This window comes from Cupressus sempervirens, chromosome 3 (assembly GCF_028749045.1).
Source record: "Cupressus sempervirens isolate cs-2001-9-10 chromosome 3, ASM2874904v1, whole genome shotgun sequence".
NCBI classification, from domain to species: domain Eukaryota; kingdom Viridiplantae; phylum Streptophyta; class Pinopsida; order Cupressales; family Cupressaceae; genus Cupressus; species Cupressus sempervirens.
Genome location: NC_143120.1, coordinates 601,400,466 through 601,472,554, shown reverse-complemented (window position 1 = coordinate 601,472,554; position 72,089 = coordinate 601,400,466). Strand labels below are relative to the sequence as shown.

Below are 72,089 nucleotides of genomic sequence, written 5' to 3'. Positions count from 1 at the left end.
AATTAAAATTTAAAAATATAATTACAAATGCTATAGTTCTATTCATATTTATTATTTAGTTTCAAAATTAAGATGCAATATAGTTTAATTATGTATAAATTATTAACGTATGTTGAAAATTGTGATAATTGTTTATAAACTATTCTTCATCATTTAAAATATTTCATAATGGAAAAAAATTAAGTGACAAGATAGATGTGAAACAAAAAATTGACACATAAATTATCAAAATTTTACTTAACTTTGTTAAGGTTATAATCTTTAGTTTTCCTTACAATCTGCTATTATCACTGCATTTGTTTTAACCAATCAGATTAAAGAAAAATAGTTTTAGAAATTACAAAACTTTTAATTGGATTATTTTCAATTGAATAATTTTTTACTATAAATCATTAATCAAATATATTATATGAAACCATAAAGGGATTGTTGAAACCCTTTTTTATTTATTTCTGAGTTCTAACTTTATAACTATTAATAGTTAATTATTTTAAACAAAGTCACAGACTAACATTTCAATAGTGGATTGAGAATCGAGATGCCAAAAACAAAGTCATAGACTAACAGGAAGTTGGAACAATAGTTTGAGAAGCCAAAAACTATTGTTTTCATTGATAATATTTTAGAATGTACAAAGCATAGATATTCAAAATAGCTAATTAAATTAGCTTGGTTTTACTATATCATAATTTACATTAAAGGGCAAGGCCCAATCCAAAGAAAAAATAGATATATTAAAAACATTTTTTTGCCCTAGGGCAATTTCGCAACAGTTGAAGAAATAGGAGGAAATAGGGAATAGGGAGGCTAGAAGCATCACTGGGTTGAGGGGCCAAGGGCTTGAAGCCTTCAATCAGAAAGGCATTCAAGTCCCTCTGCGAGGAATCTGCCACAGAAGATGATGTCGTTGAAATCGTCCAGTCATGTGAAGTCGGTCTCGCTGATGTCGTCCAACAACAACCACTTTCATAGAAAATCCCTTCTGAGCCATGCCCATTTCTGATGGTGAGTCAACTGTCATTTGTTCATACCGAGCAGAAAAGGATGTTTCTATATAATGCACCTTATGCCTTGCTCCCAACACTTGTCTTCTACGTTTGCAAAAAGGATGCCAATGCCCAGCCCCAGTACCTGCTCAACCAATGCAAGAATTTTGACATCATCCTCTAAAAACATTTCCTTAAAAATGTTATGCAAAAGCATCATAATGTTTATTTGACTGCCTCCAAGGTTGAGAAGAGATGTGAGGAAGCGAGAGGTAATTTCCGTGGACACATGGTACCTCTTATCATTTCTTAAGAATTCATGGCCGGGGACCATGAATATAGCATGGTGGATAAAAGGACTTTGGGCATCTAGCTTGCAAACCATGGCAAGGAAATCATCAGGAATCTTGCCCAAAAAGGGCTTTGGTAGAGCCATTATAGTGCATTTTAGGCAAATTGGTGTATCCATGACTAAGATTCAAGAAACTCTGCAAACCAAATTCAGATCGAATAATTTGAAAAATGATAGTGAAAGGGGAATTGAAGAGGCTATTTAATGGCAGTTGCATTAAATTCTTTGGCGTTCGCGATCTTTCATATCTTTTTTTTGTATTCCTATTAATTTTCAAGTGTGTGAAATGTCAAAATGTACTAGCATTAATGTGGGATAGTAGAAAGTGCTTGACATTAAGTAAATCTCAGTCAAATATTACTATGCAAAACTTTCCATGTGTCTCCATTCTGCAAAAGTTCCTGTGACTCCGGGTCTTTTCAAGCAAATGGCCCCAAAATGCATCTTCTGTTGTTGATCTCTAATAAATCAACGATTAATAAAACTATTGTATTTACTATTAATAATACAAAAATGATGGTCGCTAACTTGGTAATAGTGACACTGACATAATGAAGTTATGACATTATTAATAATAGACCTAAGATAGTACACAAATTGAAACTTGAAGTGACTACTCGATAGTCAATACAATCACTAGCCAATACACATGCAAATTTGCTTTCAGATTAAACAATTTTTCAGTTTAGCACTAAAAGATTAGCTAAGACCATTATTATTCATTTTCTTACAAAACAAGTAATTCGCCTCTGACATTATTAATTCATTTTTGGCAAGAGAAAAAATAGCCATCATTTATTTATATGTCAGCAAGAAAAAACATTAATTGGCCACATTTAAAATGCTTTTTGCTAAGGCAAGAAAAAAATCACCAACATATAATATTTTATTTCCTTATATGGAACAAAAAAATCGCCCTCGACATTAAAATTTTCCTGCCCACAAAATCATGGATTCGCTAGAATTTTAGGCATTTTTTTAGAAGGGGTTTCTTAAAGTTATCAATGATTTCCATGCAATTAAAACTCCGAAGGTCATGATATAATAAGGAAGGACATCGCTTCCTCTCATAAGAAAATTGCTATCCATGTGCTTGTTCTTGAATATTGTGTTCTGAATGATAAAAATCACTAAAAATCACTGTTTCATTTTGAGGTTTAAAATGATGAGAAATGATACTTGTTTTTCTCACAATCTTTAATAAAGCTTTTAAGACTTACGTATCTTAGTTTTGTCTTAAATGATTGAGTTAGACTTGTTTTAATTCATAATTAGATTTTAGCTTTCTTAGTTAAATTTTATTAATTAATTATATTAAATTTAGTTAAATAGTTTGATTTGTTTTATCATGTTAATTGTGTGTTCTTGATTGGACTATAATTTCTCTTTAGATTTGATACAATTGAGAACAATTATCTCAATATTAGGTTTCATGTTATACAAATTTTTATTGTGTTATAGGTTTTGTGATTTTTATTTATGAACATGAGCAAAGTGAGAATCTAGGTAAACAATATTATTAATTATTCCAAGTAAAAAGACCTTAAAATATTAACATAAAAGATTATCTTTCTTAAAATATGTGAAATAATAACAACGAAAAAAATAGTGAACTTTCTTACACCTCAATTAACCCAATCTAAACTATAATTATTATTGTTTTTATATTTGATACTAATATTAATAGAAATTTAAATTATTTATATATATTTTTCAAAAAAATTCTAAATTGTTTAATTTTTTTTTTTTTAATATGATGTGTTTTTGAATTTTTACCCTAAACAATTATGTATAAATCTTAGTATTTAGATTGCTATTATTTATGACAACTAAGTTTCTCTTTTTTTCTAGCTCAAATGAACAATATCTTAAAATACTAAATTTGATATGTGAACAAATAATTATAATTTTAAAATTATAGAAAAAAATCACTTTATCAATCTTCAAGTTGGTAAATTTATTTCTTAAAAAAGATTGACTCTTTTAACAACCAAATCTTTAATTTTTCAACCAAACATCTAAAATGGGAGAAGAGTGGGAGTACAAGAAAGTTAAGAAAAAGGAAGAACTATGGTAAATTAATCCTTGTAATATCCCAAACAAATACCTAAAAATTGAAGTAGAACTTAGGATAATAAAGGAAAGGGTAAGGAGGAAGAGGAAATGATGTCATAGGAATTGATATCAATTACATTATTCACCTTTGTTTCTAGTAAAAGTGAAATTTATGGAAATGCATATCACATGATAACATTATGTTTTCTTCTCTTCTATGTTTTAACTTATTAATTTGGCAACATGGTTGTGTTTGCTCTAACATTGTGCTAAATTGTTTCATTTCTACCTTCTTCTTTTTTGTTTCTTTTACATTCATATGGACATATGATTCCTATTGGCTAATCATTGAGTGTACATAAACACACAAATGCTAGTATAATTGATATCTATTTGCATTTCTTTAGATAGATTTATTTAAGATATCTATATTGATTGTATATGCATCTTTATATTTTATTTTTTATGTAATGAGACAAAGAGGGGGCTCTCTTATTTTTTATTTAAAAAATAAATAATAATATAATACAAATTTTAAAATAATAATAATTCTTGCAATCTTTAAAATAAATTAAAATACAAATTTTTGTTAGTCAATAGACTTTGTAAAATTACTTTTTTGACCAGAATGTGTTATAGAGAGTGTTCATCTCACTCTACTTTTTTCTGCCTCTTTTCCTATTTATTTAAATAAATGGTTTGTTATTATTTCCATTTTTAACTAAATAAAATTTCCTACTTATTCAAATTTTTATTTTTAAAGTTGATTTACATTTTAGTTTTTAAATTATTTTGATTTACTTTTTAAATTAGTTTAGCCTTTCAATTTAAATATTTATTTTTACCTTTTTATAATTTATTTAGCGAATAGAATATTTATGGGAGGAGCTGCTATATATATATATATATAATTTATTTATATTTCTATTAATTTTTTATAATTATATTTCTTGATTTTTTTTAAACGATCGTTAATTATAAATGATAAATTGAAATATAAATAAATAATATTTCTTAATCTATTTAAAATATTTTATTAAATATTATTTTATTTAAATTGAAAGTCATTAATAATTTAATTTATTCTTATAATTTAGTTTAATAATATAAAAATAATATTATTACTTTGATTATTTACATGATTAGCTATTTAATATCATCTTATATACACTTGATAATATAATAATATACTTTGTATTTTTATTATTTATCTCTTTTTTTTTAATGTTTTCATCAAACTTTATATACTTTTATTTGAATTGTATGATCATGCCTATTTAATACTATTAAAAAATTCATTCATTAACTTTATTTTAGAAATCTTATATATTATTAAAGACTTTAACATTTGTTGTGTATATAATCGAAAGTCTTATGACAATCTATTAGATGTCGGCATTCTATTATTCAATTGAAGATATCACATAAATACTAGTTGTCAACAAGCTAACTAATAGTGAACAACTTAACATTATACAAATAGATAAATCAATAATATTTTGAATGTACAAATAGATAAATCAATAATATTTTGAATGATAATGATATGGACACGAACTTCTTTCACTTTTTAAATTTAAGATTTTGTCTTTTCATATTATGAAATTGTAATATGTGTGATAATTGTGAGATAAGAAATGATGAGGGTTGTTGCATGTAGTGCTACCTAAAAAAAAAGTTCAAATCTTGTGGAATGACTCTCTACCTTATCAACAATTAAGGGTCCCAAGATATTTTATCTTAAACTATCCATGAGATGTGGAGTTGGGCATTTATATCCCACATAAGAAACGCATCCCTAGCCTAAGCTTTAAACTGATTTAGTCCCATCAGTGTTGGTCAAGTGGTGTTGTTGTGACTCTTATGTTTTAAATTGATAAGTTTTAATCTAAAATTTTAACTAATATCAACCACTTAATTATCAAATTTAACCTCTATAAGATGACAGTCCAAGAGTTTAAAATATATATCAGATATTTAAATTTAAATAATTTATAAATAAATTAAAAGTTGACAATCTATAATTTTTATGTAAAATAAAAGACATGAAATTGATCATGCATTTTGTAATAGAATATAAACTTTTGAAAATAAACATTTAAACCAAAAATAGCTCTCTCTAGGAATCATGATGACCCTTTTGACTTCATTTATTATTAATTAATTGAAAAATAGAATAAAACTATTTTTGAAGATTTATTATTAATTAACTGCAAGAAATAGACTATACTACGTTTTAAAAACAACTGTGAACAATAGAATATACCTAGCTATATTTAAAAAGCTGTTTTTTTTCCAATGTGAAAGCGCAGGTCAATTTCTACCGAATCACACGGAATCTCACGGTCCAACTTTCACACGTTTAAACCAATTTCGAATCTTGGATTTCAGAGAAAAATTTCTCTCGCGAATTCCCAATCAAATTGCGGCGGTTGACCTGATCTGCGCCAGTCCCCTATACTTCATATCTACATATACTGTTTTGCTCCGACTGGTTTTATAAAGCAGCAATTTTTAGCCAAGCTTTCTCATCTGCAGAGGGAGAACAAGAAAGACGAAAGAGAGATGGCGGCACTTGACAAAAATGGGGAATTGGAGAAAGGGAAAAACGAGGAGGAGGAGAATTCACCGGTGGAACAAGTGGCCTTCACCGTGAGCACACACGATGATCCTTCTATTCCAGTCTGGACTTTTCGAATGTGGTTTTTGGGGCTCATCTCCTGCATTACTCTCTCCTTTCTGAATCAATTCTTCGGATACAGAACAGAGCCTCTGCTGATTACTCAGATTTCAGTCCAGGTAGCAGCTCTTCCAATTGGGCGTTTCATGGCTTCTGTTCTGCCCACCACCAAATACAGAGTGCCTCTTTTGGGTCAATTTTCGCTGAATCCCGGGCCTTTCAATATGAAAGAGCATGTTCTCATTACAATCTTTGCAAACGCGGGCTACGCCTTTGGCAATGGATCTGCCTATGCCGTGGGGATTGTTAATATCATCAAGGCCTTTTACCACAGAGACATCTCAGTTGTGGCCAGTTGGCTCATCATAGTCACCACACAGGTAATTTTGCCCTAAATCTTTGTTCAATGGTTTCGTGGTGCTTTTTTGGCTTTGTGTAATCCATGGGGTAATGCAGGTTTTGGGATATGGATGGGCTGGACTTCTCAGGAAGTACGTTGTGGAGCCTGCTCATATGTGGTGGCCTTCCACTCTCGTTCAGGTCTCTCTCTTCAGGTATATATATTCTTCACCATGCCCTGTTTTACTCTTTGTTTCAAGCTTCTTGGGGATGTTATTAGTTATCCCCAAATTGGGAAATGGTTCATATAAGATCTAGTTGTTCTCATAATCTTATCGGATTCACTTACCAGTGATATACTCAACTCCTCTGTTCCTGTTCTTATATTCTCATAATCTTATCACCGGGTCCTTTTATCCGAGGCTTAGACAAGCACTTCTGCTTGTTTCTGCACTGTTTATTGCTGGATCTTCTTGTCTTCTTTATAAGATTCTGTATGGTGAATAATGGTGGTCTGCCTAAAGTTTCTCATAGAGTTAAATTACTTTATCCTGTTCTATAAAGGGCAAAGAATTTTTCCTCTTTTTCTTTCATAGGTTTTTGAAGATGTTCCTCCTGCCAATTTTAGTGATCCATAGCTTTGCAATGTCTCGGTGGATGGGTCAAGTCATTTGTATTAAGTATGAATTCTATAATTGGTGTTTGCAGGGCACTGCACGAGAAGGAGGACAGTGGAAAGGGCATATCTCGTGGGAAATTCTTCTTCATTGCAATGATCTGCAGCTTTTGTTACTATGTATTTCCTGGGTACTTGTTTTCCACCTTAACGAGCATATCATGGGTATGTTGGGCTTGGCCTCGTTCGGTGACAGCACAGCAGATTGGATCTGGAATGAACGGGCTGGGACTTGGTGCTTTTGCCTTGGATTGGAGCACAATTGCTGCCTTCCTCTACAGTCCCTTGGTTACCCCATTCTTTGCTATTGTCAATGTGTTTGTCGGTTATACCCTGGTTGTGTACTTCCTTATGCCCTTGGCCTACTGGGGAACTAATGCATACAACGCCAGAAACTTTCCTATTTTTAGCGAAGATTTATTCGATGCAAATGGCCAGGCCTACAATATTACAGCTATTGTGAACAACAGATTTCAGTTGGATCAGAGAGCCTACGAGAAAAGTGGTCAGATACATATGAGCGTGTTTTTCGCTTTAACCTATGGATTTGGCTTTGCAACCATAGCTTCCACAGTCACACATGTTTCTCTCTTCTATGGAAGGTAGGGTATTGGTAAAGAGGTTAGAGTTTTGATTGTGTTTTGATTGCTTTTTTATTTTTGACACAAAAAACTGTTTGTGCTGTTTTGATATCCTCTCTTCAGGGAAATATGGCAAAGGGCCACAGCATCTAGAAGCAGTCCACCAGATATCCATACTAAATTGATGCGCAAGTATGAAGACATCCCGCAATGGTGGTTCTATACTCTCCTTGTTGCTACTTTGGCTGTTTCCTTTGCACTGTGTGAGTTTTACAAGGAACAGGTGCAGCTTCCATGGTGGGGTTTAATCTTGGCTTGTGCTTTAGCATCCCTTTTCACTTTGCCCATCAGTGTTATTACTGCCACCACTAATCAGGTAAAACTGGAACATATTGATGAAAAATAATTATGCTTGCTAATTCAATTCATGGAAGATCCTAATTTAAGTTAGTGTTGTGCAGACACCAGGGCTGAACATAATTACAGAGTACATAATGGGATACATTCTTCCTGGAAAGCCCATTGCAAATGTGTGCTTCAAGGTATATGGGTACATGAGTATGAGTCAAGCGGTTTCATTCTTGTCGGACTTCAAGTTGGGACATTATATGAAAATCCCACCTCGCTCCATGTTTCTTGTGCAGGTACGTTCTGTAATGCCCTCTCCTTTCCGGATTCATTATGTATGTTTGTATATCAATTTAGAACTAGAAGCGATATGTTTTTCACAAGATACACAGCGAATTATCACTGATTTAATGGCCACTCAAATTTGCTAAAAAAAAATCTCTGTTGTAAGAGTTTGAAGTTACTGTTTGAGAGGATCAAAGGTGGTTAAGAGTAACAGGTTGCTATTTGATATCCCCCGGATTATAGGATATCACTCAAATTTGTTAGAAAATATCTCTGATGTGAGAGTTTAAAGTTACTGATTGAGCTCCCTAGATCATAGGGAATCACTCAAATTTGTTAAAAAATATCTCTGATGTAAGAGTTTAAAGTTACCGTTTGAGAGGATTATAAGTGATTAAGAGTTTAAAGTTGATGTTTAGGATCCTCTGGATCATAGGGTGGTATCACTCAAATTTGTAAACAAATATTACTAATGTGAAGCTTAATGTTAACGTGTTTGAGACGTATACAACTATTGAATCCTCTCTTCTGTTTTCACACTTCCATCAAACAATGACGGGATATCAGTCTTCATTGTTGGCAGTATTAATTTCTCCCACCATCCACAGCCGCAGAGCCGTCCACAGCCACAGACAAACAGCCGCATACAGCCGCCCAAGGTCATTTCAGAATCAGTCTTCAACTACCAGTAGTTGCATATATTAATTGATATATATTAATATTATATGTCATGCAATACATGTGTTTGATATTCTAGAGAGTTCTCAGACCTCTATAAATAGAAGCATTATGTAAAGTTTTGAGTATCAGATGTTTATCTAATCATGGTGGATCAATAGAGCCCATTTTGGGTTTCTCATTGTGGATCATGAGTGGATGGAATGCTGTAGCATTCTATGGATTTGTAATAGATTTCAGTTATGTTAATGTGTATGAAGTTGGCAGTATTAATTTCTCCCACCATCCACAGCCGCAGAGCCGTCCATAGCCACAAACAAACAGCCGCCCAAGGTCATTTCAGAACCAGTCTTCAACTACTAGTAGTTGCATGTATTAATTGATATATATTAATATTATATGTCATGCAATACATGTGTTTGATATTCTAGAGAGTTCTCAGACCTCTATAAATAGAGGCATTATGTAAAGATTTGAGTATCAGATGTTTATCTGATCATGGTGGATCAGTAGAGCCCATTTTGGGTTTCTCATGGTGGATCATGAGTGGATGGAATGCTGTAGCATTCTATGGATTTGTAATAGATTTTAGATATGTAATGAGTATGAAGTGCTGTAGCACAACTTGATGTTTTTGTGATTTGCTTATTGATTTGAATGTTTATCATTGCATTCATGTTTGTCTTTGATCCACCTCCTTCATTCATAAGCCATCTTAAATTGATCAAACCAAAAGTCATAATTTTGATGAACTATTCCATTGCAGTAATGGCATCCTAACACGCTTGTTTGTTGAAATGCAGTTTATTGGTACAATAGTGGCTGGAACGGTCAACTTGGGAGTTGCATGGTGGTTGCTGGAGTCCATTGAGAACATATGCCAAGAATCTCTTCTTCCTTCAAACAGCCCCTGGACATGCCCAAGTGACCATGTCTTTTTTGATGCTTCGGTCATATGGGGTCTAGTTGGTCCTAAAAGAATATTTGGCACACTCGGAGTTTATCCTCAGTTGAACTGGTTCTTCTTAGGGGGGATAATTGCTCCCATAATTGTTTGGCTGCTGCATAAAGCCTTCCCAAGTGTGACATGGATTCCTCTGATCAACATGCCAGTGTTGTTGGGATCAACGGCAATGATGCCCCCAGCGACAAGCGTGAATTATACATCGTGGATCATTGTGGGAACCATCTTCAACTTCTTTGTCTACCGGTACAGAAAGGCATGGTGGCAGCGCTACAACTATGTGCTGTCTGCAGCGTTGGATGCAGGGTTGGCATTCATGGCAGTATTGTTGTATTTTACAGTGGGGCTTGAGAACAAAAGTGTCACTTGGTGGGGCACCGGTGGTGAGCACTGCCCTTTAGCCACCTGCCCTACAGCTAAAGGCATCTCCGTTGATGGGTGCCCTCTTTTCTGATTTATATTATTCTTCTTACCAAAGCATAAGTTATTAATGTATCTCATGCTTGGTATTCCCATGCACTATTACAATATTGAAATGTCAGTATGATGTCCGTCCATTGATGCTCATGTACAACTTAAGAGTTTGATGTTATAAATGCACATGTTTTCATTCTTTTGGTGAGACTAATATTTATTATTATAATTATAAAAGTCAACCTACATTTATCCTCCACAGTTAAATAAAAGAGATAAATATAGCCAATAGAAAATGAGACTTTAGTGTATCATTTAAGCTTCATGTATTAACTTTTCATATGTTTGATAAGAACTCGGTAAGCTTATTTATACAAATCTCGATAGACTATAGTATCAATGTTTCCTTATAATAATCTTTTTTGAAGGTATTTTCATACAAATTTGGGTTTGGAGATCGGTAGTAATGATTGACTAGATGAATTTATTTGAGCATGAATTCATAAATGACGATGACATCTATTAGTAAATATTGTGTGATAAACTAAAATGTCAAATGATGAGAGTTACAAATTATGTTTCTTGAAAGATTACTCATGGTTATAATGTAGCTTAAGTATCATTTTTTATATATATTTGTGCACTAAAGAATCTTAAGATAATATGTTAAGAATCAAATATCTGAGTGTTGCGAATTTCAAAAAAAAAAAAAAAACGATTTTTGAAGAGTATTGATAGAAAAGAAAATGTAAATCAAATCATTCTTGATTCTACCTTTAGTTAATTTTAGATCAAATGCACTAAGAAAATTACAAATCTTTAATAGTCTATAGATGATGCTCTTTAAATCTTGTAGACTATTAGCTTGATTATGCTTGATTCAATTCGTCTATTAGATCCCAAAAAAACTAATTCCTAAGAAATATACTTTGCCAAAAATATTGCGACTTCAATAGAGTGCAGGGCCATTTTACCCAATCATGCACAAATAAGTCCTTTTGTTGCACCTACAAATAGGTAAGTTAAAATATATACAAATTGAATATTGTTGGAGTATATTATACATACGTATAGATGACATTGAAACCAAACATAAAACACAAGAAAATGATTTTATAAAACCAATGATATGCATAGATAACTGAATGCATCATAAATACACATATTTCTTGTGGGAACCACCAGAGGACAAAAAATCTCACATCTTCCTTGCCTCCTTTAGTATACTATAAATCCTTTATTTTTTTGGTGAAAATAGTCTATATTCATTAATATTATTTTAGAAGCATGCATACATAGAAAGTTTAACAAATTAAAATTAAAAAAACTTTACCACCAACCTGTACGAACCCCTATCTAGCTTAACTAAAATCTTCCCTTTTTGATGAAAACAATTTATATTTATTAATATTATTTTAGAAGTATGCATACATAGAAAGTTTAACAAAGTAAAGCAAAAACTTTACCACCAACCCATACCAACCCCCAACCAGCTTAACTAGTTTCAAAAAAAATCATTGCCGTAATCAAAATCCTCCCACCTACCCTCCCCGCTTACTATTATAGAAAGTTTAACAAAGTAAAACAAAAACTTTACCACCAACCCATACCAACCCCCAACCGGCTTAACTAGTTTCAAAACAAACTATTGTCATAATCAAAATCCTCCCACCTACCCTCCCCGCCTCCCCCATTAATATTTGCATTGTCAAGACAACCTTGATACCATATAACACTAATGTTTTTAGCAACAAATGTAAAATAATAGAGAAATGAAAATTTAGTCTAGGGAGACTAGTTTCTTCTCCTTTTTGCCAATTTTGTATACTTACACTAGACCATTGAACCAAAAGACAAAAGGTTTGAAAATTAGTTCAACTCCTTTTGTCTTCTTTGTTGTCTCTACCTTGAGTCGAGCCAATACTTTCTACTCATTCAAGTACCCCATAACAAACTACCAACCTACCTCAACCTCCATTTGACACTCCTCACATGAGCCTTTAGCACTCCAAATAATAAAAGTTCTAAGGCCATCCTTCCTTGCACTAATGTTCCACATATTACCTTCTTTACCTTTAATCTATTTCCCAAATATCACCAAGGCCAACATTTATTTTAGGCCAAAGACCCATTCCTCATTAATGTTCTCTTTTATGACCCACTCAACTTTTACCTTAGTCCCAAACTCCAACCCCCATGCCAGAAATATAGACATTGTATCAACATTCCCCCAATATCTGTGTTTGGTTAAAATTCTTCTCCTTATATAAAATCAAGAATTTGCAAAAATGTAGAATTGTGGATTTTAAATATACAGTTTAACCTCTTCTCTGATATTTCACCCAAGAAAGAGAAATTGTTTCTTCATCATGAATTATATAAAATGTACCTTCATGCTTCCTACAAGACCTATCAATCTCCCAATGATGGTATCCAAAAGACTATGAAGAAATAATACTAAATGTTATCATTTATAGGTCAACTTCTTGGGAGTTGTCGACATCCTTCTAATAATTGGTCTTTGCACCAAATGTCTCATCCATCTAAAGACTTACACAATAATGATGAGAGATATCAAGGTAGTGGCATGCTTTCCAATCTTTCTCCCCATTCTAGATCGTCAAATCAATCCCAAATATTTTCTATACTATTTGTGCTAATTGACATGACCCACTTAAGTAAAGTATCTACCATGTCATTTCCACACACACACACACATATGCACATACATATACACATACATATACATATACATAATACACACACGTACGGTCGCGTGCACATGCACACGTGCGTGCGCGCGCGCACACACACACACAGCACAACATGATTTATAAAATTTGTCAATGTTTCAAGCCAATATCCTACCTTGCATTAGAGCATTTATGATGATCAAATTCCCCCTACAAATGAATCTTTTTTACATCAATTTTTTTCTAGTAGAACTCCTTCAAATTTTTCTTGGGCTTCAACAATATTGTTTGTATCATCCCTCAATGTTTTCACTCCAACTAATGAAATATTTCCCTTGAAATTTTTCTCACATCTACACTAGAGAGGCCCATATTCCCCTTAGAAGCCTCTTCAAAATTGACTTTATTCCATCCCTTTACTACACATTCCCATTTCACTTCTATGTTCATCATACTATTGTGATTAATTGCAAAGTGCCTATTAACAAACAATTCACTATAAAATCTTTAATATTTTTTATTATTTATTCTAAATGTACTGAAGTGTTTTTATTATATTTGCATTAAAATTGACCATAGATCATTCTCCATCCTAAATTTTGGGTAGATTATGAAATCACTAATATTTAACTTTGAAATAATCTATTCTCATTTTCCTAACCACATTAGCACCATTACAATTGGGTTAGGTTTAACCATCACATAGTATTGACTACTTTGTTGTGTTAAGCCTATTCAAGGCCCTCGTAATCCAACATTTCTCACTGCCCTAACATTTCTTTAGCCCAATCCTTTTCAACTCTTTGTTAATGTAACATTTAATCTATATAGTTTAAATTTCTATTCTAGCCCCCCTAGAAATTATTATTTCCATTTTTTCAAAATTTATAGGATTCTGACATTTCCAATCGATAGTGTCCAACTATTTTAGCTTCATCTTCACACAGTATTTCTTCAAAAAAATTTATGTGTATTACCAGTGGAAGTGACACAAGACACACCAAGTCTTTAGTTAGATTTGGACCAAGGTAGATCAATGGAAGATATGACAATCATACACTAATTAACTCTAGGGAAGGATTTAGTTATGAGACTCATGCCAATAAAATATTCAAGTGAATTTTCATTCTTTATAAATTATTCTCTATATTTCATTATAATCTGACATTAAACATTTTCTTGATGTTTTGATTAGGATTTTAGTTCAAATCCCACATTTATATCTTCATGTAGATACACAACGAATTATCACTGATTTAACAATCACTCAAATTTGCTAAAAAAAATCTCTGATGTAAGAGTTTTAAGTTATTGTTTGAAAGGATCAAAGGGGGTTAAGAGTAAAAGGTTGTTGTTTGATATCCCATAGGATATCACTCAAATTTTTTATAAAATATCTCTACTGTGAGACTTTAAAGTTACTAAATGAGCTCCCTAGATCATAGGGAATCACTCAAATTTGTTAAAAAATATTGATTCATATAAAAATATCTCTTTGAAGTATTCAAAGAGATATTTTTATATTTTTATAGCATAGGTATTCAAAATAGTTAATTAAATTGGCTTGATTTTATTATTTCATAATTTACATTAAAGCGCAAGGCCAAATCCAAAGAAAAATAAACATCTTTAAAACATTTTTTCACCCAAAGGAAAAGGGTCAAGGAAATAGGAAATAGGGAACTAGGGGACCAAGGAACCAGAGAATAGGGAGCATCAGTAGGTTGATGCCTTGGAGCCTTCAATCAAAAAGGTCTTCAAGCCCCTCCATGAGGAATCTCTTGGAGACAATAATGTCATTGAGCTCGTGTAGCCATGTGAAGTCGATGTCGCTAATGTCGTCCAACAACAACCATTTTCGTAAAAAAATCCTCTCAAGTCATGCCCACTTTCGATGGTGAGTCAATTGGCATTCATTCATGTTGAGTAAGAAGGGATGCTTCTGTATAATGCTCCCTATGGCTTGCTCCCAACACTTGTTTGCTACATCTACAAAAGGGATGTCAATGCCCGCCCCAATAACTTCTCTGCCAATACAAGAATTTAAACATCATCTTCTAAAAAGATTTCCTTAAAAACATTTTGTAGAAGCATCAAAATGTCTACCTGATTGTCTCCAAGGTCAAGAAGAGACACGAGGAAATGGGAGGTAATACCTATGGACATGCAATACCTCTTCTCATTTCTTAAGAATTCATGGCCTAAGACCATGAACAAAGAAGAGTGGATAAAAAGACCTGTGACATCTTCCTTGCAAAAAATGGCTAGGAAATCCTCAAGTATCATGCCCAACAAGGGCTTTTGTAGACCCATTGTGGTGCATTTCAACCAAATTGGTGTATTCATGACAATTATAACCCTAAAATTCTAAGAAACTTTGCAAACCAAATTGAGATTCAAGAATTTGAGAAATGATAATGAAAGAGGAATTTAAGAGACTCTTTAATGGAAGTTGCATTAAATTATTCAGCGTTCGTGATCTTTCATATCTTTTTTTTCGTATTCCTAGTAATTTTCAAGTGTGGGAAATGTACCCACATTAATGTCAAATAGTCAGAGTGCTTGCCAAGGTGGTTGTAAATGGAATGTAATAATTGTAACTGTCAGTACCACATGTATGATTTTAATTTTAATGTGATGTTCACTACATTCCAGTTAATGGTTTCTATGCAAAACTTGCCATGTGTCTCCATTCCAAAGAATTTCATGTCGCTCCAGGTCTTTTCAACCAACTGGCACTGGCACGAGTACTAGCATGAGTGAACCTTGTGCAAAAAAGAAAAAAAGTTATGACAATTACAATGCAAGCAATGTCAGAAGTTACTTCACCAATATATGCACCTTTAGCTTCTGTACAAAACCTTGAAAATAGTCCTAAAACACTAGGATTTGGAATGAGTCATCTTCAATATGTTGGCAATCCCCAAAATACGATTGCAAGTGGAGTAAGTGTAACTGGGGTTGGAGGAGCTTACAACAATACAACTGATAATTCACCTTTCAAACACTCAATTGTGCCAACAAAACTAGATTTTAGTTTAAATGACTTTGCATCAAAGTTTGATCAGACAAGCAAAAGAAATAGGCAAATTATGAAGACTTTAAAAAGTGATACAGTTGTCAAACATTAGGGATCTAGTAACAGTATATTTCCAACATATGTTCCAAACACTGAAATGATGAACTTCATGTCTGTTATGCCCCTAGCTAGAGATAATAATCCACCAGAAAATCTAATAAATCACAATGATGTACAAGTTACTAGTCTTCAAATGGATTTCTCAAAAGTGAAAAATATTGAGAAAATCAATATATCAAAAGAGAGAAACAAAATAGTCTACTCTACACTTATGAAAGTAGAGAGGGAAAACAAAAGGCTTGCAAAGCAAATAGAAAAGTTATAGGTAGACCTTGATAATGTGAAGGCCAAGGAGAAAGCAAAAGACAATAGGTTCAAAGAATGGAAAAATAGGATAAATAATTCTTCTTCTGTAGAGGCAATTGTCTAGAAAGAAAAGAGGAATGAACAACTGAAAAATCTGACTAAAGAATTGGATGAGTGCAAAAAAAGATTTCAGAATGAAAAAGCCTCTATTGCACAATTGTTCAAGTTTGTAGAGAGTAGTGCACAAGTAAACAATAAATTGAAAACTAACCTGGACTCTATTGTTAAGGAAAATAATATTTTGATTATTGAATTGGAGAATGAAAGGAAAAATTACTCCTCTATTGAAAATACAATCCATAATTCTTTGAGTATTATGAACAAGAATGGTACAAATGAAACAAGGACAATTTAACACTAATACAAGTATGTCAAAATCTCAAATGGTAATAGAATTACTATCACTCAATCATGTGGAACCAAAGGTCCATTACCACCTTGTTGAGGAGATAACATCAGGTCCCACACAAATAAAGAAGCAGAAAATTAAAATGCAAAACCTAGTCAAGGAATCCTGGAAGCTCTCTATCTCAAGAAGTACTACACAACATGAAAAGGTGAGGGGTTCTAGTCCTAGTAGAAACCATCGCATGAAGGAAACCTTGTTGGATATTGGAAGATATTCCTTTTAGGAATTTTCATTATTTATGTTTGGGATTAATGTTTTGTCATTTATGTCCACATATATGTCTATCAAACAATGTTCCTGCTAATGAACAATACACAAAGAGTTCTCATCGAGAAATAGTTTATTGAACCAAATTTTGTGAGCTAATGAGACAATGATTGGTGAGTCTACATGCTATATTTTTTATAACACGTGTTTCAAATTTGATTTAGAGAAGTTATATAATTTTTTTAAAGACTAGTTATATACAATATTTATTGACAACCATTTCAGATAGAAGTGTGATATACTCTTCGATGCATTTGAGGGAATAACATTTTGGTCTTCTATTCTAGATATATTGTAAAGACTTATATTTGTCTCTACATTTGGATTTTTTAAGGATGAAAACTGGGAAGTTAGTTTGGTTGTTGGTTAGTGAAAGGGAAATTCACTAAGAGGGAAATTATTTCTTGGCTGACTTAGTAAGGAAACATGTTGATTGGATTATTATGACTAACTATTTATTGGCAACATATTAATTGATATTGTAATGTGTTTTAGATGTGTTATAGTTGACATCTATGGAACTACATTGGTTGAAATTTAACTCAACCTCCTTCATTTTCTTAAAGAAGTCCCTAGAAAAGGATTTTCTCCATTGTCTCACCTCCCTTTTTATACATTCCAATTTCTTAGAGATTCAAAATATAGTTGAGCCCCTCACAGATATATTCTACTAGGATTGAATACAATCTTGAAACTCAGAATGTGAGTGCCACATAATTTCATTGTGGAAGGGGAGGGAACCAGAAATAGGAACATCAACCCAATTGAGGAGCATTGGTGAATGATCAAAAATAGTGTGAAGCAGGGTTGTGAGGATAGAGTTGAAACCAAGGACCAATCTAGAAGATAATAGAACTCCATCCAACTTGAATTGAATCAAATAGTGGCCTTTCCTATCATGGATTATAGTCTATCAATCTTCCCATCTTCTCATGGGAGTCTAGAGGAGTCTTGAAGTCACCAAAAATCATATACGTACAAAGCATTCTCATTATCATCCACGATAGCAAAAATTCCCCCTAGGTAGGAGCCCAACCATTTCTAGTATTAGGGGTAAAAAAATTAAATATATACAAAGAAAAGTTATTTATTTTAAACATAGCAGCCAAGAAGTTATAAGAGAATGAAATAGCTTCACCATCAAACTTAATTGGATTCCACGGGGTCACCATACCTCTTGAAGAACCATCAACCTCACTATGAAAGAAAGTAATCCCCCATTGTACCTAAGGTAGACACCTTCTCGTTCAACTTAGGATCCTTTAGGGGGGCAGGGGGAACCTTACAATCAAAATAATGTGCCCATGCTTAGCACAATGTTGGGGATATAGGGAGGAACTCTCATTGATAGTAGCTTGTACTCACTTACTCCATTTAGACTTGAGTAAAATGAAGTTAGGGACGTACCTATTCATTGCCACATTCACGTAGAACTTGACATAAACTAATCTGGACTTCTATCGCATGACATTGTTAGTAAAAAAAAAAGTGGCCAAAGAAACTACCTATCCACCTAAAAACTCTTTCATCCTAAAAATCTAGTAGGAGGCCATATAATTTGACCTAGACAAGGTCCAACTAGTGGAGTTCAGCTTTGGGATCAGACCTCACCTTCCATTTAGAGAGAGCTAAGCTATGCTTCCCATGGCTCCAAAACCAGAGATGATTCCCTAGCTATAAGTTTGAAAAGAAAAAGTCATCCTAACATGGCAGAGATGCCAACACTTCCTTTTAGCTTCATCGTGAGTTAACTCACCTTTTGACCATGTCAATCGTGGGTTTGAACACAAAAAATCTTCTAACCAAGCATAAGTGGAGGGACGAAGCAATGTTGTCTAAGAGACAAATTTTCAAACTGTCCTTACATTAAGAGACCTAGGGTTGTGGGAGCTCCAACACAAGAGTATGGTGACCCACGAGAGCAATTTTCCAAGTGCTAGCCTGGGTCATTAAAACATTCTTCTCATACACAAACATGTTGCAACCATCCTTGGGAATGGTGTTGGTCTGGGTTGCCAAGTCCATCGCAGGTACATTCTCTACAGAACCATTATGCATAGTAGGAGTGGGGGGTTGGTCTTAGGTCAATGATCCCACCATCAACACAAGCTTCCAAATGAGGTGCAACAATAGCAATGCCACATGCATCAGGGACCCACCAAACACAAGCATCATATCCAGATATATAGACAACTCATGATCCAAATCAAGAGGGGTTAGTTCCTCCACAACAATATTGACCATAATGAAATCAATTCAAAAAATGGAAACACGATATGTAGAGCTCTTTCACCATTGATATTTACAACGATTTACTTTTAACCATTGAAATTGTATTGTACTCCTAAGTTTTGTGATTTTAACAATGATACTATAATTGTATTTGTCAAACTATTTGATCATAATTGTATGAACTCCCATTAGATTATTGTAATCAAAAGATTCTATTTTGAGAACACTTGGTTGCCCTTTATTTTATTTTATAACTTGTTACCTTCATTAAATACAGTGAAGACGAGCTCAAGTACCATATTTTTTTTTGAACTAGGTCTATAATCTTCAATTTGTACCCACATTAAAAGATATTATTATTATTTTTATTTACACGTGAACTTAAGCTTCCTCGACCACATAAAAAAAATGACAGCAGGATAGCGAAGTTAGAAGAACGGGAAAAAAGAATTTTTTTAAAAAAAATGCAGGAAGATTAGTAGATATGAATACAAAATACAAAACAAGGACTAGAGGACAACCAAGCAAGCGTAAGAGACCATGAATACGTAGTTTTATGATCTACGCATAAGACACAGCCAGTACGTAAAGCTATCCTGAAACCTAATTTACTGTGCTTAAAAAAGAGAAATGGAATCGTTCTACATTGGCACAATTTTGGAAGTGTCACCAATGCACATTGCACAATGAAATTGGATCCAGATAACACCATCTCTTGAATAAGACATCTGCCTGTCCATATACAACTTCAATGCCCGGAAACACCTGCCTGTCCATGGCAGTTAACCAAGTTTTTCCACTAGCAGAAGGGAAAGGCTAGAAAGAACGAAATATGACGGAACTTAAACGAAATTTGGAGGTGGGGATCAGCAAAAATGAAGAGGAGGAGGAGAATTCGCCGGTGGAACAAGTTGCCTTCACAGTGAGCACACATGATGATCCTTCTATTCCAGCTTGGACCTTTCGAATGTGGTTTTTGGGGCTGTTTTCTTGCATTACTCTCTCTTTTCTGAATCAGTTCTTCGGCTACAGAACAGAGCCTCTTGTTATTACTCAGATTTCAGTCCAGGTAGCAGCTCTTCCAATTGGGCGTTTCATGGCTTCTGTTCTGCCCACTACAAAATACAGATTGCCTCTTTTGGGCAGCTTCTCGTTGAATCCCGGGCCTTTCAATATGAAGGAGCATGTTCTCATTACAATCTTTGCAAACGCTGGATATGCCTTTGGCTGGGGGCCTGCCTACGCTGTGGGGATTGTTGATATCATCAAGGCCTTTTACCATAGAAACATCTCCTTTGTGGCCAGTTGGCTCATCATAATCACCACACAAGTAATTCTACTATAACTTTCAGAATTCTTTCATGTTTTCTTGCTTAGGGTTTTTTTATAACCTTGGGGTAATTCAGGTTTTCGGATATGGATGGGCTGGGTTTCTGAGGAAGTATGTTGTGGAGCCTGCTCATATGTGGTGGCCTTCCACTCTCGTTCAGGTCTCTCTCTTCAGGTATATATATGCTTGCCCATGTTCTGTTTTGTTGCACGATGACAATGAATTATTACTCAATTTGGGGGTAATTGCTATCGAGACCTAATTATGTTATCACATTCACTTACCAACCAGTTAAATAAGCACTTCCTCTGTTTATGTCCCGTTTATCACTGGGTCTTGCCCTGTTCAGCTGAAATTTCATGTTTGTTGCATATGAGGGTTCACACATTGCTTGAATTGGGGTTTGCAGGGTACTGCACGACAAGGATGATGGAAAGGGCATGTCTCGGGGGAAGTTCTTCTTTATTGCAATGACTTGCAGCTTTTGTTACTATGTTTTTCCTGGGTACTTATTTTCAACCCTGTCGAGCATATCATGGGTGTGTTGGATTTGGCCTCATTCAGTGACAGCACAGCAAATTGGATCAGGAATGAAAGGGCTGGGACTCGGCGCCTTTGCTTTGGATTGAGTACAATAGCAGCTTTCCTCTTAAGCCCTCTGGTTTCCCCATTCTTTGCTATTGCAAATGTGTTGGTGGGCTATGTTCTGGTGGTATACTTTGCTGTGCCTCTGGCTTATTGGGGGACTAATATGTACAATGCTAAGAACTTCCCTATTTTCAGCTCAGATTTATTCGATGCTCAAGGACAGAGCTACAATATCACAGCTATTGTGAACGATCGATTTGAGCTGGATCACGCAGCCTATGAGAAAAATGGTCAGATACATATGAGCCTGTTTTTCACTCTCAGCTTCCATGGTTTTGGCTTTGCAACCATCGCTTCCACAATTACCCATGTTTCTCTCTTCTATGGAAGGTGGGTTTTGAATAAAGTGGGTAATTTAGTGGTTGTATTTGAAGGGTAGTGGTACCCAGTATTTTGCTTTGATTTTTGACACAGCATTGTTTTCTTCTATTTTAATGTCCTCTGTTCAGGGAAATATGGCAAAGGGCTACAGTTTCTAGAAGCAATCCACCTGATATCCATACAAAATTGATGCGCCAATATGAAGACATTCCACCATGGTGGTTTTATACTCTCCTTGTTGCTACTTTGGCCGTTTCATTTGCACTGTGTGAGTTCTACAAGGAACAGGTAAAGCTTCCTTGGTGGGGTTTAATCCTGGCTTGTGCTTTAGCATCCCTTTTCACTTTGCCCATCAGTGTTATTACTGGCACCACTAATCAGGTAAAACTGGAACATATTGATGAAAAATAATTAGGCTTGCTAATTCAATTCATGGAAGATTCTAATTTTACTTAATGTGCAGACACCAAGGCTGAACATAATAACAGATTACATAATGGGATACATTCTTCCTGGAAAGCCGATTGCAAATGTGTGCTTCAAGGTATATGGGTACATGAGTATGAGTCAAGCGGTTTCATTCTTGTCGGACTTCAAGTTGGGACATTATATGAAAATGCCACCTCGCTCCATGTTTCTTGTACACGTACACTCTCTCATACCGTCTACTCTGCTTTACAGCATAAGAATTTCATGTTCATCATGGAAGCTCCAGCATAAGAACAAGAACTGCATCGCTTCCTCATTCCCTGCCCATCCCATACCAACATCTGTTTTGAACATCTGATAATATTCAGCTTCCAGATATAACAATGCTAATGCCATACTCCATAGCCGTTTGTCCACCATACTTCTACCACGTTGACTTCCTCTGCTGACGAAATTCTGAAGATAACATTAAGGAAGAGCACCCTTTATCATCTTTGTTTCAATTGTCTATTAGGTAGAAGTTCAGTTAAAAATGATTTAGTAGGTTAATAGTTGATTTTTTTCTTTAAAAAAATTAATAATTACATCAGTGGTGGTCATTGGTACTAATAATAGACAATTATTAAGGTATATGAACAAGTATTGGATCAACTGTAAAAAAAACCTTGGTTTGCAGTAACGATTATATATTTTTGGACAGCATTTTGAAACGATCAATTTTTAATTCTCATATACATATCCTTTACAGTACATAAGTCAGAATCGTAATTATAAAGAATTAATTTGCATACAAGACTAACCACAAAAAATGTCAATCTTATGTACATAACCATTACTGCACAAAAGTCAGAATTATAATTATAAATTATGAACTTGCAAACGTAAAACTAACTAAAAACCTCAAACCACTGTATGTTTAGAAACTTAAGACATAAAAAATCATCTACAACAGCTGAAAGTGCTCTTTCAAAATAAAAGATACTTCCTTCTGTGATATTGCTATCAGGATTTAATTGTGTGATTTTTGAGTCAAACTCATTGACCCATGTTTCATGAGTACTGATTCCACATGAATCCATCTCTCATGAGAATAAATGGAACACTTAGCACTCATTGGATCTAGGTGATGCTCACAGGGGTGAAGCACCTCCTGGGAGGTCACCCATCCCAGTCTACTCTCCATCCCAGTCTACTCTAGAGTACACTGGGATGGGTGACTGTTAATTATTGTTAGTTGGATAGCTGTTATTTCTGACCCGAAAATAGCAACACTATTTATGGGTAAGCTTGGACAGCTGTTCGTCCTTATCTATGAATAGCGGTTGTATTTATGGGTGGTTTGGACAGCTGTTTGTCCACTTGCCAAAAATTAGTAAATGGTTATTATTTACTAATTTTAGTGATTCCTTTTGGACACTTTGCAACCAATTCTATTATTGGCTGTCGAGTTGTCTTAATCTTAGCCGTTGGTTAGATTTAATCTCGGTCGTTGGTTTACCAACAGGAGTAGTATAGAAAGGGGTCATTGGGTCATTTGGAGAAGAAGAGTTTTGGAGAAGCAGTTTGCAGTGTTAGCAAACAATCTTGCAGTGTTAGCAAGGGCGCAGTGTTAGCGCAGGGATAGCAGTGAGGAATATCAGCGAGAGAAATTAGGAGGTTGTCGGAGTTCTGCCAGTGAGAGGCAAGGAATTTTGTATCTCTTGATTTGCTGAAGTTTAATATAATTTCTCATCTGTAGAACTGGTTTTCCCTTAGGGGTTTTTTCAGGGACAATTTGTTCGAAAGTATTGTGTTTATTGTGTTGCGCATTTCTTTCCATATTTTATAATTGAAGTTGCAGTTGTGTTATTTTTCGATATTAGCTGGGAATTTGTTTTCAGCAGTTTAATAATCATTTATGATAGGAGATTAATAATCAATGACTGCAATAGTTTGATTTTTCACATGGTATCAGAGCATTGTTAAGGGTAGAAGAGTTTTGCCCTAGGAAAGAAATTTTGATCTCTTTAGATTTATTATTGTTTTAAACCCTTGAGATGGCTTCAGCTAGTTTGAGAGATCAGGACAGATTGGATGGTGCCTCAAATTTTGGTGTCTGGAAGGCCAGAATTTCTTTATTGTTGGAAGAGAATGGTACCAAGGATTATGCTACCAGTGGTGTACCTGTACCAACGGATGCAACACAGCTTGCAACATATAAGAAGGATGATGCCAAAGTGAGGAGGATTATCCTTGATGGTGTCAAGGATCATATTGTTCCACATATCTCAGAGCTAGACACAGCAAAGAAAATGTGGGACGCCATTCTAAATCTGTACCAGAATGCTACCACCAACAGGAAGTTGATTCTCAGAGAGAAGCTAAAGAATACCCGGATGAATCAGGGAGAAGACGTCACAAGTTACCTCACCAGGCTCAGATTTGTCAAGGATGAGTTAGCAGCTATTGGAGATAGCCCTAGTGATGATGAGCTAGTGAGAATAGCCCTAAATGGGTTTACTAAACAATGGAGTGTCTTTGTTCAAGTTGTCAGTGGACGAGATACTTTACCGAGTTGGGATCGACTATGGACTGATTTCACTCAGGAGGAGTTTAGACTAAGTCTTGTCAATGGGGCCAACAAGAGTCAGAAAAATGAGGTGGAACAAGAGAACGTTGCCCTAGCGGGTAAAGGGAAAGCAAAGAAGGGATCTAGCAAAGGATCAAATTCAAAAAGTGAAAAGAAGAAGAAGGACCTTTCTAAGGTCAAGTGCTTTGGATGTCACGAGTTTGGCCACTATGTCAGTGATTGCCCAGAGAGGAAAAAGGGTAAGAAGCAGGTGGTAGCTTCAGCAAGTGCAGAAGAACTCTCCAGCAGAATGGAAGATGAGTTTGCACTCATAGCTTGTATGGTTAGCTCAACCTCACAGTGTGTTTGGTATATAGATAGTGGGGCGTCATTTCATATGACAGGAGTTAGAGAGTACTTCTCCAGTTACAAGGAGGAGGACACCAACATCCAGATTTCTATGGGAAACTTGTCCAAACTCAACCCTGTTGGGAAAGGGACTGTTCAGTTTCAGAGGGAGAATGGAAAGATAATTCCTCTTCATGATGTGTTATACGTGCCAGGCTTAGGTATGAATTTGATTTCTGTATCTGTTATTCAGGATAGGGGGTATAATGTACTCTTTAGAGGGACACATGTGTTGATTAAGCACAAGGATTAGAAATCACCCATAACTATTGGAGTTAGGAGTGGTTGCCTTTATAGATTGCAGTTTGATACTCCTAAGGCACTTATGAGCAACAATAATCCTAGAGATCTTGGAGAGTTATGGCATAGGAGGATGGGCCATATTCATCATGGAGCACTTAGATTGCTTCGTGAGACCGTGACAGGTGTTCCAGAGGTGAGCACAGAGCATGATGATGTATGTAAGGGATGTGTGTTGGGGAAGTTTGCGAAAGCATCTTTTTCAAGGAGTGACACCAGATCTAAGGGTGTTCTTGATCTAGTACATTCAGATGTTTGTGGACCAATGTCGACGAAATCTCTCAGAGGATATGAGTACTATGTTACTTTTATTGATGATTTCTCTAGAAAGACTTGGATATACTTCTTGAAGACTAAGGATGAGGTTTTCAGTCGATTCCAAGAGTTCAAGGCTCTTGTGGAGAACTCGACAGGAAAGAAGATAAAGGTTCTTCAGTCAGACAATGGAGGCAAGTACAAAGGAAATGTCTTCCAGGAGTTCTGCACCAGAGAAGGAATCAAGAGAGAATGGATTGTTCCTTACAATCCACATCAGAATGGAGTTGCTGAGAGGAAGAACCGTTCTATATCGGAGGCAGCAAGAGCTATGCTACATGACCAGGACTTGCCCCGTTACTTATGGGCAGAGGCGTGTAATACAACAGTCTACATTCAGAATAGAGTTCCACACAAGGTGCTAGGGAAGATGACACTAGATGAGGCTTTCACAGGGAAGAAGCCAGATGTTAGTCACTTCAGGATATTTGGGAGTTTGGCATATTGTCATATTTCTGGAGATACACGTACAAAGTTAGATCAGACTGTAGAGAGGGGGTACTTTGTTGGGTACAGTGAGACCTCAAAGGCATACAGGATTTTCATTTCGGGGACTAAAAGAGTTATTGTCAGATGGGATGTCAAGTTCATGGAGGACAAGGCATTCAAGAGATCCAGAGATTTGCCAGTAGATGATCAGAGTGAGCAGCCAACAGAAGCTCCAAGACCAAGTCAAGGGCAGCAAAGCTCAAGTACAATTACCAGTACGAGTGTAGACTCAGTTAGTGAAGATTCACAGAGTATGGAGCAACGGGTGCAACAGGAAATGCATCTGGAAGACTTAGAGGTTGACATTTCATCCTCTACAGTTGGCAGTAGGAACCATGTGGTTCCAGATACACAAAAGGATACTCAGGATTTTGTGGGAGCTCCTATGAAGAGTACTAGACAGCGAAGACAACCAGCCAAGTTCAATGACTATGTGGCATTAGTTAGTCAGTTGGTAGATAGTGAGCCTTCTAGCTATCAAGAAGCTGCAGAACATCAGGTATGGCGAGATGCTATGGTTGAGGAATATTCTTCAATAATGCAGAATGATGTGTGGGAGGTAGTACCTAGACCAACAGATAGGGCTGTAGTTGGATCACGCTGGATCTATAAGATAAAGCACGGTGCAGATGGTAGCATCGAGAAATACAAGGCTAGGTTCGTGGCAAAGGTGTTCTCTCAGAAGGAGGGAATAGACTATGAGGAGACATTTGCTCCAGTTGCCAGGTATACTTCTATACGAGCTGTAATCTCACTTGCAGCACAGATGGGATGGAAAATCCATCAAATAGATGTCAAGACAGCATTCCTCAATGGTGAGTTGAAGGAGGAGGTATACATAGAACAACCAGAAGGCTTTGTAGCACACAGCAAAGAGACCCACGTGTGCAGATTGAAGAAAGCATTGTACGGACTCAAGCAGGCTCCTAGAGCATGGTATGAGCGCATTGATACATACTTGCAAAAAATGGGCTTTGTGAAGAGTGAAGCATATGCTAACCTCTACTACTTGATGGTTAGGGGTGAGATTCTCATTCTTGTTCTTTATGTGGATGACCTATTTCTTACAGGTTCACTAGGGCTCATAGTGGATTGCAAGAGGAACCTTGCAGAAGAGTTCGAGATGAAGGATTTAGGACTTATTTTTCTTGGTCAAGGGAAATATTGCATTGAAATCTTGAAGAAATTCGGGATGGAGGATTGCAAAGCCATGTCTACACCCATGATCACGAATTGGAGGAAGGTAGATACAACTAAGGAGAAGGATGTAGATCCCACTTTATATAGATAGTTGATTGGTTCGCTTATGTATTTGGTCAACACTAGATCAGATATAGCATTTGCAGTAAACTCTCTTAGTCAGTTCATGGTTGAACCAAAGAGAATGCATTGGATAGCGGCTAAGCATGTGCTACGTTACTTGCGTGGTACAGTCGAGTATGGGATCAGATATGTTCGAGGTGAAGGTATTCAGTTGATAGGCTATACTGATGCAGATTGGGCAGGAAGTACAACGGACAAAAGGAGCACTTCAGGATGTTGTTTTAGCTTGGGATCAGGAGTTGTATCTTGGTTCAGCAGGAAGCAGAAGTCTGTGGCTTTAAGTTCAGCAGAAGCAGAATACATAGCAGCTAGCATGGCGACATGTGAAGCTATATGGCTTCAGAAGTTGTTAGTAGCCTTGTTTGGTCAGAAGGTTGAGACTACTGTGATACATTGTGAAAATTAGAGTTGTATCAAGTTGTCTGAGAATCCAGTGTTTCATGATAGGTCTAAATATATAGATATCAGATATCACTTCATTAGAGATTGTGTACAAAGGGGAGTTGTTCGACTACAATACATACCTACAGATGATCAGGTAGCAGACCTTCTGACGAAGGCTTTGGGAAAGACCAAATTTATCTTCTTCAGAGATAAGATGGGTGTCATGCAAAACAACTTCCTCACTAAGAGGGAGTGTTAATTATTGTTAGTTGGACAGCTGTTATTTCTGACCCAGAAATAGCAGCACTATTTATGGGTAGCTTGGACAGCTGTTCGTCCTTATCTATGAATAGCGGTTGTATTTATGGGTGGTTTGGACAGCTGTTTGTCCACTTGCCAAAAATTAGTAAATGGTTATTATTTACTAATTTTAGTGATTCCTTTTGGACACTTTGCAACCAATTCTATTATTGGCTGTCGAGTTGTCTTAATCTCAGTCGTTGGTTAGATTTAATCTCGGTCGTTGGTTTACCAATAGGAGTAATATAGAAAGGGGTCATTGGGTCATTTGGAGAAGAAGCGTTTTGGAGAAGCAGTTTGTAGTGTTAGCAAATAGTCTTGTAGTGTTAGCAAGGGCGCAGTGTTAGCGCAGGGATAGCAGTGAGGAATATCAGCGGGAGAAATTAGGAGGTTGTCGGAGTTCTGCCAGTGAGAGGCAAGGAATTTTGTATCTCTTGATTTGTTGAAGTTTAATATAATTTCTCATCTGTAGAACTGGTTTTCCCTTAGGGGTTTTTCCAGGGACAATTTGTCCGAAAATATTGTGTTCATTGTGTTGTGCATTTCTTTCTGTATTTTATAAGTGAAGTTGCAATTGTGTTATTTTTCGATATTAGCTGAGAATTTGTTTTCAGCAGTTTAATAATCATTTATGATAGGATATTAATAATCAGTGACTGCAATAGTTTGATTTTTCACAGTGACCTCCCGGGAAGTCCCGGTGCTTCACCCCTAGAGTAGACTGAGATGGGTGACCTCCAGGGAAGTCCTGGTGCTTCACCCCTGTGAGCATCACCTAGATCCAATGAGTGCTAAGTGTTCCATTTATTCTCATGAGAGATGGATTCATGTGGAATCACTACTCATGAAACATGGGTCAATGAGTTTGACTCAAAAATCACATAGTTAAATCTTTATAGCAATATCACAATTAGACTTGCTGTAGAAATAATCTCCTACTTATCGATACTTCCTTTTGTTTTATTGTACTTATGAGTGTACCGTGCGGTATTCAGCTTTTAAAATTATTCTATTTTTATCTTGCCTTTATTTGTACATGGCGTATTCAATTCTATCATGCTATGACATCTACAGTGCCATAAATTTGTCCAAACTTTAATCTCTACCAATCTCCTTGACATGTCTAATTCTAAATTTAATGTTATAAAAGGATCTTAGCTGTGTGTTTGCTTACTTTTAGATTGCAAAAAGAAATGTCTATTTCTAGGTATCTTGTACTTTGGAAATTCACTCCATTGACTAACTTCTTTTAGAGGAAGAGCATTACAAGTTTTATTAAGGGTCTTACAGTTATAATCCATATTGACCTCTGCAAACTGTTTTCTTTTATCACTTTCTACTAGTAGAAAGTTTCCTCTATATTAGATGCTGCTAAATCTGAGTTGCGTGAATTGGTGCAATAGCATGGGAAAGGTATTTGTGATTTTATGCCCTCTTCTTTAGATGTTCTACTTTTAGAAGCATAGAACACTAATAACCCTGTTTGTATTAGAGTTCAACCTCTAACTAGCTAGCTACATGCTTTCACTACTAGTTTACATGTGGATAATGTAACAAGTATGTAACTTGTAAGTTGCTTTTCCTATGGATGTAGTCATTAACAATGAACCCTTTGGAGCCCATGTGATCAACTCCTACAGATATAGGAATCGGTACAAGTGACATATGAGTTTATGTGTTATTATATAAAAAGTTTATACACAATATTTCAGAATCACCAACCCATGAACAATAGTCACATAGGAGAAATACAATTGGTCCTAGAACATGTATGATCAATAGATTGAAATTAGATTACCATTTTCGATTTTAGATGTGTGAAAGATATTTTTTTAATTATTATTTAAACTTTTTTATTAATGCCAACAAAATGACATGCTAAATGTAGAGAACATATATATTTTTATAATTTTTTAGAGCTACAAGTCCTTTAAAAGGCATTGCCTTTTGTTATTTTGTGAAAACCAGAAATACTTGTTTTGAATCTCTTTTAGAATTTTTTGAATCTATTTGAAAATTTTGCTAACATTTTTTTGGATACATGATTAATTTATAGTTATAAAGTGTTTCTTAAATAAAATATTATTTTCAACTTGTTATTTTAGTTATTTTCTGTCTTTATTTTATTAGCTAGATTAAAATATTATTTTCAATTTGTTATTTTAGTTATTTTCTGTCTTTATTTTATTAGCTAGATTAAAGAATATAATGAATTTTGGATGCTTCATTTGATAATAGAGTAGCTTGATGTTGGCTATAAAACATTTTTGGTTGAAGATTGTTGTGACACTTGATCATGGTAAAAGTGAATCTTTGTCTATTGCTGAATTTAATGATTATGAATATGACTTCTAAAGATGATGATTTTTTATTTAAAGGAGAAGAATAATGAGAAATGTAGAATAGGTTATAAAAATGTTTCAAACTAGACCACTCACATAGATAATAGATAATGATAAAACATATAAGAAAAAGTGTCATTGTGGTAAGTTATAATAGTTTAATTAGATAAAGTAGTAAAGTTACAAATTTGATAATGTTTAATTAATTTTTAACATTTTTAGATGACACTTTTAATAAATTAAAAAAAAAATTGATTTTAGAAAGATTAAAAAATATTATTGTATTTTAAATATTTATAAAATAATATTTATAACTAAGAATTATTTATAATTTATCATATAAATGTCATCCTACTATTATAAGTAACTAAGTTATATCTTACAGTATTAATATTTTATTTAAATTAAGAAAATATTATATATATAAAATATTACTCATTAAAAATATAATCACGAGGGATACTAAGTTAAAATGTAGAAATTTTGGTCCTTATATTCATAAAATATACATATTTTAACAAAAAAAAAAATTATTCATATGATATTTTTACATAATAAAATATTAATATTGTTTCACAAATATAATAATATTAAGTATTATAAAATTTAATATAATGAATTTTTTTTTTTTGATTGGTAAACGACCATGGCTATTGTTAATTTTTATTAAATTAAATTAAAAGTACAATTTGTCCACCGTTCTGACGGGCACTTGTAGGAAAGAACGAGGAAAGAAAATCTCCAGTCTTACTCGGGACCAAAGTCTTATATTATACATAAGTAAAAGGGGCATACCCCAGTTTATTACATCATTAAAAGTCAAAAGATAATATCTGTATCTTTCTAGAAAGGCTCGAAGGTGCAAGAAAGAATGGTAACCAAATCTCTAAAAACATGTCACCACAATCAACAAAGCGTTAAGGGTTAGTGGATAAAGAAATCCATCAAAACCTTAACACAAGACCAGGAGGGCCCATTTCATAAAGATATTTTAATGAATTAAATAATTAAAAAATTGATGAATTCAATTGTAAAAAATATTTTTAAATAAATTGTTATCTAAAAGATAGTGAAAAAATATGATTAAATAAAATATTAAATAATTAGGTTTCAAAATCGGTACTACTTACCATGATTAATGCATAACGTTTCTATTAAAATGAAAAGTGTCAAAAGTGAAGAACTATGCGGATTAAAAAAGATTACAGGGGGAGCAAATTGAGACAGAACCTATGATAAAGGAAAACAAAACAAATAGAAAGATGCAAGAAAGATAAAATTGCCATGGCGGAAGGAGGATCAATATGTATACACGTTTCTTGTTCACTATTTTAAGTGAGTGCGCAAAAATTGAAACCTAAATTACTCAAAATCGGGAGAAATAATTAATTGGAAGTAGCCCTAATTGAAATGTTTTTAGCTTAACAAGTAAAGCCGAATGATAACAGAATCCAGAGACTGCAACCAAAACCAGAAGTTGAGGCTAAATTATAGCTATAGAACATTTATCTTTATTATATGGATCAAAATATATAGTATCAAAATGCCATTGATAATGTAGAAAGGGACATCATATTAAAATATGCCTTGCATGTTACTATTTAACCGAAAATGTAGTTGATAAAGCTATCTATAGTAGGAACCCATGCTTATAATAGAGCACAAGAACCAAAATTTTGGGTTGAAGTATCATACAAAATGACCCAAATTGCATATATTTATCATGTTCTGTTAAAACCCATAATAATTTTCCCAGTGTCATGTAGAGTGGAGACCTTAGAGCCTGGGGGGAACTCATATGTCGATCTTCCCTTGCCATTTTTTTCGTAGTTAGGAAAATAGAATTCCACGTCCTCCAGGTTGGAAAAGTCTACATTTGGATGAATGTAGGCATCATACGCCCTCAGATAGTTGGTGAGCCAGTCCTTGCGTGGGTCTTCAACAATTCCCCTCCACCTTAACAGGAAGTTGATGCTCGACTCCATTCTCGGCCATTCACTAAAGAACTTGACGTTATCCCTAATTACCAAGCATGGACACCTCAGACTCCTACCAATTTTCGGACTATTTACTTCAAACTCCATGTAAACCTCAGGGAGAGGGATTCAGAGCCTAGCATCTATGTTTGCGACTGCAATTTCCAGCCCAACCAACCAACATGGATCGAAAATATTATGGGTTAGCCTGATAATATCCCATTTTTCCACTCCAGCCCTAGCTAAGAAACCTACCCAAAGCCCTAAAATATCACTATTAGTCCTCCATGAGTATTCATAACTAAATGTCCCCTTTCCTAATACTCGACTAATTGCAACTTGACTCATATCATCTATTGGCCAGAGGAGCCGATTCCATATTTTTTGTTTTATCGGCCCACAAAAAGCCATAGTGCAGTTTTCAAAGGCATGAAAAAGATTGATGTTGGAATCCATAAAACCTAAACCAGACCTCTACCTATTGCTCAGATGAAACCAATCACTGGCAGAGTTGAAATGAAAATGTGTCTCAAGAATTTCACTAATAAATAGGAGAGGGAGAAAGATCTAGATGCGTAATAATGATGATGACGTCCAAATGATTATTACGGTTCCTCTCGAATTCATCATGGAAAGTTAAATCTCTCAAAAGTTAGATTTTCCTCAATATTGGGTATTCTGCCCAATTCGTATGAAATCAAATCACACGCAGGAATATAAATTGATCATGATTGTTTCAATCACAACAAAGGATTAAATATATGATTAAATGATAAGGTGTTATAACCATCGATTCCCAAATTGGCTAATTCATCGGCCTTCTTGTTGCCTTCTTTGTAAATATGCAAGAATCTAACTTCTTCAAATGCAGAAAGTGATTTGATGATATCTTCTGATTTGGAGTTTAAAACCCAGTTTGGGGTTACTCCCTTCCTGAGAGCATTAATAATAATTTGGGAGTCCCCTTCAATCATAAGTTTTTTAATTTTGAGTTTAATGCAAAGATTTATTCCTTCTTCAACTGCTTCAAGTTCTGCAATATTATTCAACACCATATCTAGAGGTTTGGATCTTTCTGCTAACCAATTACCTAATTTATCCCTTATGATACATCCAATTCCAGCTTTACTTGGATTCCCTCTTGATGCCCCATTGAAATTTAGGTTCTTCCATCTCGACAGTGGGGGTTCCCATTTACAGGTTTGTCTGGCTAGATTATTCTTCTTCTTATAATAGAGGGGAGGGTTGATTAACAGTAGCCATCGTTTTTTGATTTTTGCATCCCATTCAGAGAAGGATCCTTCTTCTCTTGGTCTCTTCCTGAGATCACTATTCATCACTTATGAAATTGCCACTTCTATTTTTGCATAAAGAGCTTGATCAGATTGACTTTAGTTTTGAAAAATTCGGCAATTTCGTTCTTTCCAAATTTCTCATAAAGCAATTGCTGGGGAGATATTCCAAACTTTATCATAGATTCTCTTAGAGACATCTTTAGGCTAGCCTAGTAAGTGATCTATCCAATTGCTAGCTAACGGAGAGGTCTAGTTCAATTTACTTTGAAGCCACCTCCAACAGTTCTGAGAAAATTTACATGCATATAAGAGGTGTTCTGCATTTTCTTCTGCTTCTTTACATAAAATACATCTTGAGGGTTGTTCAAATCCCATTTTCCTAATGCTATCTGCTGTTAATATTCTTTTTTGCATGGTTGCCCAAAGGAACATTCCTGCTTTTGGAAGCCCTACCAGATCCCAGCATAAATTCATGGGGAGGGTGCTAGTTTCCCATTTTTGCAAATTTGTAATAATTCTATATCCTTCCTTAACTTTATAAATCCCATCTTCTGATGCTGCCCAAATTAGCTTGTCCTCCCTATCTTTAATTATAATAATTTAGCTCTTTAAAATGTTTTCCAGTTTCTCCTTATTTGACTGGTTAATTCCACATTCAGGTAACTATTTCCATTTCTATTTTTTTCCTCATGTCTGAATCAAATTCCTCTAAGTAATCTTTCACCTTTGTCCCTCGTAAGGTTTTAAGGAGAGAAATTGCTTCTAATGATAAGTCTGAACTAATCAGAGGGGGATATTTGTTCCACGAATCTTCCCAGAACAAAGCTTCGTCTCCTTTCCCTATGCCCCATGTAAGGTACTTTGAGATCGGATCTCTACTGTTTATAAGGAAATTCCAACCTGCAGAGCCTTTAGGGGGGTTTTTAATTATGAATAATGAAGTTTTGTCTAAAGGGTTAAGATATTTATTGAATAAGATTTTAGCCCATTTCCTTTCTCTTTCTTGATATAATCTCTATACTTGTTTAGCCCCTCGAGCTTCATTCTGCCATTTTAGATTTTTGATTCCCAATCCACCAAATTCTTTTGGTTTGCAGATTTTACTCCAACTGATTAAGGTTACTTTTTTCTTATCCTCCAGTCCATTCCAAAAGAAGTTGCGAAGTTTGTTTTCCAGTTTAGAGTTAATGTTTTTGGGGAGATGGGAGAAGGAAAGTTGATAAATAGGGATGGTCGATAAGACAACTTTGATCTTAGTTGTTCTTCCCGCCTTTGTTAACCATCTTCCTTTCCATGATTCTATTTGGTTGTCGATTTTCCTGAGAATATGTTCCCAACTTGGATTGGTGTGATTACTTTTGTCAAGATATATCCCTAGGTATTTGAATGGTAACTTGCTTTTTTTGAATCCTAGTTTGTTACAAATTTGATCTTCAACTTCCTCGGCAGTATTTAGAAAGAATATTTCTGATTTTTCGGCATTAATCATTTGCCCTGATGCTTTTCTGTATGTATCTAGGATATGTTGTATGTGATTTGCCTCTTGAAGAGTACTGATTCCAGCAAGAATAGTGTCATCAACAAATTGTTGGTGGGTGGTGTTTTCTACTTCATTCGTAACTCTCACCCCTTTAATTTTACCCTCAACTTGCGCTTCTTTAATTGCCCTACCAAATGCCTCTGCCATTATGATGAACAAAAATGGGGAAATTGGGTCTCCTTGTCTGATACCCCTAGATATGTTAAAGAAACCTTCCAGGGTGCTGTTGATGAGGATCAAAATTTTGGGAGTAGAGATACATTGAAAAATAATGTTGACCCATTGTTTAGAGAAGCCAAAGGCCTCTAAGGTTTTACAGAGAAATGTCCAATCTACCTTATCGTATGCTTTTTGAATGTCTAGTTTAAGTAACATACAAGCTTCCTTATTTTTAATTACCGAGTGAATAGTTTCCTATATGATGGAGATGCCATCTAAAATAGATCTGCCAGGGACAAATCTGGTTTGTTCTTCTGAGATGAGTTTTGGAAGGAATTTTTTGAGATGATTAGCTAAATTTTTTAATAAAACCTTATAAATAGTATTACATAACGAAATAGGCCTATAGTCCCTTGGCACTACACTTTTGCTTTTTTGGGGGATAAGAATCAGAAAAGTGAGATTGATTTCTGTTAATATAGAACCTCCATTACGTGTGGCTTCTACGGCTTTCCACAACTCTTCTCCTATAATGTCTCAGCATTGTTGGAAGAAGAAAGCTTGAAAGCCATCTAGACCAAGTGATTTATCCAGGTTCATACTAAAGAGTGATGTTTTAACCTCTTGAAGGGTAAATTGTTCAGTAAGGAATTTATTGTCATCTTCTGAAATCAGCTTTGGGATGTGTTTTAACATCTCTTCTTGGGCTATTCTAATGGGCGAGTCATAATTATTAAGCGTATTGCTGAAGTTTTGATGAAGATATCAACTATTTCTACTGGATTTTCAGTTTGCTCCCCCTCTAAATTCTTAATTTTTGAAATGTTAATATAATTTCTATTATAAAGAGTACTATTATGAAAAAAATTGGTATTGCGGTCCCCTTCTAGGAGCCATTTTTCTTTGGATTTTTGTCTCCAGAATATTTCTTCTTTAGCTAGTATTTCCTCATGTTTTAGTAGGTATTCCTTTTCTAGATGAAAGGATTCATTATTCATTCCTTTTGTGATATCTTTATTTAATTTACTTATTTTTTCTTCAATTTCTAGTTTTTCTTTAAAAATATTTTTAAAATGTAGATTATTCCATTTTAAGATCTTTTCTTTAACACTTTCAATTTTGAGACAAGGAAATACATTTTAGAACCTTCGAACTGTTCCTCCTGCCACCATTTTCTAATATGATCCATAAATGCTTTATCCTAAAACCACATTTTCTCACATTTGAAGGGATTCCTACTAGGTTTGATCTACTCTTTGATTTCTAGTCTCACTGGGAAGTGGTCAGATCCAGCCATAGGGAGAATTTCCACATTAACCATCTTGTCCAAACTGAGTTCTCCTTTTAGGAGAAATCTGTCCAATCACTCTACTATATAACAATATCCTTTCCTTTTGTTATTCCAAGTATAGATACTGTTCTTAGTTTTGATATCCATAAGAGAGTCTTTCTGAATCCATTTTTTGAAATCTTCCATAGTTTTGCATGCTTGATTACTCCCTCCCTTTTTTTCTTCTTTACTTAAAATTGCATTGAAATCTCCTCCTATAATGATTGTTTCTTGGGGTGTTGAGTTGATGAATGCACTGATTTCTTCCCAGAGTGCTAGCTTATTTGCTGATGGTGAAGGCCCATAAACATTTACAATGACTATTTGGAGGTTAGATTTTGTGCTGATGATTCTTACTCCCATCTAGTTTGTTTGGGAGGAGAGTAATTTTGTACTGATTTGCCGAGGGTTCCATATGATTCCCAGTCCTCCTAATGCTCCTTGTGAATGCTGGAGTTCAAATTTCCATTTTCCCAATTTATACTCAACTTTATTCCTTCTTTATTAAGTTTAGTTTCTTGTAATAATGTAAGATCAAAATTAAATAAGGTGAGGTTACACTTTAGCAAGCATTTTTTGCTAGGGGCAATAAGACCCCTAGCATTCCAAGTTGTTATTGTCATTGCTCCTTGGGAAGGAACTTCCCCTTCCCATTGTTTAGTATATCGAGAATCTTAGTTTGATCCTTGACTTGTCCAGCGGCCTCTCTAAGTTCTTTTAGTGATTTCCTTTCCCTTTTCTGCTTTGATTTTCCACATATTGGAGTCTTCATTCCTTCCTGATTCACTGCTATATTTTTCTTTCAAGATTTTGCTCTTTTATTACCTTTTCTGCAATAGTTGAATCCTCACCTTCTTGGTTTTCTTCTGAGATGATTTCTTTGATTAATAATTTGCCGATCTGCTGATTCTTATCATTAATGGTCTAGATAGGCCTTGAATCTTTGACCTCTTTGTTTCTATTTTCTTTGCTAGGACTGCTCATTGTCATATCCCACTAGATTTCGTCTATATTTAAGGAGTAAGGTGGCTCTCTTAGAGAAGAATCAATATTTTTTGAATCTAATGCAAACATATCCTATCCATTAGTAGGGGTTTTCCAAAATTTGTAGCTTTTCTTTTTCCATTTTCTCCTGATTGTTATGTTGCTCCACTGAGTGGAGTCTGCTGATGGGATGATCACTTCTTGCTCTAGGTTTTCCTTTTGAGAGACTACTTCTTGTAAGACTTCTGTGCTTTGCTCCTCTCTCTTTTATGTTCTTTGTTCCTCTTGCTTAATGAGATCCATTTCTTTCTCATGCCTCTAATCCTCTATTTGAATATTGAATTTTGTGATGTCTCCCCTGTTTTTTTGATTTTAATTCTCTTCCCTTTATGTTCCCTGTGTATTTCTTTCACTAACAGACTCTGATCTATTAGGTCATTTTGAATCAGGAGGGCTTCATGCAGAAGCTTATTTAATTTAATAATGTTCAAGTCCATTTCCTCAATGGCCTCCTTTTCCAACTGACAGTCCATATAATTTTTGAATTTATTTAATGAGTGCTGATAGCTGATGTTATCCTTCTAGTCAAATTTTGTCATTCTCTTTGTAACCTTTCCGATGTCCATTGATTCTTCCCTGCTTTCTGGTATACTTTTCTCAGTAATACTTGCTACTTTTTCTTCCATCAGACTTTCTCTAGAGCTTTTTGTCTCTATGATTGCCTCTTCCTTACTGCTTTTTTGCTTGTCCTCTTTTTTAAGATTATGTGGTCTGTGATGTTATTTTATATATATGATTTTGATAGGTTTCGATCTATAATTTTGTTAATGTCTCCTACGTATTCTTTAAAGGTTAGATTATAAATAGATCTATTTGTAATGATCTTTCTGCTGATAGAATGGTTTTGATTTGTTTTAACCAAAACCCTAATTTTATTAGTTCTACTTAAATTGTCTTCAAAACCTATTACTGTTCCTAAAGAATTACCAATTTTTTTAATGGTCGTTTCTTCAATTAGTTCTGATGGAATTTCTATGCTCTCCTTCCGTTTTATAGTTTATGTATTTCTAATATGATTTTTATTGAAGTTTGGTTGCCAAGCTAGAAATTTAATATGATGGCCCTTATAGAAACATAATCTGATTTTAGAATTTCCTCTTTATTCTGTGCATTTTGACATAGAATAAACCAAAAAATTTCAGCAAACGAGTTGAGGCTACTTACCTTGTTGCCCCAAATCTTTGAGATAATGCACACCAGCCTAGATCTCTTCCTTGATTGACCATTCCAATACATATAGATACCCTTATCTTCACAGTCCTTCCATTTCCTTTCACTATAAGGGTCGCTGATGATAATTTCTTCACCTTTTCTATTTTTTTCAATGTCACTTGGCTTTGAATGTCTTTCCACTTTTTTCTTATTGGTAGTTTGATCCATCTTTCGATGCAGCGAGATGTAGATTGCTTTCTCCTTGAATGGGGTTCTAATCCGTGGGTTGCGCTCATAATTCTGCTTTGAAGGAGCCAAAGGGCTTTTGGGTTTAGATATGTTTTAATCAGCCCTCCCTAAAGGGATAGAATTGGCCTCAAAAATTATTCATGGCTTTTCGGGCATCTTCTTTTGAGGAAATTCTTTCAATTTGGGGCTAGGGTTAAGCTCAAGTTCTGGCGCATATTTAGTTTTACTGTAAAAGGCTTTTTGTTTTTGAATTTTTTCTTCCATTCCATTTTGACTATGCCAGAATTGTGATTTCTTTCTCCTTTTTCGCATAGTTTGCCATCCGTCTTCTTTTCTGTGGATCTGATTGTCATGAATCTCCTTGTTTTGTTTGATGTGTTGCCGAAAAAAAGTTTCAAATTTGTTTTTGCTTGCATCCCGGACATTGCCTTGTTCATGACCTCACTGTGAAAGGGCATCGAATTTGTTACAGGTTGTTAAAGGAGGCTGTGAACTTGTCTTCTACTGGAAAACAATGAATCTCGATTTGGGGCATTTGTCTTTCAATTGATAATTTGCTGTTTTTGCCATATTCGCATCATTTCATCTAATTGGAATGATGAAAAAGAGCATATGTTACCAATTTGGTATGAATGCTAATATAATGAAATATTGTAGTGTACATACTAAAATAAATATTTATTTCCACAAAGTTAAAATGTAGGAATTTGGGTCTTTCATAAATTTTAGCTTAATAATAAAATATTTTTACCTCTTCATTTATTTATGTATACATTTTCATTCTAAAATATTGGCAGCGCTTCTTCAAAATCTGCTCCTATTTTTAAGAACTTAAAATTTTTAAAATCTTACAAATAAACGTTATGAAAAATCAAAATGAAAATTATTGAAAGATTAATCATTAGATAAATACAAGTAAAATTGACTGATAAAAAAAATACAAATAAAATTGCAATAATATTAGCCTGCACCAAATACAATATAGTTTATGTTACATTTAAACAATTATAAATATAAACATAGATTGCATGTACAAAGATAGTCAAGAATATCCAAAAAGACTCTACAAGAAACTTTCCATTATAATAATCTTGAACTAAAACCCCACACGGTAAATGTAAGTCAAATTTGTCAAGCTGCAACAATTGAAAGAGTTTGAGAATTTGTAAATGCAATAAGTTGAGTGCATAGTTATAACTAATTTGGTTAGTAAGATGGCTAATCTTAGAAAGACTAGAGGTGGTGATGGAAATAAAAAGTAGAGTTGGTACTAGTAAAATTTGATGTTATCATTGCAATAGGCATGATTGCTTGAATAAAAAGCATTGGTGATGGAAATAAAAAGTAGAGTTGGTAGTAGAAAAGTTTGATGTTATCATTGCAATAGGCATGATCACTTGAATAGAAATGTAGGATAAAAGTGGGAAATACAAATAAAAAAATAAATTTAAGACTAGCACTTGCACCCGATGGAGCAAGGGGTACGTCGATAGTCAAAAAAGTTACAAGCCTATAAGATGATTGCACACATATATTTGTTTTTGCTAGACATTTAATTAATATAAAAGGAAACTTAACATTCAAATAAATAAATTAAACGTTGTTAATTTGAAATAGTTAAATTTAATTGTTCTTCAATTCATAACATTCATCATAAAACTTTAAAAGAAATGTAGAAGAGGAAAAAAAATAAAGATACTTAAATTGGTACATATTTTTTTCCACAAAGTAAACTATTTTTAAAGAAAATTAGTAGAAGCTTTGGGACACATTTTAGTTTGCATATTTTATATATTGTATGTATTACAAGGTAACGAGTTATTTTTATTTGGAACAAGAACAAATGGATCTCAAGAAGTAGAAGTTTGAATTGGTAGTACAAATGCTTTAAAAAAAACACAATCAGCATCGCATAGGGGGCATTTTCTCACCATACCTGTACCACAACAACTTTTCTCATTAGGGAAAGAGGATATTGAAATGCATAAATTCAACCAATAAGAAAAGTGACGAGTAAATAGATATAGAGTCATATATATTAACAAAAAGTACAAAATTTTGTACCTTTTCACACTACAGTGAGAGTCTTCCTTTTCCTTGATAATTGTATATGGATTGTTTTTCATTCTTAAATATCAATCAAAGGAGATTGGTTGTCCTCTATCAAGGTTTTCTAGTGATTTGACTCTTGAACCAATATCAATTGTTGTTTTTTGAAATGTGAATCCTTGAGATTTTTGTATGGTGAGTGTCAATGAGATGGATAGTAGTATTTTTCTAAGATTACCTAGGGATATATGTATTATATAGGTTAATGCTTTTGGTGATCTTGATTCCAAGGTGGGTCGTTGGAATTCTCAAATTAAAAAACACATATAGAGGTAGTTCTAGAGGTTTACAACTAGGTGTGTACACAATATCTACCACCTCCCCAATTGATCGGTGGTGGTGACTCATTTGGTAACATGGGGGGGGGGGGAGGCGGTTAGGGCAGCATTGCACAACTAACTGAAAAACATTCAATAAATTATTTAAATCTCATAAAGGACAATGGGGAATAAGCATTTTAAAAAAAATGAAACAAGGAAAAGAAAATTTAATCTCATGCCAATATGTTAGGAGAAAAGAAAATGCTTGTTTAAAAATCTATTTGATTAAAATTAATATTTTAAAATATACAAATATAAAAATAATAATTATAATCAATGCTAAATCATTTCTTAAAATTTTGGTAGAGTTAAATGGACAATAATAGATTTACTATATTGTTTTGGTGAATTCAACATTTAAACTAAATATTGAATTCCAACCATGCCATAAACAAATTTGGTCAATCCTTTTTAATTGAATTTTTAACTATTTTGTATGATAATACCAAAATTAAAATTAAAATTAAAATTTGTAATACTTTTTTTTAATGATATAAAATTTATTTGAATTAAATTAAAAATTTCTACATGCTTATTTTTCCTTTAACCTATATATTTCTAATTACTAAACTATAATATATATTTAAAATTATTATAAAATTAGATTGTTATAAAAAAAGTATTCAATTTATTATTTAAATTCTAATTTCAAATTAGTTTAAAAACTATGACCTTGAAAATAAATAGTACAAAAGAACTTTAGATAAAGTGTAACAAACATTTTATAAAGATTAAAAGAAACATTCCAAGACAACTTTAAAAGGAAAATAGAACGGAGAAAAACTCTCGAGAAAACACAAATTAAAAATAAAAGAGAGACAACTTCCAAATAATTAAAAGAAGAGGGAAAGCTACTATGATAATGTGCCACTAGGTATTGGATTCGCCTTTCTTGTATAAAGTTGCAATTTTGTTTGTTTTTACTGGATACGTGTAATGCAACAAAGAGAAAGAATAATAATTTATAAAATCATTTATCTTTTCAATATAATTAATTTAAATCACTTTTAATTAAAAAAAAAAACTTATTTCAAAACCATTTATCTCTTTAATAAAATCAATTTAATCAACTTTTAATAAAAATAAAATAAAGTAATATGTTTATGCCTTATTGGATTAACTTAATCCTATGATTATGGATTTGTGCAGCCAGGAAAATAAAAGTTTAACAGTTTTTGGTTTTGCAAAACCATTTATTTCTTCAATAAAATTAACTTAATCGGTTTATGGCTTATTTGACCAACTTAAAACAAAATACATCAAATAAAAACGACCCAAAACATTGACTGAAGAAAAATTTTCTGTCATTTTTGGTAAATACCAACATTTCTCTTCATTTGCACAACTTCTCCAAAGCATATCCATTCTTGAAAATCTCTACTTTTTTATCTTCCAGCCCCGACAACGCATTCATTTAGTCATTTGAAAACAACCCCCAAGAATCAAGCCTCTTCTTAAATGTCAAAAAAGTTGGGCAAATTCATAGATTCCAACTGTTGAAGAACATGGAAACTTTAACTAAAGTTATTTGGTTTATTCTTCTTTCCTATTTTAGTTGGATAAGTTTTGAACATGCATATTCCAACAACTGAGAAGCTAGAGGGTGTACCATCTAACATAGAAATGGTTATTGGCTATGAAGGTCATCATCATGGCAATTTCTCTGTATCACCACAAAACTGTTGTAAATAGTAGTAAAGTTCACCTTAGTTCTTTTTGTTAAGGATAACGAACGTCACCATATCAGAATATTTTTAGAGATGAGGAATCCCTAGTCTTCAACATGTTATAACTTATTATATAAGCATGACCATCGAGTTAAGGCTTCTTATTACAATATTAGTTTGTGGTTTTACACTAGGGAAATTTCCAGTCAAACCTACAGATTCTACTGTGTATAGGTCTATTTGGAAGGAATGTGAAAAAGTGAAGGTGCATATAGAAAACAGTGGCCTCATTGATCCTAAAGACAAGCTCTGTGGTACAGAATTCAGGGGTGTTCAGCTAATAGTTGGGTTAATAAAGGTATTAGGACCTTTAAAGACATTATCATAAATAAAATGCCTAAATGAAATCTCAGCACTTGCAATGCTATAATAGCTGGATATTACTTGTTACCAGTTCATTTGCATGTATAACGTATGATAGGAATAGACAATGCTCTCATACTGGCTCCATTTGTTAAAGACTGGATTTTCAATGTGATGAGAAAATCAAAAAGAAAATTTTAGGCTAGCAAGATCTGGTTATAGATACTCAAATCTAAAATTTATCGTCTGAGAATTTCAACTAGGTCATTATACAAAATCAAGTGAAGAATTGAGGAGATTGCACATGAACTAGAATTGCCAAATAATAATCAGGCACATCACATATTTCATGTCTCTTGACTTAGATCTGAGATCTATCTTGTAAATTTTTTGGCTGCGTCATTACTCAAAATTAAATGAAGATTGAGGAAATTGCACACAAAATAGAATTGCCCAAGAATAGTTAGACACATACCTTATTTCACATCTCTTGTTTAAAAGGGCATTAAGAAGTCAAATTATTCCTTCAACAGAACTACCTCCACTAGATGATGAAGGGAAAATTATAATTTCTGAGGTGATTAAAAATTTCCAAGGAAGAAAGCTTAGGAACTAAACAACAATACAATATTTGGTTTGACTATCTTGAAAATGGTGGTTCATGGGAGGTTGCAGAAATCCTTCGATGTCCTAATTTGCGATTGCTTAAGGACATGGAATCTTGAGAAGAGTGTTCCTTTAAATCCCCTCTTCCAAATAAAAAAAAAACAAAAACTAGCACCAATCATTTCTCGTAGCTTCTAAAAAAATTGCACTCAATGTTACAACAGTATCAGAGTCTACAAATAAATGTATCAGTTGTGTATCAAGATACAATGTCTCATGGGTGAGACTAATTGGTAGGGAAGAAAAATGGATGCAATGAAGACCTTGGCAAATAAGCCTACCAACTTTTAGGGAATCTAATCATGCTCGTCAAAACTCTCCACAGACTTGGCAATTTCTCCAGTACTTGAGACTTTAGTTACCTTTACTATCCCATTCCAGCTTCATCATGTCCATGTGAGGAAACATTAAATTCCTTAAATTACCATTTGACAATATTGCATTCATATTAACAAAAGAAGCTCTCTAATGCAAATATAATGAGCCATAACTCATAAACACAGTAATTGAAATACACTACCTTATTAGTCACTGACATATTATATAGGGATATGTGACTACTCTGAATCAACCCACTAAAATTGTCTGCAATTGTTTTAAAGATCTTATACATTTACATATTTTCTAAAAAATAATAATAATAGTGATATTGTGTATAACAAGACCCAACCACTAAATCCAGTCACACATAGCTGGAATAGGAACTAGGGACAAGTATGAATACCAGAGCTATTTTGTGACCTTGTCCTTTTCAGCCAAGTAACTCCACAATTCATCTTTCAGTGTTGTGATTAGGAAGGATTACCATTGACCATATATCTAGAGTTTGGTGGTTTTACCTAGTATATGTTTTAGTATCTATTTAGTTATTTATTTAAGATAATAAAGGGATTATTTATTCACATTCAAAAATAAGTTTTGTTGTTTTACAATATATGAGGGGTCAAATTGCTTTGTTTTGGTGGTTTTTGGCTCTATTTTAGTGATTTGACAAAGGGGTGAAGGTGGACTACCATGTAGGAGATGGAAAATGTAGAACATACAAGAAACATGCCTCTTCCAAGGCTAGAGTTCACATACAATTTCCATTCTTTCTTCTCCTTATCTCCCCTAAAATAATATCAATAGCATTGGTAAGACCATTTGAAAAGCCCCTGGCCCTCCACTCAAAGGCCTTTTACATGGAGATTTGATTAGGAACGTCACTGTTACTCCTTAAATCCTCTTCTAACGACAAACCTGGGTCAAACCATGACAGAAAAAGATCCATATACTCTCCTAACATCTATCATATTTTCAGTGCCACTAATCATAGTTAACAACTACCACATCCCAAATTGGGCATTACATTCAAAATTCTCCATTAGAAAAAGAGAGAAATATTATTATTCTATACATTATATGATATAACTTACAATACTAATAGTAATATATATTCTAAAATTGAAGAAAATATAAACTCACATTAGATACTTGATCAACAAGCCCTTTGAGCATCTAATCAAGCCTTCACCATGTATTTTGAGCTGAAATACAAATGATCTTTCTTAATATTAACCATAACTACTGATGCTTCTCTAATTTCCACTTAAAGTTTCTCTTCTTCTTCCTAATAGCTCAACAACTAAGACCATCATTTGACACCAAATCTAATATTTTATTTATAAATCACTTTTTATCTTTACCAAAAACTTCTTTCGTGCTTGAAGGTAAGGCTTACGAGATTGGGTTAAACTCTTAGATTTTACTTTAACCTATCTCTTGTCCCCATCCAAGCTCGTTGTTTCCCACGCCCTCTTTTCGCTCGCATCATTTTTCAAGCCCTACCGTTTAATAGTTTTATCGCAAACCGTAGCATTTAATGTTGTGTCAATTTGAAGCAGAAAGTTAAGCAACACCTTAGAGCCTCTCATCCAATAAGCAACGCGGTCATATACAACTATTGCGTCCTTCGCCGTATCAAATGTTCCAAGGGTAGAAGCAAGGAGTTGGGTCTCAATTCCATGGAAGTCCACGGATTGAGATCATACTCTTTTAGAAACGGGTACCCATTTTAGGCTCGAGTGCCCAATCCGAAATTTAAAAAATGGGCACCTGTTTTAAAAAAAATCAGGTACCCATTTTTGAAAACATAAAAAAATTATTTTTTTAGAAATGGGTACCCATTTTTTAAAAGTAAAAAATGGGTACCCGTTTCTAAAAATTTAAAAATTTATTTTTTTTGGGGGATTTTACATGCCGATTTGACTTTTTCAAAACGGGTACCCTTTTTTGAATTTAAATAACGGGTACCTGTTTCTTACAACATTGGGCGGGATTTTTTTCTCCTACCTTAGATTTTGGTTTGGGATAGGCTTGGTGAGACCAAGCCTATGCCTTGACCTCTCAAGATTTGGCTAAGGCATGAAACTAACAAATTCACGCCTTGCCATAATTTTTAGAGGGTCTTCCCGATCAAATTTTTTTATGAAACAAAAACTCATTAGAGCTCTCACTATCCTGATTCTAGAAATATAAATTTTATAGTGTTATGATTTTATTTACTATTTTTGCATTATTTTTTAATGAAAGGTGGTACCTAAATGTAAAATAGTGAAGTTCACTAAAACTTTAATAAATTTTTTAGTTTATAATTCTTCTTAAATTAATTTATATTTCATCAATCTACATACAATTATTTTGATGTTCAAAAAAAGAATTTTTGAAAAAAGTGAAATTTTGATCAAATTATGGTGTCGAGAGGTTTTAAAATTTACCTTTATAGCCAATTAATAATTAATAAAAAATAAATTATTCAATAAAAAATTAAGAAAAAATATTTTCATCAATCTTCGGTGTATTAGGTAACTCCCTTTAAAAGGATTTATGAAAATTCATTTATTTGTGTCAAATTATGGTGTCCGTACACGAGTGTGGTATGGTCCTGAAATAGGCATTTTGAAAAACTGGTTTTTAAAGATCCATACCAAAAGCAAAATCTATCTTATGAGTATACAAATAAATTATATATTCAAAAACTAGATTCTGAATATAAAAAAATTTATTTTTGAAGTTTTTTTATATTCAATCTCTAAATGCCTTAAATTTTGACATCAATTGACAAGAAATTTCATAAATAAGAAAAACACTTCCACTTTTTGCCCAAAAGTGAGACCCAACTTCTTGCACTTACCCCCAAGCCAAACCCTAGCTCCCTATCGTGTAGAATCTATCAAAATAAATTAAATGAATTGATATGGTCGGTGTTAGAGATTTAGATAAGATTTTCATTTATTGCTTGATGAGTAGTTTCCAAATACAACTATTTGTTTTTCATGAATAGACAGGTTTTGTTGAACTATCAGCTAATAATGAGGATCATAATGTTTTTCTCGATACTTAATTTTAGCCTAAGAAAAATTTCAGAGCTCACAGTCAGCAACGTTGTGGTTTTCTTTTTCACTCATGGGCTTTGTCACTCATATTGCTTCATATGCGGTGGAAGGACTTTTCAAAGAAATGCTTCAAATCATAGATAAATGAGGGTTAGAGAAATTTCATTGCCCCTTTTAAAATGAGTTGAACAAAGTTTTGTCTTTGACAATTAACAAATAAATAATTGTAGTACATATATTTTAATATAAGCTTGTGAGTTAAAATGCATTTTTCCCATATTCTTTTCCTTGTAAGTTAAACACAATAGAGACTAATTTTTAACTTGGGAATTAGTGTTTATAAATAGTTAAAAACTAAAGATCCTTTCATACACAACACATATATAGATGATTGTTGAGTCTTTATCTTCTATTATTTTCACTCGTCTACTAATATGATAATATGAAATCAATCTTCAAAAGTTATTTTAAATTTATGAAATAAAAAGACATCAATCTAAGTAACTATTTCATAATGGTGATGACATCCTAATACTTTTGTTTGTCAAAATAGAACTCATTGGCACAATAGTAGCTGGAACAATCAATTTGGGCGTGGCATGGTGGTTGCTAAACTCTATAGAAAACATATGTCAAGAGTCTCTTTTACCCCCAAATAGCCCTTGGACATGTCTAGGTGATAGAGTATTTTTTGATGCTTCAGTCATATGGGGTCTAGTAGATCCCAAAAGAATATTTGGCACACTTGGAATTTATCCACATTTAAACTGGTTCTTTTTAGGGGGATTAGTTACTCCCATAATAGTTTGGTTATTTCATAAAGCCTTCCCAATTGTGGCATGGATTCCTTTGATCAACATATCAGTGTTGTTGGGATCAATAGCTTGGATGCCTTTAGCAACTAGCGTAAATTTTACATCATGGATCACTATGGGAACCATCTTCAATTTCTTTATCTTTCACTATAGAAAGGTGTGGTGGCAACGTTATAACTATGTTCTATCAGGGGCCTTAGATGCAGGAGTAGCATTCATGGCAGTATTGTTGTATTTTGCAGTGGGTCTTGAAAATAAAAGTGTAGACTGGTGGGGCACCAATGGCAAACACTGCCCTTTGGCCACCTGTCCTACTACTAAGAACATCATCTTTGATGGATGTCCTATATTATAATATTTCATATAATTCATTAAAAGCAATAAATCATTCTTTCCTTTCTTTCAAAATGTATCATGTTTGGAATTTCCATGCAATTTCCAACCATTAGAGTGTTAAAATGATGTGTAGGGATCTTCTTTGGGTCATCATTTTGGCTGATATAATTAAGTAACATTTTGATGCCATAGTTGTACACGTGCTTTGCTAGTTTAGTGAGAGCAATATTACATTTAATAATAGTGAAGTTGTATATTTATCTTGAAAACTTGAAAATAAAATTAAAAATGTCTTAAACAATTATTTACATCAGTTTAGTTTTCATCTTTATTTTAGGAATACATTTTAATATAATTAAATGTTTGAGAAACGATACAATTTTCTATGAAATTATTTTCATTTTTCTAACCTTCATCGATCTTTACTTACATGTAATCCCACATTTTAATGTAATTTATCTATTCCTATATTAGTTTAGTTTTTGTCTTTATTTTAGGAATACATTTTAATATAATTAAATGTTTTAGAAACGATACAATTTTCTATGAAATTATATTCATTTTTCTAACCTTCATCGATCTTTACTTACATGTATTCCCACATTTTAATGTAATTTATCTATTCCTAAACAACCTCTATTATCCTTGCGCCTCCACAATGCCATAATCTCTAAAATATCAACTTCTAAATTTAAATTTGATTAACTCATACTAGTTTCATTATCCATTGTTACCTCACAAACCATGTTTTTACATAATTTATTACTATGTACATGTCAACTTAAGGCATTTGATTACAATATCATTTTCTCATCTTTTATCAATGAAGTATTTAAGAATCATTTAATAGAATTATAGTTCAATTGGTGCACTAAAAACTAAAAACATTTACTTCATAATTATCATTTATGAAATTTGTACAACTTGTTACCTATTAATCCTTAGCATGATTATAAAGTCAAAAAATTGGAAAATTTTCTTAGGATACATGTAGTCTCCTAATTAAAAAGTTAAGAAGTAAAGTGCACACACAATTGAGAGAGGGGGGAGGGGAGAGGGATGAATAAGTTGTGATGTACAACAAGAGAAAACTATAAATCTCAAATCCAACAATTAAAACAATGATGTACAATAAGAGAAAACTATACACCATAACTCAATGATTTGTCAACTAGGGAAACCCTTGATCAAAGGGAAAAATCTGGTGGGGATGGTACCCACATGATAGTGTACTTATATATATATGTTCTTTGTGAAAGGATGCAACTCTGTTAGGAGCCAATTGCGGTGCATTCAATACAACCATTCATGTCAGAGGATAAATCCATTTTAGGAGACCTTGAACCCTTGTTAGAAGGCTCTAACCTTGTTAAAGGTTTATAAAGAAATAAATAGACCCACAACTTGAATGCTTTAGCGATTGTGAAGATCAAACTTCAGAGCAACATATGCAAAATATTGAACTGACAGATATGCAACTTAATTGCCAAAATAGTTCCTTTGAGGCTCAACTTAATCAACCAACTCAATCTCTTCTCTTCTTTGATAATCTATAATTCAAGCTCCAATCAATTGATTATATAAATTACATACATGATACCACATTGATTACCAACTAAGGAAATCATCTTTCCTTTATACCCTTACAAATAATTAATTAGATTGGCTTGTTAAAGCTTCCTCAATGCACCATTAATTACATAGGACCATGCTAAGGCATACATGCCTTCATAAGAATCATTATAAATATTACATTAATGTTCTCACATGTTATAGTATAATTATTACATTTTGCAATTATATGTAATATGTTTCCTTAAATTAGTCGGCTACTAGTAAAACATATTGCATGTTTTAGAACAAATACCTTTCCAAAATAATCTCTAAGCCTTGCTACAACAAATATAGTTGCACAAACAAGTCTTCCACCATGATCCAAGCTCCTTGACATTTATTCCACCTCACTAATAAGATACAACAAATATGCTACCATATCTAACAATATTTCCTGTACACTGGTATGCTACTAGTCTTCACCAAACATGTTGTAGTTCATCCAGATTTCAATATAAGATTCAACAAACATAGATATGATATCTATACTCATCATTCTACACAAATATAAGGTTGCATAGTTTAGCCTGTTATATATCAATTTCATTGTGCCAATGATCACCCCACAATATACAATATCATTGTTTGGCATGACCACATAAAAATTTGTTGTCATCAATGACAAAATATGTCATTAATAAAATACATATACAATACATCCAAATGCCAACCAAACCTTTATTTCTAATAGGAGATGTTGTCTATTTTGGAAAATGTTGCTCAGTTGCATGTTAATATCTTACAAACCAACTTCAAAGGGAAAATTGTTGAGCTTGATGCCAAATTTGAAAAGTTGAGTGATAATCTAGTGAATCTGATCAAAATTATTATTGAGGCCATTCATAATAGTGTCAAAACATCAAGTGTCTAATTGGTAAGCCACATAATCTTTAGGCATCAAATTCATTTGACAATGCATATATGGATATGGAGAGAGTTGATAATGATTCTCAAGGTGTAGTTGAGAAGGGCCCATGTTTTCACACTTGGGAAAACTTGTTAATGTTACTTCCAATCCTTCTACTTTAGTTTGATTTGTCAATTATCGATGATCTTTTTAATTTTAATTTAACATTTAGCTTTCTCCAAAAATGAAGGATGGCTTCCTTTCATGCGTAAGGCTAGCAAAAGAGTATTGACATTAATTTACTTTCTTGTTTTCACCATAAATTTGGTTTATGTAGTGTTTGATCATGTATAAATCATGCACTCCTTACAATAGCTAACACAAAAAAATCATTCATATGCATTAGCTATTCTTTCCACTCCTTTTTTTTGCTAATTTTGTCTTCTTTTTTCCGAGATGATCCTTATTTTGTTTGTAGGTTTAGCGACAAACTTTACAAAACTTAAAGAAGTCTTTTGAGTAGGATAGAAATGATCTCTACAATATTCAAAATGTGTATCAAAACTTGAACTAGCTAGAGGATGAGGTTGTAGAGGCCCTCAAAAACCTCTAGTAGTGTTTTTAGCTTTTTTAGTGCTAGTGTCTTAGTTGCTACTATGCTTCTATGTTTTGTTGGTTGTTGGCTGTGAGTATCTTAATGGAAATATTTTGTAAATATGATTTTAGGTTCCCTCATAACCAACTTTAACCTAAATAAAAACATATGGTCTAGTAATTTACAACCTTCAAAGTGTATTATGAAATACAAAGATTTTTAAACAAAAAATAGCAACAAATTCTGACAAAATATAAACAAACACAGGCAAGTTGTTCATGTTTTAAAACTACAGGCCTTAAAACAATACTAATGCATAATGAAAATGGATGCCTAGGGGCTAGCTATTTCCCATGCTCAGCAATAACTCATTTAGATCTAGACCAACTTAATAAAGCACAAAGGGCTTTCTACACTTTAGGCTTTGTAGGGCTAAGGCGGGTGCACCTAGGGATTTATTTCTTATTTTCTGATTTTCTTTACACAATATTCATCCCTTATAGTAGAAAATGGTCTATAAACTTCTTGAAATTGTAATTAACTGTTTGTTTTGCAACAACCAGCTATAAACTCAAAAAAAATTATTAAAATAAGTGAGAGACCAACATGTAATTCTTTGTTACAAACTTTTAGGTAATTGATTTTGATTTAAGTGTGGATTGTGCAACTAAATGATTGTATCAATTTGCATCTTAATTAATGACCAATACCTTATCCGTTGTTACACATAGTTATACCAATAAATCTTGACCTATTTAATTGACTTGCAATTAAATTGATCAGCTCTTAACCCTAAATCACATTCTTATGATATCCCTTCCATACACTTAGAAACCCTATCAATTCATAGAAGCATTTACTTAATTGCTTGAATTAAAAGTAACAATGAACTAACATACAACCTATCCAAGCTACATTAAATTGAAAGAACTTTTCTCATTCTCAAAGTTACAAATATATGAAAAAGGAGACAAAAATTTAGATACACATATACACAGAACTTCCTCTTGTATTCATCTTCCTTGAAAATAATACAATATTGATATAAAACTTAGGATATAACTCAGAATGTGACAAATTTTGTCATTCAATATCCATTATATTCTCAGAGTACAAAATTGAGACAACATCAAATTAACATAAAGACTAGACCGAATGTAAATAGCATAGGCACTAAAAATAACAGAACTCAGACTCTCACTCCACATCTTGGGAATCCTTTTATAGAGAAGGATTGCAACAAGCTTCAGACGGGAGGACACTTGTCAAAATTTTATTCAAAAACAAATACAAAGATATTTTAGACACTTTTATTTCACAAACATCCTTTTTACTTGGACAAAATTGGGGAAGCAATTCAAAAACTAGCAGGTGGCAACTTTCTTCAGGTGTCTCCAGGATGAGCACTATCTGCACTTTAACAACTTGTCACTGTCATTGTCTTTTTCTGTTTTGTCCCTTTTGCCATCCAACTGTAACTTCTAATTGCTTCTTGTGGGTAAGGCTTTAATCTCTCTAATTGCCTCCCACACATAGATCTCACTCTTGGTTGGCCATTCAGTTCCTTTGACTCCATCCAAGTCACTTACTGCCTTGTTCCACTTGGCATCTATTATGGCCTTTGATTCAACTGCAAACAACTTTAAGTCTATTTCTACCTTAAACAGGGAGTCAATTAAATTATTAAAAGAGACATCAATTTCATCTTCAAAAAGTAGTTTCTACTCTTTCTTGAGTTAATATTAAATCAAAAGAATTTGACCACTCCTACCAGTCCTTCAATTTATTATCAGCATCCAAAATTGGTGGGATGCATAGTTCAATCCCTCCTAAAAAAATCTTTGTTTTGTTCTGTATAACTTGTAGCTTTCTAGTGAAGAAGCCAATTAATTCTTTTACTATTTCTAGGTCTTCCTTTACTGTGAAAATTTTGTTAGGTAAATTTGGCTTCTTTGCCATCAACAAAATCAATCTTTCCAAAAATTGAGTATATGGCCGCCATTGATTGAAAACAGGGGATAGCCATGATACACTACTACATTTGGGCCTGAATTGCAACGACAGGCCATCACAATTGAGATGGCCACCTGTCGCCCAAGTGACACCAACAGGAATTGGCTCTCGTCATACGGGCATCAAACTTCTACCTATTCAACTTGCGATGGCAAGGGTGTTCATTGCAATTGCGATGGCTAAATCTATCATAAATTGAAGCAAGATGGACCAAGAGTTCATCTTTACACCATCACAATTGTGATGGCTATCTGTTGGAGATGCCATCCCATGTGCAACATGTATGCGAAAATAATGCTGTGGGACTGATGACTAGCCATTAGGTCAGTCTATCGCAATAGCGACGTGTATGTGGCAGCAATGTTGTGGGACCGATGGCTAGCCATCAGAATTGTGATAACTTGCTGTATTAATTTTTAAAAAAATGGCATAAAAAGTTGAATAGCTATGATGCTCTCATAACTCATAGTAGATTCACACAATTAGTTGTCATGGAATCATAGGTTAATATTGAGCTTCACTAAAGTCTTCATAAACCAAACTCATATTGAAAAAGCAACAACAGTCTTGGGGAAATAAAAAGCACTTTAGTAAAACTGACATTGAATTAAAATTCAAGAGGCATTTACTTAATCTTGTTTGTGATGTATATACGTAACTTAGTTAGCATAACCTAGTTGAGGCTATTATATCAAATAGGAGATGTTCCATTTTTGGAATCTAGGACTATTTTTGTATTCCAAGTATGTGAGGCAAACAAGTGAGTTTGAACTTTGTTACACACACACACACACACACACACACACACACACACACACACACACACACACACATAAATACATACATACATACACATACATACATACATCCTTTGCATGGTTTAAAGGTAATGTCATTGTGGCAGAGGCTTTTGCAAGTGAATGAGCCTCATGATTATGGGATTTACACAAAAGCATAACTTGCTTCTTCAACTCCTTACACTCAATTCTTCACTGAAGTTATTCTTCCAATAGTGAGAATAGATGCTAAAAATTCTTGGGAGCCAAGGGATCTTGAACCTATGCTACGTTTTCTGGAGACATGGGAGAAGTTACTACTGGCTTTAGTACTTCATAACATTTTGGATCATATAGTGATGCCCAAATTAATAGCAGCAGTAGATACTTGGGGTCCTTGCAAGGAGAGTGTGCCAATACATGCATGGTTACATCCTTGGCTTCCATTGTTGGGCCAATGTATGGAGCCTTTATATCCAACCATTCATTATAAATTGGGAAATGGGTTTCATGCCTAGCATTCAAGTCATGGATCTTTATATGCAATTTTATCACCTTGGAAAACTTTATTTGATCCTGCTAGCTAGGAACAACTGATTGTTCATTTTATTGTACCTAATCTGATGACAGTTCTATAGGAAATTGTAATCAACCCAACTAAACAACAACTAGACCAATTTATCTAGGTTATGGCTCGAGCATGTGCTATTCCCATTTATCAGATGGTTGCAATGTTGGAGGCAACATTTTTTTTATTTTTCCAGGAGCTTGAGGAAGACCAGTGGTGTGATTAGAGTTTGTAATGCATATGATTCAAGTATAAGTATAACATTTGCTAAATGATGAAGAGCAGTGGTGTGATTTAGAGTTTTTAATGCATTGGATTATTTTTGGAGATGTTGTCCAACATGCATTTGGTGTAAAGCCTCTAGAATGATTTGTACAATATGAAAATTGTAGAATTGAAAATGAAATAGGTGTCATGGATGAGATAGTATGCTATTGAATCACTCTAAAATCCCTTTACATTCAAGTCAAAATCTCCTTGGAAATATGTAATGTTTATTAAGTTATCAAGTCCCTTAAAATAAATAGATTGTTTGTGTGAATGACCTCGATATTGGGATTTTTCTCCCATTTTCTAAACATATAACCATACCCATAGGTTTCGTTACCTACTACAAAATGCAATAGATTCTTATAATAAAGTTAATAAAGAAATGAATGTCTACTTAAGAATGTCTATGAATGTATGTGAACTTGCAATGCATTGCTATGTAGTGAAATATGTAGAAAATCATATAATCCTTCATCACACAAAGTCTTTTGCTTGGTGTTCTCATTCATTAAGTTAAGCACCCAAGTATGCAATATGCTTAAGTATATGATAATTAAAACTACCAAGTCTACACTATGCAATACGCTTAAGAATGTAATAATTAAAACTATTAAGTCTACACTGTGCAATGACTTAGTTAATGGAGCACATAGACAACACTGCCCCTTGTAAATGAAAATTTGACAACTGACTTTAAATGCTATGAAAAAATTACTAATTGTCTCATACATACATACATACATACATACATATACATATATAAATAATAGTAATATATGTATTGCATCTACATTTGCTTTGCCATTTCTTATAAGAGTGTTTCAAGGTTGGGAGCCACTTCAACATACTTTTCATGGTTTAGAGGTAATGTCATTGTGGCAAAGGCTTCTGCAAGGGAATGAGCCTCGTGAGTTAACACATAATGTCTTAAAATAGTTAAGTGCTACCTAACTATGTCCAAGGCATCTACACATTGGAGGCATACTCTGCCTACCAGGTTGCTTACATACCCATATCCACGAGATCAAGACCCTTGAACTACTCACTCTAATGAATATGTAGTTATGTTTTCTAATTGTTTTGATGTAGTTGTATTCCTATAACCACTGGTGATCTTTACTCAACTAATATAACTCTTCGACATCATACACCCACTCAGGCAAATCAAACGATTTTCTATAATTACAATATTGTAATACCTTGGTGCAAACTTTGTGTTGTAGTTTATAGTTAATGTAAGGTTAACCTATATACGTCCTAACTCACTCCTTATATAGTTATGTTTAAAAGCTTGTGATAATAATCAATGGGTCTAAATAGACCAATCAAGTTAATGTTAAAACTCAGAGTTTAGCCTTCTATTTTCAAAAGCCAGGTAGACTAGGTTGTTGTTAGCCAAAAATGCACCCCCTGCCAAATATTTGAATTTAAATGTCTAAGGTCCACTCAACGGTCACTCCCAATATTTCAATATTTAAATGCCATAGAAATATGAGATAAATAAATGAAATAAAATTTATTGTATTTCCTATTTTCGTAAGTTAATTTTTTCGACCCTACAAATTTTCAAACTGTCAGATCTTGCATAGATCCACGGTGAGCGCTTTCCTGCATTATGAAATTGCTCTATCTTTATGCAATGCAGGCAAGCACCTCACTGCCATCTGGTGTGTGGGTCTTGTTACTTGTGGGCCGCAGACAAAGTAAGGGTGCTAGGTCGTGCTGAGGTGGATTTCATTCCAGTTGCTTCATGTTGATTTGCTAGAAAGGGTGATGTTTTGTCATGCTAAGTAGTTTGTGGATCCGAAAATATTAATGGGGCAGGCATAGTAATAATAAAGGTTTTCCACAATCTCGATCTTTCGTAGATTAACGATCAATACTTTCTCGCATCATGGAATTGCGAGGACTTTAAACATTGTGGGCAAGCGACAAATGGCCACATGTCCCCGGTAGCCCCCATTCTCCAGATTGCAAAGGGTGAAAGTCAAGGCTACAATAATATAGCTAGGTTTCCGTGTTACAATCTTACGATCCAACATAAGATCATGAACTCAATTACTAAGGCTACCGATGTTACAATATGCAGTTATTGTAATATCGTAGAGGTAGATGGTTGTGGTAGGTGATAAGGAAGGGTTGTGATCTTATGGTATATAGTTGTCATAAGAATGTAGGTGCAGCTGCAAAAGTCTTCCGAGGTCATGATAAAATGACGATCGTAAGATCGTAGAGATTATTAAGAGTGTCCTCGACCATAAGATAGGTTGATGATCATATGATCGTAGAACCTTGAGTTGATCATGATAAATGTGTTCACTTGTCCAAGATAGAAAGGAAAAGGGTCTTCAACTAATAGAATTATAGGAAAAGTACAAAATGAAAGTTGAATATGATTGACCTATTGATATGTCTGAGTTAGCGTGCTAATAGTAAAAAAGGAAAACAACTCTTAAATGGTGGATCGGATTTTTCATCGTCTACAGATTGCTTTCAGCATTTCCCATGCCTAGTAAATGCAAAAGGGGGATGCACTCATCATCCAATTATCCATCTACCCAACTATGCATTGATTCACACCATTTCTGTCTTCTTAGAGCTCTATCTTTTGGAAAAATATTGGATTTCATTGGCATTTGAATCTATGCTAAGATTAGATTTTCTCAAGATCTGCATGATTGTTCTCTACAGCTTTGATGGAAGTAGTTGTGCTTTTCTTTAGGGTAGAAGTTTTTGAGTTATGACCGAACTCTATAAAAGGTAGGTGTAAATACTTGTTAAGGGTTCTGCCCTGTTCTGTGATGTTTACTTGTAGTAGCTTTGGGCTCTATAATTGTATTCCTTGCCTTCCACTAATGAAAGTGTTCCATTCCATATTTTTTCTTGCCATTCAATATTCATGCATGTACCTTGCCTTATTCTAAATGTTTCTTTCTTATTTTAAGGTTCTTCTGTTGTGTCTAGGTTGTTAGTGATTGTTGTATTATGAAGATGTCTTTCCTTTCAACACCTAACCAGTTCTAAACCTGCATGTGAGTTCTTTGAAAATAGAATAGAGGCAAGATTTGTGTATCTAGACTTTTAATCTAATGTGTTGTGCATATAAGAGCAGAGTTGCAACCATTCAATCTAGGTGCATCGCCGTGTAGGTTAGAGTAGGTAGATTTGCTTTCATGTGTTCCTTCTCCCTTTTCCTCTCCAAGTGTAGTTAGGTGCATCCTGATTGTAAGAAAGCTAACCTTCTCCAAAGATTCAATTTCATAGTTTAAGTCCCACATCTTGGAGGTTATTTCCATATTTCACAAGGTTTTTCTTAGGTAAAAACTTTGGACAAGGGTGCAAACTTTTGTGACAACAGTTTTTGGCATGCTCGGTGGGACAAATCAATTTTAGCTACATAAGTGCACTAGTTAGCCTATTGATCTGGACACACTAAGAATTTGGGTGTCATTCTTAGTGAAATTAGCCTTTGGAAGCATTTAATCAAACACCATGGTGACTCTAATGCACTTCTACTAGTTTCATACCGACATAGTGCTGGTATGTAAGGATCGTCTTTGATCTTTGTGATTCTTTTCCAAGTTTTCTATGAAATATTAGTTTTTTATGAAGCTCCAATCATGAATCCATTTCATAGAAATATCTACTATTCTCTCCCTCCCCCATATCATTAAAATTCCATCCGTCGGCCCTCATATTGCCAGTTTCAATCTCAACCCCAAACTATTTATAGTCCTTCTGCTCAAAATTATTACCCTTCCCCTGCCCCTACTCCATTAGTCCCAACATCCCTATTTGAAGAGCTTAAAGATATGTTGTTGGAATCCCAAAGGAAGATGACTACATGGGATATGAAAGTAGATGAAAGCCATGAGCAAATGTTGAACCTTGATAGATGACTTGATGAGATTGCAAGGCAACAAGAAATAGAGAGACAACAGGAGGAGATGGCCTACCGGGCCTATCTCCAATAAGAAGAAGAAGAGAGGGAGAGACAAAGACATTTTGAGGAGAATCTTGCAAGGCAAGTTGTTGCAGCACGAGAGTAGGAAGTGAGGCTCCAGTCAGCTCATTCTCAAGCCAAGAAAACAAAGGCAACTCCTTCTCTAAAATATGTCATCCCAAGATTTAAGAAGCCCCCTCCCTCACAAGAGCCTACTATTGTAGCCCCTCCACTCCCTGTGTGAGAAATTTGGGTTAGTCATGAACCCCTCGGACCTATCACTATTTCCCTATCTCAAGATGGATCAGTTGTATGGACTCTTGATGGTCCAAATATGGAGTTTTGGGAGAGTGAATCCAAACCCACAAAGCTACCAAGGGAGGAGTTGCAACCTGCTGAGGAGAGCAAGGAGGTAGCTATTGAGAAGAAGGAAGAGGATTCAATCCTCTTATTTGAAGAGCTTCCCTCTTTTGTTGAGGAAGAAAAAGAAGAAAAAGTGGTTCCTCCCTTTGAGGAACTGATTATGGCTTTTGAGCCCTTACTAAAAAATGAGGATTTGCTGCAAGTTGAGCATGAAGAGAACCATTTGCTACAGCAGACAGTCCTCCATGATATGGAAGATGGAAAAGAGAGCCTCAAGGATAGCTCTATCCATGACAAGGAACATGTTGACATGCATAAGGTTGTCCCTCAGCCTATGCATATTACTACAACAGAGCAAAAGGATTATGAGGATACCTTTTGGGATGAGCGGGGATGTTTGTTCATCCTTGGACATGAAGCAGTTTGCTCCTTCATCAAATGATCATGAGTTGCAAGAGCAATAAGTGGAGAATCACACCATACTAGTGACTCTCAAGGAAGTGGTTTATAAACAACATGAACAATATGTGAAATTTTTTCTTCACAAAAAGAGGAGGAGCCACTTCCAAACCAACAAGATACTACCATTGCAGAGCACAATCAAGTGGTCAAAGATGATTCCTTTGGCCTTGCACCATCAAGATGATGCCCCATAAGGCATCTAGCTCTTCAACAAATCAACAAGTTACCCCCAGTCATGCTTACACCTGAGCATGAAGATGAAGATCACAAAAAGGAGAAAAAATGTTTTTCTCCACAAAGTAATGCCCCAATGATGGAAAGCTTCATTATTTTCAGCATTGGGAGGAAGGTATTTCATGTAGTAGTGTGTTTGTCATACTTGTTGTCATTCTCAGCTACCCTCTTGCATGGAAGAACAAATGAATTGGTGAGGAAAGGGAGCTACTTCAACAAACCAGTGAATGGGTTTGTTTAACCTTGCATATATGTAAATCATGTACATAGTAGAGTAGTTTCCTTTTTTTTTTTTCCTACTTTCCAAAAAGTGCCAAGCACATGTTTTCTTTCTATGAGATAGCTAGTTTTTGAAGTTTTGAAGTTGCAGAGTTCATGTTTTGCAGTCAGAGACAAGATTTTCAATGTTTTGTTGTCATAGAGGTAGGGTTAGGGTTTCATAATGTATATGACCCACATTTTTTTATGACTCTATAGCCCAATGGATGCTGAAGGCCACTAGTCTTATGCATAGTAGGCTTGCATTCCCTCTGAGTCACCAGAATTGTTAGCCAAAAATGCTCCCCTACCAAATATTTGAATTTAAATGTCTAAGGCCCACCCAACGGTCACTCCCAATATTTAAATATTTAAATACCATGAAAATACAAGATAAATAAATGAAATAAACTTTATTGTATTTCCTATTTTCCTAAGTTTATTTTTCTGGCCCGCATCTTTTCAAACCATCAGATCTTGCATAGATCTACGGTGAGTGCTTTCCCACATTATGAAATTGCTCTATCTTTATGCAATGCGAGAAAGTGCCTTGCTGCCATGTGGTGCGTGGGTCATATTTCTTGTGGGTTGTAGACAAAGTAAGGGTGCTAGGTCATGCTAAGGTGGATTTCATTCTAGTTGCTTCATGTTGATTCGCCAAAAAGGGTGATATTTTGTCATACTAAGTAGTTTGTGGACCCAAAAATATTAATGGAGTAGGTGTAGTAATAACAAATATTTTCCATTATCGTCGATCTTTCGTAAACTAACAATCAACACTTTCTCACATAATGGAATTGTGAGGACTTTAAACATTTAGGGCAAGTGACAAATGGCCACATGTCCCCAATGGGCCCCACTATCCAGATTGCAAAGGGTGAAAGTCAAGGCTACAATAATACGACTAGGTTTCCGTGTTACGATCTTACGATCCAGTGTAAGATTATGAAGTCAATTACTAAGGCCGTCAATGTTATGATATGCAATTATTGTAACATCGTAGAGGCAGATGGTCGCAATAGGTGATAAGGAATGGTCACGATCTTACGGTATATAATTGTCATAAGGTCATAGGTGCAACAATAGAAGTCTTTTGAGGTTATGATAAACTGATGATCATAAGATTGTAAAGATTATTAAGAGTGTCTTTGACCATAAGATAGGTTGATGATCATATGATCATAGAACCTCAAGTTGACCATGATAAAGGTGTTCACTTGTACAAGCTAGAAAGGAAAAGGGTCTTCAACCAATGGAATTACATGAAAAGTACAAAATGAACGTTGAATATGATTGACCCACTGATATGTCTGACTTGGTGTGCTGATAGCAAAATGGAAAATGACTCTTTAATGGTGAATTGGATTTTTGATCATCTACAGATTGCTTTCAGCATTTCCCATGCCTAGTAAATGCAAAAGGGGTATGCACTTATCATTCGATTATCCATCTACCTATGTATAGATTAACACTGTTTCTGTCTTCTCAAGGCTCTATTTTTTGGCAAAATATTGGATTTCATTGCATTTGAATCTGTGCCAAGATTAGATTTTCTCCAAATTTGCATGATTTTCTTTGTAGCTTTGATAGTAGTAGTTGTGCTTTTCCTTAGGGTAGAAGTTTCTGAGTTATGCCTAAACTCTCTAAAAGGTAGTTGTAAATACTTGTTGAGGGTTCTACCCTGTTCTGTGATGTTTGCTTCCAGTAGTCTTGGGCTCTATAATTGTATTCCTTGCCTTCCACTAATGAAAGTGTTCCCTTTCTTACCTTTTCTTTCCATTTAGTATTTGTGCATGTACCTTGCTTTCTTCTAAATGTTTCTTTCTTGTTTTAAGGTTCTTCAATTGTGTCTAGGTTGTTGATGGTTTTTGTATTGTGAAGATGTCTTTCCTTTCAGCACTTGACCAATTCTAAACCTACATGTGAGTTCTTTGAATATAGAATGGAACCAAGATCTGTGTGTTTGGACTTTTCATCTAATGTGTTGTGCATATAAGAGTAGAGTTGCATCCATTCAATCTAGGTGCATCACCCTTTGGGTTAGAGTAGATAGATTTTCTTTCATGCATTACTTCTCCCTTTTCCTCTCCAAGTGTAGTTAGGTGCATCCTAATTGTAAGGAAAGTGTCCTTCTCCAGAGATTCAACCTCACAGTTCAAGTCCCATAGCTTTGAGGTTGTTTCCATGTTTCACAAGGTTGTCCTTAGGTAAAAGCTTTGGACAAGGGTGCAAACTTTTGTGACAACAGTTGCATCTGTTGAAATGTCTTAAGATAGACCACAAGCATATATTCTTCATTCTATAAGGGGACCCTTTATTCAAATGTAAAATTGGTTACACATGCATGATTCTTTTGTTTAATGCAGAGCTAGTTTTGAAGCACATATTCCTTTTATTAAATGTAAGGTTGCTTACTTGAACATCCGTAGATGTATAAGCATGTTAAGTTACTAGAAATGTCATGAGATTAATCTTTAAAGTATTTGGAATGTCCTCATCACCTCTAGGATAAAATGAATCCAATATTAAAAATTGCCCCCTAGGAAATAATAGTTCAAGTGAAATAAACACATGAAAAATGAGAGAGAAAAAGAGGAATCTACTCATCAATAGGTGTTGTCATTGCATCTATGGCCATGCTACATGTTGAGTGAGTTTTATTATTATTTTGTTGTGCTAAGATCTCTCTATTTAGATACATACATACATATACAAAGATCACAAGGGCATGTCAACAAAATGCAATGATCATAAGGGCATGGCAACGAAATCCTAGATCTTCACTAATCTCCACAAACCACCAGATCTTTCTATATATGCGTACATGCATACATAGACACACAGACGTGTGTGTGTGTATGTATGTGTATACACACACATATCTATACACATATACATATGTATATATATATATATATGTATATACATACATACATGTATACATACACACACACACATATACATACATACATACATTTGCATATACAATTTTATCACCTTGAAAAATTGTATTTGATGCTGCTAATTGGGAACAATTGATTGTTCATTTTATTGTACCTAATCTAATGATAGTTCTACATGAATTTGTAATCAACCCAACTAATCAACAACTAGACCAATTTAACTAGGTTATGGATTGTTTCTTTCTAAAAATATCTGCTATGATATGTTTTTCTAAAATTTCTTGCAAATTCTGCCCATTTTTCCTAGTCTACATCATTTTTGTGCAGGATCTTGAGCTAAGTCACTTAGCACAAGTTGAGTGAGTTTTATTGTCTTATTATTTGGATTCTAGAATATGTATGCAGTTGGATCAATTTTTTTGTTATGCTAATATGTAATAAGCACCTTAAAAAAGATCTCTCTCTGTATATCTAAAGACTACAAGTTGTGTAATTTGTCGTGTATTGCATCTGCATTTGCTTTGCCATTGCATATAAGAGTGTTTGAAGGTTGGGAACCAATTCAACATCTTGTGCATGGTTTAGAGGTAATGTCATTGTAGCAGAGAGAATAACTTCAATGAAGAGTTGAGTGTAAGGAGTTATTATCCTGAACCTATGCTACAAATTCTTGGGAGCCAAGAGAGACTAAACCTATGCTACATTTTCTAGAGATATGGGAGAAGTTACTACCAGCTTCAGTACTTCATAACATTCTAGATCATACAGTGATGCCCAAATTAACATTAATACATGCATGGTTACATCCTTGGCTTTCATTAGTGGGCCAATGTATGGATTCTTTATTTCTAACTATTCATTATAAATTGGGGAATGCACTTCATGCCTACCATTGAAGTCATGCATCTGCATATGCAATTTTATCACCTTGGAAAACTATATTTTATCTTGCTAGCTAGGAACAATTGATTGTTCATTTTATTATACCTAATCTGATGACAGTTCTACAAGAATTTTTAATCAACCTAGCTAATCAATAACTAGACCAATTTAAGTGGGTTATAACTCGGGCATGTGGTATTCCCATTTATCATATGGTTGCAATGTTGGAGGCAACATTTTTTCCAAAGTGGCAGCAGGTTTTGTATCATTGGCTTTGTTCAAGTCCTAATTTTAATGAAGTAACAAAGTGGTTTTTAGGGGGGAAAGGACTATATAACGAAGATGAAACTTGAAAAATTGAATGTTGAAATGCTGAAATGAAAGCTATCGAGAATCAAACACCTATGCCAAAGCTACAACACAATGTGAAGTTGATTTTAGATATAAACCAAAAAAAGAAAACATGACATAAATTATTCCCCATTTGTTTTGATTGTGGAGAGCTCTGAACGTTGGTGGATATTTCATTGTTGTGCCCTTGTGATTATTGCATTTCGTCATTGTACCCTTATGATCTCTGCATTTTGTTTCCATGCCCTTGGTGGATATTGGTGGAGATCAATGGAGATCTACAATTTCCTTATCGTGCCCTTGTGATCGCTACATTTAATTGTCATGCCCTTGTGATCTCTGCATTTCGTTGTCGTTCCCTTGTGATCTCCATGCACTTGCTCTGTGATTTGATTTCCATATTGTGCCCTTGTGATCTCTGTGCCCTTGGCACTACAACATTTGGGGTCAAAGTGTGATGGCAATTTTCCACGATGGTGTGATTTGTGGTGTATTTGGGCCCAAATGTAGTAATGCTTGCTCTGCAATTTCTTCGAGGGTAGAAGAGGTACCTATGTAAATGTTCTTTTATTTTCCTTCTAAAAATGTATCTCTTTATAGTTCCCCTAGTAGGTGATTAGAGAAGCTTCTCTTTATGTATATGTATGTATCTAATTACATACACACACACACATGTGTGTGTATGTATATATACACATACATACATACATAGATCACAAGGGCACGATAGCAAGATGCAGAGATACATACATACACACATATACATACATACATAAATACCTCAATAAATACATACGTACATACATACATCTGCATATGCAATTTTATCACTTTGGAAAATTGCATTTAATCTTTACTTAATCACAAAGAGATAATATAATCTATAAGTACAAATTTCTGCATACTTAGTTTGGTATGAATAGTTTCAATTGAATTTTTCTGAGGAGAGTGAATCTACTCATGATGATAATGGCTCCATATATTGGGTCTTTAGAGGAGAGAGACTTACAAAAGATTAGATGTTGTTTATGGATATGAGATGATTCATTTGTGATGCCAATATATCCTCCTCCATATTGAATTTCTATATCATCAAATTTCTAGATACAAATCATTGGAATTGGTCTTCTAAAATGGTATGGGCTACTAGGAATTGTGAAACTTGAATCATTGAACTGTACATTCAGATTGACAAACCAACACTTTAAATCACTAGTTTCATGTTCAAAACCTTTGGCCTTTGAAATGTGAACTTTGATTTTGATTTGTGGTGCATGGACTATTATTAAACAAAAGACACCTAAATATTATTGGAGACATCTAAAAGCATCTGCACAAATTGATATGAACCATTCAATCTAAACTACGTCTTTGAATTTTAGTACTTTGATCCAAGCCAAGAGCCTTCTGAACATTGAAACAACTAAACTGCCTAGGACACTGAACTTATTGAACATATGAACCTCTTTGAACCAAGGGAATCATTTTGAAATAGGTTCAATGAGGTTCAAAACCCAAGAGGGACTAAGATATAAACCTCAAACAAGGGCTATGTGCTATGGTGGGGTAGGAGGAAGATGGTTGTGTGAATGGCTGATCAGGAAAGTTGCAAAAAAATTAGGGTGTCAGTTGCAAGTAGTTTCATAAATTTGATAAAGGAATCAACTTTAAAAACAAGATGATCAAAATTGGCATGTCCATCCTTATGATAGACGTCTCTATGTTAGAATAGAAAACTACCTCAAACGACAAGCAAAAAATTATTATATGTATGGAAAATCAGAAGAACATTCACCTATAATATTTTTGAAGGCCAAAAATATAATCTGGTGGAAAAATCCATGAGCTATGGGGCACCACATTGTGGCTATTCCACTATCCAATAGTGGAAACTCTTCATGTTAAATATCAAGATCTTAAAATTAATTAAAAAGATAACTATCAGCGATCTATATTTGTGTTTTAGCGATAATAAATATGTAGTCTAATTTTAAGAAAAATAATAGTCTTAAATATATGATTAAATAAAATAAACAAGATTACTAGTTGTAGCTATATAATTCTATTACTACTGATTATGTTAAACAAAATGTTCAATAAAACAAGTATGAAGTAACATAAATGGATCATCTTCTTGATCCTATTATGACTTAATTTGAATGCATTAGATTATTACCTAGGCGATATTATGCACGAGATCTTTACTCAATCACCAAGAGATAATATAATCTATAAGTAGTTTGAAGATTTTAGGTTCTGCTGTTGTAGTGGTTTTTCGTCCTTCAGTTGGTCGTGTTAGTTCGGGTAGTGACATTTGGAGATTTGTTGGTTTTCAGGATTGAAATGTCACTTTTCTGGTTTTGCATGATATTTCCAACCTCTAATCAGATCTTTAAGATCAAACAACTAATATCACAAAGATCCACCAAATTTCTCAGGAAACCCCAAATCGGGTATGCTGAAAATAGTGCCAAAAGCTTCACAACTTGACAAATTATTGATAAATCTGAAAGTGGAAATTTTTACAGAAATTTTAGCAGCATAACAGCCTACAAAATGACATTTCCAGATCCGTATAGCCTTTACACAACAGTTCACAAATGTAGGACAAAAACTATGCTCATCGGGCTCCCGAAATTAACACAAAAATGCCCGAAAACACCACAAAACACTAATAATCTATTTCAGAAGTTTAATCACATCCCAATACATATATTCACCTCTATTTTAACACCTTAAAGTCTGAAATACAGCAGCAACCCAAACTGATATGAAATACTCAACTGTAAACACCAAACTCATACAAAAAACACACCCGAAAACCCACAAATCTGCACTATTCAGCACAAAGGCAAACTCTGTATGAGCATGCACATGGAATGGCTTCAAACTCCCATCCTTAGCCTTCTTGGAAACCTAAAAACTCTCGTTCTTGGGTCTCCCTGGAAACTTGCAAACTCTCGTTCTTGGGTCTCCTTCTCCACAGGTTTGGCAACCTCTGAAGAATAACAAGAATGAGCAAAAATCAAGTTCTGGAATCAGCCCAGAATGCCTCCAAACCCCTTAAAAGAGGGCATAACCTTAACTCACATCCAAGAGAGGTTAATGAAACATATTTTAATAATAATTTTCATTTATTAGTCCAATGGTTTCCAAAGATTAACTCCCTTTTTCCGAAACTTCACTTTCTTGGGCCTGCCTGCCTTAGCAAAGATTATTATACTAGTATGTTTCTGGATTCGATTGTGTTAAGATTTTTACCATCAACATTTCGAATCACACTACGTGATCCATCATCAGGATGAAGAGCAAGAGAAGCACAAAAGTATATTGCAGATAATGGATGACTCAAGAAAGATATAAAGGGAATAGGCCAAGAAAGATAGCACACACTCCGAGGTTGAAGAAAGAAAATAAATAAAATATAAATATAAATAAAAGAAACATTAAAAAAGGGGGGGGGGGGGGGGGGGAAGGACTGAAGGACAAGGGGGTCAATAAGGGAAGACTCCCGAGGACAGATTAGAAGATAAAAAAGGCGACAAAAGAATAAAGGGAAGAATGATGAGAAAAGACACGGGAAGAAATAAGAATATAGAGGAACCACCAAATATGAAATGACTAAGAGCGTGCCTCAAAATTTTTACTAGGACTCAATATGACGGGAATAAAAAGAAGAGAACAATCAGAATAACATAAGCAAGAGACAAGCAATGGTCGAGGAAGAAATTACGCTCTAGCTGATAACTATGCGACAAAATGTATAGAAGAGAGGCCAAACCAATAGGAGCGTGTGAAAATTTTTGTGCCAATGTGTGTGTTTAAATATTGAAAGGGTCGAATATATATATATATATATATATATAAACAATGCATTATTATATAACTATGAGTGTGTACGAAAGAGTATGTGAATATATATACATATACGAGAATCAATATAAAGCAAAAAAAATATAAATAAACCAACTAAAAAATATAAATGAGGAATAAATATGTGCGGGAGTGGATATATATATATATATATATCTATGGTATCTACGAAAGTAAAAGAATAAACTAAATAAATTAGGTAAGAAGTAGGAAATAAATGTGCAAGAGTGGATATATATATAAGACTGCATATATGCAAGTGAACGTCACTATAGACAATAAAACCCAAGCTGAAAAAAGGACCACCACAAAGGGACAAGGACGAGGAAAAGAGACCAGGAGGACATGAAAAGAAAGAAACAAGCCAGAAGGGAACACAAACAAAAGAGACCAAGACCCTAGGAGAACACCCCTGCCCCAAGCCCACCAAAAGGTGGTGTACCCCTAGGAGCTAAGGCTGCTGCTCAGCGCCCATTAGGACCACGACGCCTAAAAAGACTACCCCACATGGTCAAAGAGAGCCAAGCTAAAAGCAAGAACCAACGAGAAAAGAAGAGACCCAAAGGGAACAACCACCAACAACAAGGCAGACGGAGAGGAGAAACCCAATTGGAGCACAAGGCGAGAAGAACAAAGAGGGAGTGGGAGACCACCTGGGGAGAAGGGGGGGGGGGGCAAGCAAGCAGGAGGGAAGGGGGGGGTTGAGAAAGAGGAAGGTCAACCCGCGCGAAGATAGTCTCTGTCCCTTACAGCCAGCATTGGCTACCAAGAGGGGTTAAGGTTCCAACCATCATCACGATTAAGGTTAATGGGGTGTTTGTGGATCTCGACTGCTTCTTTGAGTTTTCTTTTAAAGAAGTTATCTTCCTTGGCAAGCACCTGAGTGTCTTCCAAGAAAATGTGATGCTTGGTCGTGAAGGAGTGCTCGGCTAAGGCTGATTTGCACACTCTATCGTGTCTAATGTCGGCGACATGCTCTTTGATCCGAGTGTGGAATGAGCGGCCCATTTCGTCAATATAAGGTGTGCCACAGGAGCAGACCACTTTATTTATTTTCTTTCTTCAACCTCGGAGTGTGTGCTATCTTTCTTGGCCTATTCCCTTTATATCTTTCTTGAGTCATCCATTATCTGCAATATACTTTTGTGCTTCTCTTGCTCTTCATCCTGATGATGGATCACGTAGTGTGATTCGAAACGTTGATGGTAAAAATCTTAACACAATCGAATCCAGAAACATACTAGTACAAAGATTATTATTTTTTAATTATTTGAAAAGGGGACATGACAAGTCCTCCCCTCCCAAACATTGCTTTTCCTCAAGCAATGGCTAAACAATAAACCAATCAATCCACCTGGATCCCAAATGTAGTCATGAACTATACTACTACCAATTAACACAGGCTCCTGTAATATCCTCTGCAATATGACTAAGAGGAATCCATAATCAAACTAACAATTATAGCTCAACCAAACTCCAAAATCACCACTATCATAGTCAAAAACCCATGAGACACAAACTCTTAGAACATCAGAACCCAAGTAAAGTGGACAAATCAAACTACCAACACAGTAAATACCATCAACACATCCCACTGGCCTATATGGAATGTACAATCCAACTCTGCAATAATGGTGAACGCTCTCGAATGAAACTGTACCAAGTATGGAGAATCCACACATTGTACAACTCCTGCAGTCAACACAACTCTGTAAATCACCGGCCACTATCTCATAACCATAACTCCCATGCACTGCTGATGGTGAAAAGACATTACAAGATAAAGAGTAAGAAATGGAATCCAAACCAAATTTGTCTGCCATCAACTCCTCAAAACAAGGATCAAATGCTAACTAATGTACATACCCTGCAATATAATGTTGATTAAAAAAAACCAACCTCAGTCAACAGCTCACCATGAACAAGTGCTACAATCCACTGTGACTAATCACTAGCTAAGTCAGGAGATGTCATAGCCAAAGGAGTAGAATCAATAACAACACCCACTGAAGCATCACTCCCAAAGTCCTACTCTAAGTCACATATTATCAAGCTATCAACTGCAGAACCTATCACCATGTCATGCCCATCACAACTCTCATCTTGAGGCATCAAACTGTCCCATAACTGATGATAAGCACTAGGAACCAAAGTACATCTCTGTATCATCATCTCATCAACATGGTCATCAAAGGTAAATTGATGAGCGTACCTCATAGTGTAATGCCGATAGAATTTTCCAATCTTAGTCAGTGGCTCAGACTGTAATCTAGATGAAACTAACTGCAATTGATCATTAACCATGTTGGAACTTACTACTACCTCCGAAGATATCACCAAGGGAGTAGTATTACTAGCAGGAACCATGCCCACTGCCGACTCACCAACATCACACATGATCTTTGATACATCTCTAGTCTCTGTGCCATCAGTACTAGAGGCCACCACTATGTCAGGCATACAACAATCTGCTACAACACCCAACTCAACTGAACTTGACTCTAGTGGGAATGAACCTAATATGCCAATGTTAGTATCAAGGATGGATGCATCCCCATCTCCACTGTATCTGACAATCTCGGCCATGGACATCCTCGGATCACCAAACACCACAGCTTGTGACTATATAGAATTAGGTAAAGACTGTAGTCGCTCTAACTCCATGGTCACCTTAGCCAAATGAAACTCTAACTCCTTGAAAGCCAACTGTGTACTCTCAAGAATCTCAGAAGTCACCTCAAGCTGCTCAGTAAGCTCACTCACCTCATCTTCCTTGGCCAACAATGCATCATATGTTGTACTACCCCACTCCATAAGATAATCTCTGTCGGCTTCCAACTGCATATAATCCTGTCTCAGAATTTGGATAGCCTCCCATAAAGAGTGGAACTCTGTCAAGGAAAGATAACTGCCTCCCTTCTCATCACTAGTAGGAGAACCCCATCCATAAACTGCTAACAACTGACGAGTAGCATCAAAATGCTGGCAAGTGATAGCAATGTCTCGGTCACTAACTCTCAACTAATTAGACACATGATGGCACTGGCTTGACTGTCTCCTAAAAACCTCCTCTGATGCATTGTCTAAAGGAGTATCCTCAAAGTTACTAGTCTCTAGAGTATTACCATCTATATCTTGTGAATCAAATCTAAAGCTCATATCAACATACGGAGTATCAAAAACATTAGCATTGCTGTCCAA

The 72,089-nt window shown here is 34.5% G+C and overlaps 1 protein-coding gene and 1 pseudogene across 2 annotated transcripts; both read left to right on the top strand.

Annotated features, from left to right (window-relative positions):
• The first annotated feature begins 5,782 nt into the window (after positions 1-5,782).
• Positions 5,783-10,557, top strand: LOC149568109 (oligopeptide transporter 4-like). Its single transcript, XM_089821104.1, has 6 exons — positions 5,783-6,453; positions 6,530-6,627; positions 7,121-7,690; positions 7,793-8,045; positions 8,131-8,313; positions 9,784-10,557. Exons 1-6 carry the CDS (start codon positions 5,959-5,961, stop codon positions 10,396-10,398), a joined length of 2,214 nt encoding a protein of 737 aa, XP_089677230.1. The 5' UTR covers positions 5,783-5,958; the 3' UTR covers positions 10,399-10,557.
• Positions 10,558-19,932: 9,375 nt separating this feature from the next.
• On the top strand, positions 19,933-48,955 carry LOC149568108 (oligopeptide transporter 4-like; annotated as a pseudogene). Its single transcript, XR_016361657.1, has 7 exons — positions 19,933-20,734; positions 20,811-20,908; positions 21,144-21,712; positions 21,832-22,084; positions 22,167-22,343; positions 26,850-26,853; positions 48,339-48,955. The product of XR_016361657.1 is annotated as an oligopeptide transporter 4-like (transcript).
• Positions 48,956-72,089: the final 23,134 nt, after the last annotated feature.

What these genes read in the sequence shown, in the direction of transcription:
- LOC149568109 (XM_089821104.1), top strand. Translation starts at nt 5,959, where the DNA reads ATGGCGGCACTTGACAAAAATGGGGAATTGGAGAAAGGGAAAAACGAG. An exon ending in GTTTCTCTCTTCTATGGAAG is followed by an intron (nt 7,691 to 7,792) that starts GTAGGGTATTGG and finishes TCCTCTCTTCAG; the next exon opens with GGAAATATGGCAAAGGGCCA. An exon ending in TTACTGCCACCACTAATCAG is followed by an intron (nt 8,046 to 8,130) that starts GTAAAACTGGAA and finishes AGTGTTGTGCAG; the next exon opens with ACACCAGGGCTGAACATAAT.